This window comes from Brassica napus, chromosome C8 (genome assembly GCF_020379485.1).
Source record: "Brassica napus cultivar Da-Ae chromosome C8, Da-Ae, whole genome shotgun sequence".
NCBI classification, from domain to species: Eukaryota; Viridiplantae; Streptophyta; class Magnoliopsida; order Brassicales; family Brassicaceae; genus Brassica; species Brassica napus.
The window spans coordinates 19071064-19143152 of record NC_063451.1 but is presented as its reverse complement, the minus strand read 5'-3'; the positions used below and the strand labels follow the sequence as shown (position 1 = coordinate 19143152).

The 72089-nt window shown below is 35.6% G+C and overlaps 3 protein-coding genes across 6 annotated transcripts; 1 reads left to right on the top strand and 2 right to left on the bottom strand.

The window, feature by feature from the left end:
* Positions 1–20869: 20869 nt before the first annotated feature.
* Positions 20870–23277, bottom strand: LOC106407024 (CASP-like protein 1E1). Its single transcript, XM_013847800.3, has 2 exons — positions 22875–23277; positions 20870–21336 (listed from the first exon to the last, which is right to left on the bottom strand). The coding sequence occupies exons 1-2, from the start codon at positions 23114–23116 to the stop codon at positions 21006–21008; spliced, it is 573 nt and encodes a 190-aa protein (XP_013703254.1). The 5' UTR covers positions 23117–23277; the 3' UTR covers positions 20870–21005.
* A 12935-nt stretch (positions 23278–36212) lies between these two features.
* On the bottom strand, positions 36213–68761 carry LOC106389865. 4 transcript variants are annotated; one of them, XM_048765866.1, is made up of 5 exons: positions 56365–59189; positions 44269–44337; positions 44022–44144; positions 42767–42853; positions 36213–42683 (listed from the first exon to the last, which is right to left on the bottom strand). In XM_048765866.1, the coding sequence occupies exon 5, from the start codon at positions 40742–40744 to the stop codon at positions 39674–39676; it is 1071 nt and encodes a 356-aa protein (XP_048621823.1). In that variant the 5' UTR covers positions 40745–42683; positions 42767–42853; positions 44022–44144; positions 44269–44337; positions 56365–59189; the 3' UTR covers positions 36213–39673. The 4 variants fall into 4 exon arrangements, with proteins under 4 accessions (XP_048621823.1, XP_048621824.1, XP_048621825.1 ...); XM_048765867.1 differs by lacking the exons at positions 44022–44144; positions 44269–44337 and having other exon boundaries at positions 56365–59188; XM_048765868.1 differs by lacking the exons at positions 36213–42683; positions 42767–42853 and having other exon boundaries at positions 43896–44144; positions 56365–68761.
* LOC125591505 lies at positions 48901–50015 on the top strand. The gene is made up of 2 exons (XM_048765870.1): positions 48901–49303; positions 49364–50015. Exons 1-2 carry the CDS (start codon positions 48979–48981, stop codon positions 49768–49770), a joined length of 732 nt encoding a protein of 243 aa, XP_048621827.1. The 5' UTR covers positions 48901–48978; the 3' UTR covers positions 49771–50015.
* Positions 68762–72089: the final 3328 nt, after the last annotated feature.

Genomic DNA, 72089 nt, shown 5'->3' with positions numbered 1-72089 from the left:
ATATATCAATTATGTTTTTATGTAATTTTGTACCTATCATCACTTTATTTTTATAATTTTGTTTTTGAAAATTTACATATACCAAACTACTAAATCTTATAAAATTAACATAGTCCTTGGACTATTTACAAATAGCCAATTCATAAATATATATACACATCTAAGATGAAAACCAAACTAATGCAATGAATACAATAAATATGATTTGGTTGAATTAGGTTAGAAATAGTTATATTGAATTTGACGGAATATATGTAACACAATATACCCACAAATGAGTGACCAGACCAATCCAATTTTTTTATACAAAGTCAAACATTAAATTAAAAATAATATATTTCCATTTATAGTAATATTTTTATACATATAAAGTATAGATGACTCAAAATATTACTAAATAAATACGAAATTCTCAAATAATATTATAAATATATTAACCAACTATTACAATTAAGTATCATTGTTATGTTTATTTATGAAACTTTGAATCGATCAACACTTTAGTTTACTTTTACTCTTTGATTCTCAAAACAACATATACTAAATTATACATAATCTTACTAAAATATTTATACAAATCTAAGAAAAAAATCAAACTACATGAAAATAACAAAAGTAACCAAAATTTAATATGTAAAATAAAAATATCTTAGTTGAATCGAAAAAGTAAATGTTATCTAATATATCCAAATAATAATCAAACAGTCGAGATATTATATATCCACAATTATACGTCTAATTAAAATAACATAATGTTATTTAAAATAAACCATGTATATTGATTACAATATAAATAACAGAATAAATTAAAATTAAAAATAAAAAATTAATAAATTATTATAATGTAAATAAATTATTATGATATATTTACTTTATAAATATTTATATCCGTGCATGAGCATGAGAAAATCATCTAGTAAGACAGTAAAAATAAACATTTAAATAATTGGAAAACGTGTTTCTTATAGGGTGTTAAAGGAGAAAATCTAACGACAATCATAGTAATTCAGCTAACAACTTAATAATTATATTTTAAATCGTGGTACTATTGTAAATTTAACATTATAGTTTATCTATTTCAACCGATAGGGACATATGTACTACATGCAGTGTTATTCGTTCAATGTTTAAATCTCTTTTAAAATTATGTGTTTATGTATTACAACCGATATGGAAATATGTACTAAATGCAGTGTTATTCGTCCAATGTTTAAAACCTCTATTCAAATTATGTGTTATTATTTTTATGATTTATAAATTCCAATTCAAATAATTTGTTATTTAAATATACGGCTTTACCAATAGATTTGATTTCTCTTTAGATTTTACTATATTTGAAATGCTCTTTTGGATTAAAAATACAAAGACTTGGAATTTGTAGATACTAATTACAATTCACCAAATTTTATTTGTATTTGTAAATATTCTAAATTTTTGTATAATCTAGCAGATTTTTTGTCACTAATTTAAAACTAGAATTTGATCCGCACGTCTGTGCAGGTGTTGGTTTTTTTTATTTTTATAAACTTTTAAATAACACTTTTAAACACATATTTTTTGTTTTTTTTAGGTTTTTACACATCAGAACCGAATCCACCCGGACCTAGTAAAACTCGACTCTAACTCCACCCAAAAATATATTATATTAGTTTATTAATATATTTTGAGTCATCCTATATTTATATTTATAAAATAAATAAATTATTATTATAAAATTATATATTCTTATTAAAGTTAAATCTATGATTTTAGATATTAGTTGGATTAGTCGATATTTATAAAATAAATAAATAAATTATCACTATAAAATTATATATTCTTATTGTAGTTAAATCTATGATTTTAGATATAAGTTGGATTAGTCGAGTCACTCATGTTGTGTGTATATTGAGTTACATATATTCTTTCAAATTCATACTGACATGTTTTTATTTTTTACTATAATTAAGTCAAATCAAATTAGTTTTATTTACCTCTTGAATGTGCATGTATTTTTATATTATTTATCAAATTATATGTTGATATTTAAAAATATTAGAAAATAAAGCGATGATCAACAAGAAGTTACATAAGTAACTGATAAATTTTTGAAAAATCATGAACACATATCAATATTTATAATAATTAAAATATTGATATTTATAACACATATCAATATTTATAATATTTATCATGAACACACATATAATCTTGATATTAGAAAAAGAAATATTATTTCTTTTAAAACATAATTATAACAATAAAAAAAATTCAAAGTAATAGATATATTTTTATATATCTATCTATTTTCATAGATGATTACATAAACTGATTTATTTATAATTGACTAAAAATAGTTTATAATTAATATTATTAAAATGTTTTATTTATTTTTCATATATTTAGTTGACTATAATATCTTTCAACTACATCAAAAAATATCGATAAATTATATTTTAATTATATAGTATTATTTTCAAATACAATCACAATTTTTTTACTGCTTATTTTTAATAGATATTAAAAAATCTAAAAATAAACAACGTTTGATCAAATAGTTACAAAATAATATAATGATGTAGATATATTATATTTTATTATTATTTAATTTATTTGTTTTCTTAATGTTAAATTTTCTTTTAAATTTTATGTTTTTATAATTGTGGAATTAATATAATCATAATCAAAATACCAAAGCAAATCTGAATTCTCATTTTTAAGATTATATAAAATAAATTTCAGTTTTTATTCAATAAATCAAATGCATAAAGTTATTTAGAATTTATAAAATATTTTAATTATTGTAAATATTGGTATGTATTCATTAGCTTCCAAATATGTATCACCTACTTATGCATGTAATTTCCTAGTGATCATCTCTTCATTTTATAATATTTTTTTTTTAAAAAAAGATCAACATATAATTTGATAAATATTATGAAAATACATGTACATTTAAACGATAAATAAGATTGATTTGATTTGACTTAATTATAATAAAAAATAATTATACTTCATTTTGAATTTGAAAAAATATATGTAACTCAATATACTCACAACATGAGTGACTCGACTAATCCAACTTATATCTAAAATCATAGATTTAACTACGATAGAATATATAATTTTGTAAGAATAGTAATTTATTTTATAAATATAAATCATAGGACAACTCAAAACATATTAAAAATGAAAATAAAATATTAATCAACTGTTATAATTTAGTTCTTTTGTAAAATTTATATATATGCATGAGACTTCAGAATATTATCGTTATATTAATTTATGTACTTTGGAATCATACACTTTAGTTTATTTTTATTTCATTTTAATCACAATATATCTTAAGTTATACATAATTTTCATAAAATATGTTTACATATCTAAGACAAAAATCACCTAAATGCAAATAAAAAATTAGGGTTTTTGCCAAAACTAACCCACAACTTGATTTTAACCCCAAACTTATACCCAAAGTTGAATCAAATGCAAAACTAACCTAAAAGCCTAGTGAAATTACAGCTCAGCCCCTTGTGACCAAACAAAAAAACAGAAGCCATTTTTACGAATATAGCCTAGTAAATCGTCTGAGTCGTCTGAGATGTTAGAAGTCGTCTGGACGACTGAAGTGTAAGTCGTCTGGTACCGGTTTATTTTAAAAATAATTTATAAATCTTGTAAAAAAATATTTTGATGCGTGAAAAATAAAAATCAAGTAATTATAAACAGTTTTAAGCGATATAAATTAAGATATGATAAAATTGATTTGTTTTGAAGATAGATGAGTGGAAGTAGTGAATCATGAAATACTTTGGTTTAGGAGTTTGGCAAACATATGTTGTAGTATTGTATGTATTGTTAGGGTTAGATTTTGGAAAACTAAAATGTTTTTTTCAAAAATTAGTTTTCACATATATGTGTTTATTTATGTGTATAGTAAACACTTTTCAAGTTTGATTTGATTTTATGAAGTCTTTAATTAGATAATTAAGTTTAGGGGTTATGTTTAGGGTGTGGACGACTTATATTTCAGTCGTCTGTTGAATAATTTACTCGGGACGACGTATATTTCAGTCGTCCACATCGTACCGAACCTTTAATTTTACCAATGTACGTTTTAACCTAACCGGATCATTTTACTCGGACGACTTACATTTCAGTCGTCTCGTGAAGAAATTAAAACAGACGACTTACATGTAAGTCGTCCAAATATTCCCGCCTAAAATTTTTTAAAAAAATTATTTTCCCGCTTAAATAATTTAAAACAGACGACTTACTTGTAAGTCGTCTGGAAAGTCTTCTATTTTAGTTTCCCGCTAAAAATATTTAATTTCCCGCTAAAAATATTAAACTCTTCTGGACGACTTACATGTAAGTCGTGTGTTTTAATTTCTTCACCAGACGACTGAAATGTAAGTCGTCCAGGAAGTCGTCTGAGTCAAAAATATTTAACCTAATTGGATTTTTTGTCTCCCTATATAAAGAAAAATTTACACATTCTCTCTCCTCCTCTCAAATGGCTGCAACAGAAATGTAATGTTCATCATTCTAAAACTCTCCAACCTCTCTCTAATCTCTTTGACTTGAAAACACCAAACTTTATATGAATTTTTCAGTTTTGTCTCATGTATTTCTTACTAATCTATCTCTTTTGCAGGTTTTTAATAAAATGATACTCATCTTCCACTAATTTAAAGGTAAATCTATTAATTTTAGATATGTATTTTTGTGTGTTCTATAAATGTAGATTTATCTAATCTTCCATTCATTTTCTCTATTTTTAAGTCATTTGAACGTTTTTGGATATGCAGGTTTTTCAGATCTGGATTTGATATGCAGGTTTTTCAGATCTGGAAGACTTCTTGGACGACTTACCTGTTAGTCGTCTGGAAGTCGTCTGGACTTCTTGGAAGTCTTCTGACAAAGTCGTCTGGACTTCCAGGAAGTCGTCTGGACTTCATGGAAGTCGTCTGACGAAGTCTCCCTTTCATAATAGATCTGAGCGTTTTGGTAAGTTCTTATGTCTGATTTTTCTTCATTTGGTAACTTCTTGTTGTATAAAGTTCTTACTTTTTTCCCAAACTAAAACTCTCCAAACCCACTCTAATCTCTTTCACTTGAAAACACCAAACTTTATATGAATTTTCCAGTTTTGTCTAATGTCTTTCTTATTAATCTATCTTTTTTGCAGGTTTTTAATTAGATGGTACTCATCTTCCACTAATTTAAAAGTAGATCTATTATTTTTAGATATGTATTTTTGTGTGTTCTGTAAAGGTAGATTTATCTAATATTTCACTCATTTTTTCTGTTTTTAAGCTATTTGAACGTTTTTGGATATGCAGGGTTTTCAGATCTGGATTTAATATGCAGGTTTTTCAGATCTGGAAGACTTTTGGGACGACTTACCTGTTAGTCGTCTGGAAGTCGTCTGGAAGTCGTCTGGACTTCTTGGAAGTCTTCTGACAAAGTCGTCTGTACTTCCTGTAAAGTCGTCTGGACTTCCTGTAAAGTCGTCTGGACTTCCTGTAAAGTCGTCTGAACTTCCTAAAAGTCTTCTGACAAAGTCGTCTGAACTTCCTGGAAGTCGTCTGGACTTCTTAGAAGTCGTCTGGACTTCTTAAAAGTCGTGTGGTCTTGTCTACTCAAGTGGAATCCAAGCTTGTCTTTGTAGAGGAATGATCTATAATAGTTTTGTTTGTGGTCTGTTTTGTGAATTGCATGTCTACTCTTTTAGTTGTGATTTTTTTGTAAAATCAGTAATAATGTTTTCCAAGATGTATTAAATGTGCTAACAATGTGTTTACACATTTACAAATCAATGAAATAATAGACTTCAGTAGCCTTTTTCTTATCTTTGGATCTCTTATATGCAATAATAAACTTCAATGGCCTTTTTCTCATCTTAATAAACAAGAATGTTGGTAGCTTTATATTGATACAACATTTTAAGAAGCATTTTAACCCTTCTTCCAACTCATAACAATAGTCATCATTATTGTCTATAACAATAATACTTAAGAGATGGAAACAAACAATAGTAACTAGTCAAAGCATATCATATTTTATTATAAGTTTGCGTTGAAAAACTTAGTCAAATTTAGTAAAACTAAGGGAGATAACATATTTTGTAAATATGAGTTTTACATATCTTGAAGTTACTTATCACTCTTAAAAATACAAGTTATTCAAATTAAAAATACAAGTTATTCAAAAACTTACGTAGAAGACTTAAAAACTAGCGGAGAAGACGCGGACGACTTCAATCTAAGTTGTCCAGACGACTAAACTATACGTCGCCTGGTCAACGCAGAGGTTATTTTTGCAATTGACTTTGAAATCTGTTATTTCGGACGACTGAAAAATAAGTCGTCTACTATTGTTTAGCTAAAAAAAAAACTCCAAAAAAACTAGACGACTTACATTTCAGTCGTCATAGGTTAGTTTTGCATTTGACTGGATTATTTCAGAAGTTTGACTTTTCTGGACGACTTACATTTCAGTCGTCTAGTGAAAATTAAAATAATAATATTTTTTAAAAAGTAGACGACTTACAGTTAAGTCGTCATAGGTTAGTTTTGCAATTGAAAAAAAAAACTTCAAGATTTAATTATATACAGAAGACTTATAATTCAGTCGTCCACGAGACGACTGAAATGTAAGTCGTCCAGGATTTACGAGGTTTGACCAGAATCTCGTGGACGACTGAATTATAAGTCGTCTGTGTATAATTAAATTTTGAAGTTTTTTTTTTCAATTGCAAAACTAACCTATGACGACTTAACTGTAAGTCGTCTACTTTTAAAAAAATATTATTATTTTAATTTTCGCCAGACGACTGAAATGTAAGTCATCTGGGGAAGTCAAACTTCTGAAATTATCCAGTCAAATGCAAAACTAACCTATGACGACTGAAATGTAAGTCGTCTAGGTTCTTTGGAATTTTTTTTGAAACCAAACAAAAACAGACGACTTAACTTTCAGTTGTCTCAGGTTACAGATTTCAAAGTCAATTGCAAAAATAACCTCTGCGTTGACCAGACGACTTCCAGGTAAGTTGTCTACAGCCAGACGACTTCCCAAGTAAGTCGTCTGACGAACAGATCTGGAAAAAAACTCGATGTCATACCTTAAATTGGTGAGATAAGTTCCTTAGCATACATAAGGCTTCTCCAAGCACACAGAATCACAAACGAAAGTAAACCACCCAGAATCGTTAGCTTCTATGACTCTATGAACCATAAAAAATTTAGAATCAAAATCTTGGGTTTTTTTAGCTCATTGTGGAGAGAAAGTGAGAGATATGTTGTGTTTAGTTCACAAGAATGGAAAAAGAAGAAGGGTAAATCGATTTTGGGAGCATTAAGAGCTTCAAATTGATTGTTCATGGTGGTTGTGGTATTGATGACAATGGCAATCTTGTAATTACTTGAAGATGATGAGGGTGAGAGAGTAAAAATGTCATTTTCGAAAAAAAAAGAAAAAAAAAATTGATGGTATTTTCGTAAATTATATAAACTTGTGGGGTGAATAGGGCAAAACCAATTTTCAAAAAAAAAAAGAGGTTAGTTTTGTGTTTGACTTTAAGTTATAGGGCAATTCTGCAAAAAGCCCTAAAAAATTAATCAAAATTTTAATATATTTAGAATAAAAGATATTAGAGTTGAATTCAGAGATGCAATCCAATTTACCCAAATGACAACAAAATCGACTATTAAAAAGAACAAAACCGGTTAGATATAACATATATAAAATCATATGTATAATTAAAGTAATATAATATTATTAATATAAATGATGCATATAAATTAAAATTACAAAAATAAATAGCAATCAATTATTATAGAATATTTACTTTAGAAATATTTATATCCATGCATAAGCATGGGAAAATCACCTACGTAATATTATTTGAAAAGTCAGTTTCCTATGTGTCGTCGCGCTCACATTAACTCTCACGATGGTTGATTACACTGATAGCCTTAATGAATTAAAAATATTACATTTAAAATACTATTATTTATTTTTTAGTTACTTTTCTTTTTAAAAATTTCCAAAAAAATATACATATAAGAAAAAATGAAATTTTTTATAAAGTTAAAAAAAAAACTAATTGAAAAACAAAAATATATGTATATATAATATGATTTCATAACAAAAGGGAAAGTTCACAAAATAGAAATATTACATTTAAAAATATTTTTAAATAGCATAAAATATACTTTTGAAGTAATAAAATATTTTATTTATATCTATATTTTCTTAGAATATAAATTTATATATAATGTGATTTCACTAAAGACAATTTACACAGATAATCTTGATATTTGAAAAAGAAATATTATTTCTTTAAAACATAATTTTAATTAAACAATACAAAAAATTAAAAGTAATAGGAATATTTTTATATATCTATCTATTTTCTTAGATGATTACATAAAATAATTAAGTAACATAAACTAATATATGTTTAATTGACTAAAATAGTTTATGATTAGTATTATTGAAGTGTTTTATTTATTTTTTATATATTTAGTTGACTATAATCTCTTTCAATCGCAGAAGAAAATATCGATAAATTATCTTTTACTTATATTATATTATTTTCCAAATACAATCACAACTTTGTTTACTGCTTATTCTTAAGAGATATTAAAAAACTAAAAGTAAATTTTAAAAATAAACATCGTTTGATCAAATAGTTACAAAATAGTTTAATGAGGTAGATATATTATATTTTATCATTATTAATGTAACCATAATCAAAATACCAAAGTAAATCTGAATTCTGATTTTAAGATTATTTAAAATAAATTTCAGTTTCCATTCAATAAAACAAAGGCATAAAGTTATTTAGAATTTATAAAATATTCGAATTATTGTAAATATTGGTATGTGTTCATGACCTTACAAAAATGTATCAGCTACTTATGCATGTAACTTCCTATTGAGCATTACAATATTTTTTAATATTATTTACAAAAACATCAACATATAATTTAATAAATATTATGAAACTACATGTACATTTAAACGATAAATAAGATTGATTTGATTTGACTTAATTAAAATAAAAAATAATTATACTTCATTTTGAATTTGAAAGAATATATGTAACTCAATATACTCACAACATGAGTAACTCGACTAATCCAACTTATATCTAAAATCATAGATTTAACTACGATAAAAATATATAATTTAATAAAAATAATAATTTATTTTATAAATATAAATCATAGGACAATTCAAAACATATTAAAAATGAAAATAAAATATTAACCAACTGTTACAATTTAGTTCTTTTGTAAAGTTTATATATATGTATGAGACTTCAGAATATTATCGTTATATTAATTTATGTAATTTGGAATCAGACACTTTAGTTTGTTTTTTTTATTTCATTATAAGCACAATATATATTAAGTTATACATAATCTTCATAAAATATATTTACATATCTAAGATAACAATCACCTAAATACAAATAAGAAATTAATCAAAATTTTAATATATTTTCCCAAATGATAACTAAATCGATTGTAAAAACAACAAAACCGATTAGATATAACATATATAAAATCATATGTATAATTAACGTAATATAATATTGTTAATATAAATGATGCATACAAAATATAATATTGACACATGTCATCACCACATTAATTTTGAAAGCAAAATGATGACATGACAGACTAATAAAGATGACATGGCTTGGACTAATTGTGACATAGACATTTACATTTAACGTTGTTTTATAGTTTTGGTAAGTTTATAGAATAAGGAAATAACTTATAAATCATCATTAATATAAGAATAAATAATAAATTTAGAAATATAGTAATATATAATAATTTTCGAAAATATTATTTAATTTTATTTAGATAATTTTATAATTTTTATTACTGAAACAAATCTTAAAACATTTATGCATTTTCAAAACAAAAAAAATTGCTAATCATATTATGATTATTTCTTTTTAATATTTACAAATTTTACATTATTTAGTTTTATGTTTTGTTAATTATACATAACTAAACTTTCCCTTAATGTATAGAATTTTATTTAATATATATAAACCAAAATAAATAAATAAAAATATTTTCAAGATATATATATATATATATATATATATATATATATATATATATATATATATATATATTAAATAAATGTAAATAAAAATATTTATTTTATCATAGTTTTTACATAGAATTAAAATATTGTATGCAAATAATAAAATTAAAAAATTAACAAAAATTTATTTATGAATATAATTTTAAAATTTTATTTCTACACATGGTGCAGGAAAACACCATGATAAAATATTTGCTTGTAGTTTAATATTTTTTAAAAAATAAAAAATAATTTACATTATTTATAACTAGAATTAGTCAATTAGACAACAAGAATGTGGTATTTTGGTTAAAGTTTAATATTTAACTAGGTGATTTTTTCATGCTCGTGCACGGATATAAATATTTCTAAAGTAAATATACTATAATAATTGATTGCTATTTACTTTTAATTTTAAATTAATTTATAATTTGTATGCATCATTTATATTAATAATATTGTATTACTTTAATTATACATATGATGTTATATATGTTATACGTTATATCTTATCGGTTTTGTTGTTTTTACAATCGATTTAGTTATCATTTGGGTAAATTGGATTGAATCTTTGAATTCAACTGTAATATTTTTTAGGGGAATTTTCACTTATACCACTTTAGTGATACTATTATTCATGTTTACCACCAACAAAGAAACATTTTCAAAAATACACTTTTCATTAAATAGTAAAAGATTTTTATACTCTTGTTCTTTATATATATAATAAATAAATATTTAAATAAATAAAAAAAAATTTCTTCTAATTATACTATTTCGAAATTCGAACCCTAAACCCTAAAACTCAATTCTAAACCCTAAACCATCAATTTTGAACTTTTTTTTTTTGAAATACGAACCCTAAACCATCAATAATGTAAATAAATTATTATAATATATTTACTTTATAAATATTTATATTTGTGCATGAGCACGAGTAAATCACCTATTAAGACAGTAAAAATAAACATTTAAATAATTGGAAAACGTGTTTCTTATAAGGTGTTAAAAGAGAAAATCTAACGACAATCATTTGTAATTCAGCTAACAACCTAATAATTATATTTTAAATCGTGGTACTATTGTAAATTTAACATTATAGTTTATCTATTTCAACCGATAGGGAAATATGTACTACATGCAGTGTTATCCGTTCAATGTTTAAACCTCTATTAAAATTATGTACTTATGTATTTCAACTAGGGATGGCAATCAAGGACCTGGACCGCAGACCTGGCCCGTAAAGACTTGCTGCAGAGCAGGATTGGGCCTCCATTTGGTAAGCCCGCAAAATTGCGGACCTCGCGGGACGGGTTCAAAGCGGGACGGGTCGAAAGTGGGATGAGCTTAACCTGCGGGATTTTGATGACCCGCAGGCCGCAGCCCTAAGTCCCTATTTCTGCTTTCGCCTAAAACATTGAGAGAGAGAGAGAGAGAGAGAGAGAGAGAGAGAGAGAGAGAGAGAGAGAGAGAGAGAGATTCGACGTTATGTAGCTCCGGTGATGGTGGTTTTAGGGTTGATGATGCTTCCGGTCTCCCAAGCGCCCTCAATCTGCACCGGTGAAGCTTCTTCGAGTCATCATAAGAAGTTTGAAAACTCACTTTCCATCGAAGAAGAAGATCTAGTTCCCGCCATGTGTTCTTCATAGTTTTGCCTATATGCATTTGTTCACATTATCATACATTTTGGATTTTTAGGTTTTAATATATCTTTAACTCACTTCTATTATTCTTAGTTGCAGAAGATGAATTTGATGGTGAAGAAGAGAAATTTCCATCTTTTTGTCGCTTGTTGGTGATAAAGACGAAGAACAAGAAATGTGATTGGTGTTTTTTTTTAATCTATTTTTGGGATTCACATCTTTGATTTGGTGTTGGTTTTATTTAATTTTAGATTCAGAAAACTAAAGCATTTGTTATGAACTTATGAGTTATAATATTTGGATTCAACAACTAAAGTATTGTTTATTTTAAAAATGTTTGGAGTCTAACAAAAGTAAATAAACTAGTGTTTTGATCCAACTAAAATCTTCAACTAACAAGGGTATTGCCTTATCCAGTTCAATCCTCGACTAAACTCACTTACTGATGCGTCATGAAACTGATAAAGCGTCCTGAATCATGTCTTGAAGCGTTTAGGAGCTATATGTTTGTATGTAATTTTATGTCCCGCAGGCCGATCCGCAAAGGCCTACATGTTTTGCGGTACGGGTTTGGTCAGCCATTTTAAGGACCGCAGCCCGCGCGGGCCTGACCCGCCGTGACCCGCTCGAAGACGAGCCCGCTGCGGTACGGGACGGGACGTGACAAATCAACCTGTTTGACATTCCTAATTTCAACCGATATGGAAATATATACTAAATGCAGTGTTATTCGTTCAATGTTTAAAACCTCTATTCAAATTATGTGTTATTATTTTTCTGATTTATAAATTCTAATTCAAATAATATATTATTTAAATATACGGCTTTACCAATAGATTTGATTTCTCTTTAGATTTTACTATATTTGAAATGCTCTTTTGGGTTAAAAATACAAAGACTTGGAATTTGTAGATACTAATTACAATTCACCAAATTTTATTTGTATTTGTAAATTTCATATAGATTTAGAAATCAATTAAACATATAAGTGAATATTCTAAAATTTTGTATAAATCATTTAAAATAAAACCTAGCAGATTTTTTGTCATTAATTCAAAACTAGAGCTTGACATGCACTTTTTTTATTTTTTATACATTTTTTAATAACACTTTTAAACACATATTTTTTTTGTTTTTTTAGGTTTTTACACATCAGAACCGAACCCACCCGGACCTAGAAAAACCCGACTCTAACTCCACCCAAAAATATATAATATCCGAGCAGAGTATAATTTCAAAACCCAAAAAAACTCGATACCCGAAAGAACTGATCATTACCTGAACGGATACATAATTGACTATGTAAACATATAAGAAGTTATTCATCCAAACATTTAAAATTATTATGGTTAACACGTGAAATAAATGATATTGAATTATTATGGTAAAGATAATCAATGAAGTAGTTAAGAAGTGTGAGAAAAAAATGTAAAAGATAAAATAAAATAAATTAAACTGTTAAATTCTGTTTTGTAATTGTATAATAAATGCTGTCAAATTATTTGGAAAATAGTAATTAATAAAGTAATTAAGATAAATAAAAATAAAGAAATAAAATATGTAATAAATCTGTTGAAAATAAGGTTAGTTCTATTTGTACTTCAGTTTTAATAATATATATAAAATACCAGGAAATGTGCCACGAGTACAAAACTCAAACGAAACAAGCTAAAAGAACAATAAAAGTAGGCAGGCCCGGCTCTGAGTTAAAATTCATGAAGCACATGCTTAAGGTGCCAACTTTTTATAAAAGATTTAGGGGTTGCATTTACTGAATCATTCCCTTGGTGTAGTGGCTTGAAGGTTCTAAATATGTCTTTTTTAGTTGATGGGTTCAATACTCACAAGGGCAGTAATTTTTATTTATGCTTCAGGCGTAAAATGATATTGGGCCGGCACTGCATATAGGCGTTATATAAAATACCGCAGTAATCCGAGGAAGCGAACCAGAGAAACTTGATTTGATAAAGCCTCTAGGAAAAAGACTTGTTCCAAGCTTCAGGTTGAATGAAGAGCCAAGGATTAATTCGCGTCTGAAAGAATGAGGTCATATAAGGGTGGACGTTCGGATATCTGTTCGTGTTCGGGTCAGATATTTCAGATTTTTGGATATTTTGGTATAGGGATATATAACCCGTTCAGGTATTTTCTTGTTTCGGGTTGGGTTCGGGTATTTTCACTTCGTGTTCGGATAATTTCGGATACAACCGAAATCCAAACTTAAGAAAAAAAAATTTGAAATGCATTTTCTGTTTTATCTTCTAATTATTCTTGGTAATGTTATTAGTCTAAAAACACATGAAATGTGAACAACAACAACAACAATAACCTGTCCAAAAACAAATTAAAAACATCAACAAAATTTATAGATTAAGAAAACAAATTGAAACAAACTAAAAGAATTTCTACTTCCAAACATAGATGATGGTACAAACCAGATAACCAAGAGGGACCACCGTACGCTATATCAGGGGCGGACGCAAGATCGTAATTAGATGGGGGCACATGACATTTTTTCAGTATATCTAGTTCTAGAGTTGCAGGGCATTTCTTAAGCTGGTACTAATTATTGAAGAAAAAATAAAAATTAGATGGGGGCATGTGCCCCCGTACGTTACTACCTGCGTCTGCCACTGCGCTATATATGACTGGAACCTATTGTTACGAATGACCCTTTTGGCAATCTCTTCGGCCACTTTATTGCTCATGTCTGAACCAGTTCAAGACATTACTGATGGAACATGTTTTTTTGTGTATCTGAAATTTTCCGAGTCAGAAAAGGATATTAGTAAGGTTTCTTAAAAGCCTCTAGCAGCTGTTTAGACGATATTTCCAGAATCACTATGTTCCATCGATATTTCCGGAATCACTATGTTCCATCGATATTTTTAGAATCTAACAGGTTATCAAGATTAAATTAGTAAAAACAAATTTAAGGCATATTGTAAAGGTTCTAGAATCTACATAAATCAATTCATTTAAAATGATTTGAAGTTTTAAATTGTGTAAATCATAAAACTTATAAAACAGAATATAAAATCAAGATTGAATAATATTTTCTTAGGTCAATTTCGATGAGACTCCAAAACATTAAATTTGGTGTAAGATCTTCTCCAATAGAAACTGTAAAGATTACATCATTAAACCAAATTTGATGTTTTGTGAAAGCTATACCAAATTTAGTATAATACTGTATTTTATTATTATTTATTTAATTATATTTATTAAACTGTTTAGTATTGTTATTTTCACATTAATAAACGTTATATTATTTATTTATATTTATAATTAATAATATAAATTCTTGATTATCAATTACATCCTTTTTTTTTAAAAAAAAAGAAAATTATTGATTTTTTATTTTTTATTTTAAGAGTAAAGTTTAAATTTTAAATAATCTATTTTATAAAATAAATAAATTAAATAATATATAAGTAAACACTAAAATAATATTTTAACTATACAGTAAAATTAAAATTAAAAAAATTAACAAATAAGCATAAAAATATAAATGTGTTAAAGGCAAGGGCGAACCCAAAGTATGATAGGGTGTGGCATGTGCCCCACCCTAATTTTTATTTTTTTGATTAATAATTAGTGCTAAGTTTATGCAAGTACATTTACACTAAACTTTGAGTCATAAGAAAATTGTTACGTGTCCCATGCTAAAAGCCATCTTGGATCCGTCCCTGGTTAAAGGTTATTACAAATAAAAAATTATTAATATAATATTAATTTAATAAAAAATTGGTATTACGGTTGAAGATGAAAAATAATGTTTAACATGTAACCATCAAATAACATCAAATTTAAATTTGGTGTCATGGTTGAAATTGGTATCAGTGAAAGTGTCCATTGATTACATCAAAATATATAGCGAATGAAGGTTGTAGACAAGATAGAGACACTCTACATGACTCGGAAGGTTTTAGGTTGATTGGTTAGATAGGATTATAGTTAATTCGGTTAAGTCTTGTAAGTCCAATTGAACCGGTCTCTCTCTTAGTAAACCGTTGTGTGATGAGAGTGAGTTAGCTCGTAGTATAAGAGCTAACGAGCTTTGGGTTTGTTAGGATTATGTGAGCTGATTAGGATTGTATCAGTCGCAGAGTTAGAGAGAGAGATCGTGATCGAGTCTGTAACGGAGCTCACTTGTGAGCGGTTAGTGTTTGCTGGTTCGATCCCAGCTCCGGTGAGCTATAGCGGCCACACCTAGTTAACGGTGTGGTGCGGTGAACACCGGGTCAACATATCACGTGTTGGTTCGAGGTTACGTCGAAGGAGAAGATCAAAGCGTGTTAGATCTTCACAAATTGGTACCAGAGCGTTGGTTTCAAGATCCGGCGAGAGTGGAGTCCCAATCAAGATCCGTAATCAATCGATTTCGAGATGACGACTCACAAGATCAAAGTCAAGATGTCGATGTTCGGCGGTACCAGAGACTTCGGGATCTGGAAGAAAAGGATGCTCGCGAATCTCAGCGTGCAAGGCTTGAAGGATGTTTTCACTCCACAAGTCAAAGAAGATTCAATGAAAGTCAAAGACGATAAGGATATTGAAGACGACGAGGACTCGAAGGATAAGAAGATTCAAGATGAGATCGCAAGGAAAGAACGCGACGAGAAGGCAATGAATCTGATTTTTATGAGCGTCGGAGATCATGTCTTGCGGAAGCTAGACAAGTGTACTTCTGCAGCAGAGACTTGGGAACTTCTGGATAAACTCTATATGGCAAAGACTCTGCCTAACAGGGTTCATGCTCAGCTCAAGGTTTATTCCTTCAGAATGCAAGAATCAAGAACAATCGATCAGAACGTTGATGACTTCTTGAACCTCATAGCCGACCTCAACAATCTCAACATAGAGATTCCAGAAGAGGTACAAGCTATTCTATTACTTAACGCCTTGCCCAACAGGTATGACTCTCTGAAAGAAACCCTCAAGTACAGTAGGGAAGCTATTAAGGTAGATGAGATAGCAAGTGCGGCTAAGTCTAAAAAGATGGAATATAAGGAAGCCTCTAGCTCCAGGACAGCGGGAGAGGGGAATTTTGCTAGGGGAAGATCAGAGGGTAGAAGTTTTAACTCCTATACAGGTAAAGGAAAGAACATGCCAAGATCTAAGTCAAGAGATGACAAGCGTGTCTGATGGATCTGTGGAAAAGAAGGTCACTTCAAGAAACAATGTTGCAAATGGCTTGACAAGAACAAGAATCAGCGACAAGGTTCTGACAGGGAAGAGTCTTCACTGGCCAAGGATGACGCAAAGGACCTTGTTGGACTGCTGGTTTCGGAGGCAAATTCTGCTGAATCAGATAAAGACGAGTGGGTTCTTGATACTGGCTGCACGTTTCATATGACGCCAAGAGCGGATCTGTTCATTGACATGAAGCCTGCATCTGGAGGGAGAGTTCGTATGGCTAACAATACGATCACAGAAGTGAAAGGCATAGGCTCGATTAGATTTGAGAATCCAGACATGACTACATTTGTTCTACACGATGTGAGATACCTTCCTGGTATTGCGAGGAACCTAATCTCCATGGGAAATCTTGAGGAGAAAGGTTGTGAGTTCAAGGCTGCTAATGGGATTCTCAAAGTAATCAGAGGGTGCACTGTGTTTATGAAAGGAGCTAGAAGACAGTCCCTGTACATCCTGCAAGCTAAACCTAGAGAAGCCGGTTTCAGTGTTGGAGAGTCCAGTAATGTTTCAGGACAGAATGAAAGTCAGGTCTCAGACATTCAACTGTGGCACAGTCGCATGGGTCACCTTGGACAGAAGGGTATAGAAGTTTTGATCAAGAAGGGTTGCTTTGGAGATTTAAAGAAGACGGAGATGAGTTTCTGCGAAGACTGTGTTATTGGAAAAACTCATAAAGTGAGCTTCGGTCCTGCACTTCACATTACGAAAGAGAAGCTTGATTACATTCATTCGGATCTCTGGGGCTCACCTAATGTTCCACCAAGTTTAAGCAAGTCACACTACTTCCTCACATTTACAGATGACAACACGAGGAAAGTATGGATCTATTTTCTTAGGCGCAAAGATGAAGTCTTTGAATGTTTTGTTTCATGGAAGAAAATGGTGGAGACACAAAGCGAGAGGAAGATCAAGAAGCTGCAAACTGACAATGGCCTTGAATTCTGCAACGTGCAGTTTAATACATTCTGTAAAGAAGAAGGAATAGTGAGGCACAAGACATGCACTTACACACCTCAACAGAACGGGGTAGCGGAGAGGCTAAACAGGACAATCATGAATAAGGTCCGTAGCATGCTCAGTGAGAGCGGGTTTGAAGTGAAGTTTTGGGCAGAAGCTGCTGCTACAGCTGTTTATCTCATTAACAGGTCACCGTCATCTGCCATTAATTTCGAGATACCAGAAGAAAGATGGACTACAGTTACTCCAAGTTTCAAGGACTTGAGAAGATTTGGGTGTCTAGTGTTTGTTCATACAAGCGATGGCAAGTTAAATCCAAGAGCAAAGAGAGGTTACTTCACGGGTTATCCCGAAGGAGTTAAAGGTTTCAAGGTGTGGATTCCTGAAGAGGTGAAAGTTATTATATCAAGAGATGTAGTCTTCAGGTAGGAGATAATATATAAAGTAGACAGACGTGAGTCCACATCTCATGATAGCTCGCGGAGTGAAGTACCAAACTTAGTGAGTTTGGAGTTGGAAAACTCAACAGAAGAAGCGGCGAAAGATTCTGAAGGTGGAGCCACTGAGCCGTCATTTGAAAATGAAGTAGACACAGAAGAAGGTGGAGATAATCTCCAGGAGTATCAGCTAGCAAAGGATAGAACAAGGAGACAAATACAGCCTCCTAAGAGACTTGAAGATTATGAGTGCGATGCAGCTGATGGCGTAGACATATATGCATGTTATATATGTGATTTGCCTGAGGACGGAATGACAGAACCATCCTCTTGGAGAGAAGCAATGGAAGATCCCGACAGTGATCTTTGGAAAGAAGCTGCAAGTGATGAGATGTCTTCATTAAAGAGGAACGGAACATGGGTTCTAGTTGACAAGCCAGAAGATCAGAAGACAATTGGCTGTAAATGGGTGTTTAAGAGGAAACCAGGGATTGTAGAAGTTGAGCCACCAAGGTACAAAGGACGTCTAGTTGCGAAAGGTTACTCGCAGCGAGAAGGCGTGGATTTTCAAGAGATCTTCGCGCCGGTTGTCAAGCATGTGTCAATAAGATACATCTTATCTGCAGTAGTACATTTCAACATGGAGCTTCAGCAGATGGATGTCAAGACGGCTTTCCTTCACGGGTTACTTGATGAAAAAATATACATGGATCAACCGGAGGGTTTTGTAGACAAGAAGAATCCTCAGAAAGTGTGTCTCCTGAAGAGGTCTCTGTACGGTTTGAAACAGTCGCCTCGACAATGGAATAGAAGGTTTGATGACTTTGTCAGGGCTCAAGGTTATACGAGAAGTGAGTATGATCAGTGTGTATACTTCAAGAAGAACAGTTTGGGAGTTTACGTGTATATGCTTCTCTACGTGGACGACATTTTGATTGCTTCAGCTGATAAGATTCAAGTGGATCGACTGAAGAAAGTTTTGAGTTCTGAATTTGAGATGAAGGACCTAGGAGATGCGAAGAAGATACTAGTGATGGAGATACACAGAAACAGAGAGACAGACGAGTTGTGGGTCTCTCAAGAAAGTTACTTATGGAAAGTACTGTCTAATTTTGATATGGATCAAGCGAAGCAAGTCGCGACGCCTATTGGAGCTCACTTTAAACTTAAGTCTGGAACGGAGAAAGAACTAAAAGATCAGGCGGAGTACATGAGCAAGATTCCATATCAAAGTGCAGTGGGTAGTGTCATGTACGCTATGGTAGGAACGACGTTGGATCTCGCATATGCAGTTGGTTTAATCAGTAGATTTATGTCGAAGCCTTTGAAGGAGCACTGGCAAGCAGTGAAATGGGTTCTTAGATATATAAAAGGAACAGTTGATACTAGACTGAGTTACAAGAAGAAAGGAGAGTTTGTTATTAGAGGCTACACAGATTCAGATTATAATGGTGATCTAGATCAACGAAGATCAACATCGGGCATGGTTTTTACAGCAGGAGGAAATCCTATAAGCTGGAGGTCATCACTTCAGAAGGTAGTGGCTCTATCAACTACGGAAGCAGAGTACATTGCTCTGTCTGATGCAGTGAAAGAAGGTGTGTGGCTGAAGCGTTTTGCAGAAGAGCTTGGTTTTCCGCAAGATTCTGTAGAGATCTTCTGTGATTCGCAAAGTGCCATAGCATTATCAAAGAATGATGTATATCACGAGAAGACGAAGCACGTTGCAACCAAGTATCATTTTATTCGTGATCTCATAGCTGCGGGTGAAGTACAAGTTTTGAAGATAGCAACAGAGTACAATCCTGCAGATATCTTCACGAAGGTGTTACCAGTATTCAAATTCCGCGAAGCACTGAAGTTGCTTCGAATCTCCAAGAACTAAGTTTTTGAAGGAGGAGTGCTTGTGACCGGTAAAGGTTACAAGGATCGTCTGGTAAAGGACGGAGAAGAAGAACGTCTCGGTAAAGAGAAATGTGGTGACTTCATCAAAGATCTTCATCAGGTATGTACGAAGGTATCTTGTCTAAGGTGGAGATTTGAAGGTTGTAGACAAGATAGAGATACTCTACATGACTCGGAAGGTTTTAGGTTGATTGGTTAGATAGGATTATAGTTAATTCGGTTAAGTCTTGTAAGTCCAATTGAACCGGTCTCTCTCTTAGTAAACCGTTGTGTGATGAGAGTGAGTTAGCTCGTAGTATAAGAGCTAATGAGCTTTGGGTTAGGATTATGTGAGCTGATTAGGATTGTATCAGTCGCAGAGTTAGAGAGAGAGATCGTGATCGAGTCTGTAACGGAGCTCACTTGTGAGCGATTAGTGTTTGCTGGTTCGATCCCAGCTCCGGTGAGCTATAGCGGCCACACCTAGTTACCGGTGTGGTGCGGTGAACACCGGATCAACATATCACGTGTTGGTTCGAGGTTACGTCGAAGGAGAAGATCAAAGCGTGTTAGATCTTCACAGCGAAGAAAATAATTACATCAAAATATATGGCGAAGAAAAGAGCTTACTTCCGAAATTTGAATAAATGCTCACCGTAGAAAACGATTTCATAAAAAGCATTAAAAGCAAATTGACAATTACATGATTGTTGATGATGACTTCACACAACACAACACGACAAGAAGCGGAAGAGCTGCAGAAGAAACAGAAATATCACTTGCATTAAGGAAGCTTCATAGCATCAAGAACAACAAGAACCATAAACATAATTGCAGCGAGAAGAGTGATGGCCACCGAAGCAGCAGTTTGGTGACAGAATTTTCCCAAAACGTTACACACTTTCTTCCACATCACATGCTTGTTCCCTTGTACACCCATCAACCCTATTGCTCCGGCGGCTCCGGTGCTGGAAAATAGCAAAGCCATCATCACTAGATCACCTATCAACACCGCCATTATCAAGCCTTTGCTTCTTCTTCCTTTGCTGACCATCAGAATGGCTATTGAGATCGCTGTGTAACCGCAAGCTATGGCGTTTGCCGAAATGTTGAACCTACAACATTTGTGTAATTATATAAATTGTTAAGAGAATTTTTATTTCAAGATATAATTTTTTCACATTAATATGAAACTTTTATATTTATTAGATATTGTGTAAACTAAGTATATTTAACTTTTATTAGATTGGTTGAGTATTATTTAATTTATACACAAGATGGTGTTTTAACTAAAATAACTATATAATGAAACAAAAAGTATTGCTTAATTTCTGAATTTTATGAATTACTTATGTGATCATTAAAATTTGCCATAGAAGAGTCAAATGAAAAGTAATAAAACATATCAGCCAATCCGTAAATTTGTCTAGTTTTTATATTAAATTTTTTTATTTATTTCTGGTCATGCCAGCTAGAATTGTTACACTTTTAAGATTTGCTATGGTCCACTTTGTTGTGAAACCTTTTGGGTCGTTGGACATTTATGACGGGATTAATTAACTACAAATTTACTGTATACTAGTCGATTTGTCGACATTTTTATACTACTCTGTTTTTTTGGGGTCATAATATCATTATTTGTCTATGTACGTATACACAGACGCATAACACAATAGAAAAGGTCAAATAAATGGTGATTAAAGAAAATATTATTGTAATGATTGATTATTTATTTGTGTTTACTAGTTCAAATAGTTTTTTTTTATACTAAACTTTTCATACTAGTTCAAATAGTTATTGTGAATTTTAAAAATTAAATAGTTATAATCTTATTGATCAATCACAGAATACTGTAAACACAAACAGTAACGAATTTTATTCCGGTACTCACTTTTGATATTTCGATGAAACACTAAATACATATTTTTTTATCACGAAAACAATTCAACATGAAAAACGCAAATGCATAAAAAACAAAACAAAATTTCTAACGTTCACAGAACATGCCATACCTTATGACGTCTTTATATTTACGTTTTGGTTTAGTATAGTATATATTTCAAATCAATCCACAACATAACAATATTCTTAACTGTGCCCTTTCTCAAAAAAAAGAAAAACATAACATTCTGAACTGTATTTTTACTTGCAAATTAAATTTTAAATTTTAGTTTCTTTGTTAGTTAAAACTAAGACGTAAATAGAAAACTATTTTATAATTAGAAAACTATAATTTGTTGTAAACATATGTTACAAATTTAAAAAAACATGATTTCTCAAACATTTTTTTAAAATAATTTCTTAAACATTTTACATCGAACGCATGCAAAGTTGTGTTTATAACAATCAAGGTCGTATAAATTTACAAGAGCGTTTTTCATAACGAGAGATAAAAAACAAAATTTTAAACAATAATATTCTTATCTAAATTTTAATTTATTTATATAATTTAAAATTTAAAATGAAATTGAATTGCTCATCAAAAAGACATTTTGTCTCAATATCACTCATAAATTTCTGAAATATTCTCAAGTAAAAAACTTCCAATGGAAAAACTCTGACACTCTTTCTTGTTTTGGTTTGTGGGAAGGAGAAATCCTTATAATTACAGCAAAAATAATGTGGAAAAGAGAAAGAAAAGAGAGATGCTTACACAAAGGCAGACAAGTAAGAGGCTTTGGCTGTTGCGGACACATCAAGTGGAGGCAAAGTTGGAATCAGCGTTATAGACACAACCTTGGTCTGTTTTGCGACACCAAGTACTGTTGCAGCGGTCAGTGATAGAACCAAAGCCAACACTCTCATCGTTAACTCAAGCCCTTCTCTCGAACCACTCTCCTTATTTCCCTTTTCCATCTCCAGCCCATTCAGATTGTTCTTGTGCTCGTGTTCCATTGCGTCTCACTTTGTGTAAAGAGAAGAGAGAAAGAGAGAGAGGAGTAATAAATGGTGGTCTTTTCCCAACTTCTCCAGCCCTCGAGGTGAGTAGAGAGATGTGAATTATATATACTACACTGCCATATTGGAAACACTTACTTAACACACATCAAGTGTGTAAATCAATAACGATGTCTACGTGGCTTTGAGTTTATGTGGCGCGAGAGAGATACTTAAGCTTACGAAAGAAATTAAATTATATAGATAGGTACAGAAAAATAAAGTGTGAACACATTGTGTATAAGACAAAAACATAACGGTAAATTACATTTTCATCGAAAATTGGGGGAAAGGGACAAAGTTGTGGAGTTTTCTTGACTTGGGATGTTCATTGCAAGTGTCAAATAAGGCGACATAGGTATGTACAAATCGATAAGCATCCGACTAAGTTTGAGATCAGTCTCAGTAGTTTGAATATGTAATATCGCACAATCATATACGGGCTTGTGATTAGGTATGGGATATACATTTTATTAATTTTTGAGAAATTTAAATACTTATAAATTGAGTAAGTCTTGTAGTCTCTATTTCGAGCAGTATGATAGGAAAATCCTGATTTCGACAGTAAAGATTCGGTTGATAGCTAATAACAAATTTTTGGTGTTGGCTTGTTAATTCTCGATTATTTTAAGGCTATTGGACTAATTTCCTTAATAAAATCTTATGAGTCATTCCATTACTAATTTACTTAATCCGATATAGCGCAAATAAGTACATATATAGTGAGCTCCTTTGTCAAAAAATAAGAAGAAAGTGCCTATACTTATAGAAACTATATGTCATCTATATTATTAAAAGAGAAATATCCATTTGAAAATGTTCTTACTTCATTGATTAAACTCCTTTTTTTTGCTTGTCTTTTTCAGTTGCATTTATGAAGTATCCTAAAACGAATAAAAATGCCTAATTTATTACTTGTCTTTTCAGTTGCATTAATGAAATATGCTTAAATGAATTTAAACTTCCTATTTTATTGTTTGTATTTTTCAGTTACCTTAATGAAATATCCTTAAATAAATTTGGACATAATGTCATTTAATCAACCAAAAAAACTCATGAGTTATCCCTACGTGCATAATTTTAATAATGAAATTTTTTAAAAACGTGCATCATTAAAATGTTACCTAAAACATGCAGCACTAATATATAACATGCATCAATAAAACTAGAATTTGACTCACACAATTGTACAGATATTATTTTCAGTTGAATAAATTTAAAAATAATTATTTATTCAAAAAAATATTTAAGAATGACTATGTTTTTAAAAATTATATGGTATTATTTGCTCATAACTCATTTGTCATTTGATAAATTGTAAGAAAGAAAATTTTAGCATAATATAACTCAGTTGTCATTTGCTAAATTTATGGTTTTTATTTATATTTTTATATTATTTAATTATAATATTTTCATTTTATATTTGAAAGATAAATGAATTTTCTTTCAAACAATATTTTTGCAAATGTATTTTAAAAAAAAAATCAATTTAAATTGTTATTATTATTGAATATCCTTATTGACATAATATGAGTTTTCGTTTACATCAAAACTTATCATATTTTAGGATAAGTTTAATTTAAAATGTAATTTTCATATTTTTCAAACAAATTATAAAAATATTTTTAAATATTTTGTTATAATTTTTTTAAAAATATTGAGTTGCATTTAAAATAAAAAGGTAAAGATATTAAAAATATTCTAATTAAAATATGTAAAATTTAATATAGTTTTAAGGAAATAGTCAAAATAAAAAAATTACACATAAAAAAAAAATCATGATTTTTGTTAACTGGGTGGATCATTATTTATATGATATCGCACACGAAAGAAAATTTCTGTTTTTTACAATTATCTAATTAACTCTATATACTCATTTTTTAATATTTTTTATATGATATCACACATATTAGTATTTGTTTTTCTTCGTAAAGTTACGGATATCCATATTTTTTGTTCGAATCGAAAAGGATAACGAATCAAATCAAAATTTACGGATATTTTGTCTAACTCTATATACATGTGCACATTGACGTGAGTACCTATATAACTATATATTCACTACAAGCGATGATTCTAATTCTCTTTGAAGCTGAAGTATTCTTTTTGTAATGTTTTCATTCACCATCGACCAAATTGTAATGAAATGATTTGTCTTAATAATTTTCTTTTCTTTTTCTTCAATTATTATCTAGATTTGATTTGATTTTCAGGCATTTAGAAATTATAATATGAAACCATTGGTTTGATATCAAAACTGTCTAACAATTCATATAACATAAAACCAAACAAATAATAATAGTTTTTGGTTATCACCGAAAAATCTAAAAACTTCAAACATTTTAACCGAGTAAACAGAATAAACAATGATTTAGAATGATAGTTATATTTTAATAGATTAAAAAAATTAATCTAAAACTGAACCGATATCCGATTTAAACAGACATATTAATTTTTTATTTTAAGAAATAAAAAAATTTAATAATACCATTCCGCGTTTTGCGTGGATTATTACCTAGATGATGTAAGAAAGCAGGGAAAGGGTGTTGATCGAAATAAATGAAAAAAGAGAGAAAGTAGTGTGAAAAAACAGCATTGAAGGGATTTAGACACTTGATGCAATCAGGCAGTTGGCAAGTGTGGACACTGACAGCTCGTCTTTGGAACTATAATTTATATATAGTGAAAAAAGAAAACAATTCTAAATAAATAATTATATATTAGATCCACGTCAGAAGAAGACTCGGAACCAAGTTATCTATCAATTTATCATAAACCATACGATTATGTATACAGGAAGTCGTATACTTTACGATGTATAAATCGACACGTACTCGTTTACACGAAAGTTGTGAACAATCGTGTGATAGATTTTCCAACATGGCTTCATATATTTACACCAAACTTTCAAAAAAGAGGAATATATTTACACCAAAAAAACATGGCTTACAAATTGCGATCAGCCACACCTGTTTAAAATCATCTTCTGGCCCAAATTTAGGTGTTAATCGAGCGTTGGGGTTCTTGGGGACCAATCTATTAACGCTAAAATTGACTAATCGTTGTGATCTTCGTTTTAGGAGGATAGTGCAAAAGTTGTCATTTTAGATGATTAAAAAATCTTAAAATAAAATCGTTTTAGGACATATAAAATGAAATAAAACATCAGAAAATATTTTTTTCTGTGGGCTTATTGTTTTCTCATCCGATCTTTGGACTACCGATATGTATTCTTAGATCGAATTTAAGATAGAGGGAAAATTCCATTTCTAACAAAAAACCTCAAAATTTGAAGATTGAAAAAATTGTTAAAAATGCTATCGTAGGATTTTTATGTTATGGGCGTCAGATAGTCTATCGCGGACTTCAGTCTGAAGGATCCGCACGTAAATGTATTGGGTACTAGGTTTAAAACAAGGTAACAAACTCTTAGCTCAGGTAATTATAACAGTTAAAAGTTTAGCTATGGTATAATTTAGTTGATAATACCTAAGGGGAGAGAGACAATCGACTTCAAACAATGTTTTCTTTGTTCCAAAAAATGCTATGGTTTCTCGAGAGGACACAATTGACTTTAAACTATGCTGTCTCGGTCTGTGAAAGAAAATGGCACTAATAATGTTACTGAGATAAGAGAGCTAATGATCTTTTCATTTGATAAAAAAATAGATATTTTCATTTAGTTATATTACGATCCATCTAAAATAAATAACACTAATTATGAAAAACAAATACTAATGTATTAAAAATGCAAGAAGTATAATGTAGATTGAAAACATGTATAGTTCTTTTAGTAATTTCACTTTTAGAACTAACTTTATTTTCAACAGATTTATTGCATCTTTTATTTTTTTAATTTTCATTATCTTAACTATTTTATTAATTATATTACTTCAACAATACATAACATCATTAATTATATTACAATAATAATAATACTACAGATTTTTATTTATTAGTTAATCAACATTAACTTTGTACCAATTATAAAATCGAATTGTAAAATAATTGAGTTTTTCAAATGGTTAAAAGTTCGGTTTAGTTTATTTTACTATTTTTATCTTTATTTCAATTGTTGAAAAATTACGTTGCCAAACACATAATACAAAGACATATTTTATGTGAACAAAATAATAACTTAAATCAAAATAATAAAAACGTATTACATATTTTCACACCATATAACTATTTTAATAAATAAAAAACTTTTTTTATTTCACTTAATTTAGCCAAACACATAGAAATAGTTTATTTTTTAATTTGTGTATTGAATCAGTTAGACATAGACACTCGGGTATTCATTCAAGTATGGATTGTTTCTTTCTGAGATCAGATTTTTGGGTTTGAAATTAGGCTCCGCTTAGATATTATAAATTTATGTGTAGGTTTTGGAGTTGGGTCCTTTCGGATTTAGATGGTTCAGTTATGATGTATAGGACCTAAAGTATCAAAATAACCAATGTATTTGAAACGGATTGAATATTTGTACAAAAAATAACTATATTACATGATTCAGTCTTGATCTTTTGAATAAAATTAATTATAAAACAACACATGTAAAATATATAACAATAATCATGAATAATATATATTAATTTATAAAAATAAAATAACCAATAACCTCACGGACGCAGGGTTAAGTTCCAGTAATAGGCTATGTTTCATAGAGCCGCATTAAGATGAAAGCTACTCCGTGAAGTCTGAATATCATTTATTTTTGTAAATTGTCCATACATATAAATGATATTAAAGAATCAGATATGGATCATATGATTATTGACCATTCTCATAATATCTATAAATAATATTAGAAGCTTAATATTCCACCAAGCATTTGTAGTGGAGCATTATATATAATACTTTCCCGTTGTAAATAATCCGAAGAAGGACCTGGGAATTCTTTATTTGTGTCTCCCTTCAACTAAGATAGAGAATTTATTTTTCAAAAAATTATTTTACAAAAATAAACTTTTTGTTTTATGCAGAAATTGTAAATTTTAAGAAAATTAATTGAATTAATTAATTCCTATTAGTTAAAAGTTATTAAAAACTGATAACTACAAAATTGATGTATTAATCTTTATAATAATTTAATATATTTTTTAATATGTTGAAACACTAAAAATCTATTTTTAATGAACAGATCTAATATTTTGTAAGCATGTTAAACTATACATATATACTGCTACAAGTGTTACAAAAAAAAAATACTGCTACAAGAATGATTATTACTGATTATTAAAGTTTGTTTTGGATTAGCCACTGGTTTTCATGTAGTTCTTATGCTATGAATACTGAGTATTCTTTTTTTTTTTTTTTTTTTTTTTTTTTTTTAAAAAAAAAAAAAAAAAAAAAAAAAAGAATACTCAGTGATGGCTTAAGAGTTTTGAGAATTTTTTTAAAAATACTTTATGTTGGTGACTACTTTTTAAAAATACATGCATCGAAGATACTATAACATTTAGGTTTAAGATTTATTGTTATTGTTTACGGTTTAGTATTTCAGGGTATTGTTGGATTTATAAACTTCTATAAATTTTTTATAAACTATTCTTAAACATTTATAAACATTTAGTAGACTTAATTTAATTTCTTTATCACAAATTATAAGGTTTTATGAAAATAATTATCATTTAAAACAAATTTGAAAAGTGATATCTAAGTTGTGGTAAAATTGAATTTTTTTTTTTTGATAAAGGATTTTTATTAATTTAAAAAAAAGGAAAGCAAATAGCATCTTACAGAAAAAGAAGAAAAGACAGAAGGATCGTGATTAATGGGGAAATATCAGGTTTAAGGCACTTCCAGGACCTTAAGATATCCAGACATTTAGGAGCAGGGGACCCAAGGGAGAACCCAATGAAGTCATAGCACGACACTTATCAACAGCAAAAGCAATGGCTTTATCAGCAACTGCATCATGAGAAATAGTGAGGCCTGAATGCATGCGAGCATTTCCTTCATGCCGTATGACATAGATAGCACACTACAAGAAAACACCGGTATTCCGACGACAAATATCGTCGGTATGTCCTCGGAATAACGGTATTCCGAGGACATACCGACGAGAATGGTCGTCGGAAATTTCTCGTCGGAAAGCAAAGTTTCCTCGGAAAATTCCGAGGGAATACCGAGAATTAAAGATTCCGAGGACATTCCGAAGAACCATTTCCTAGGACTGGTCGTCAGTATCTCCTCGGATATTTCCGATGGAACGGTCCTTGGAACCATTCCGAGAGAAAAGAGGTATCAGAATATTCCGACGAACTTTGGCCGTCGAAATATTCCGAGGAAGTGTCTCCGTCGGGATATTCCGAGGAACTACGGCCGTCGGAATATTCCGAGAAATATTTACCGTTGGAATATTCCGAGGAAGTGTATCCGTCGGGATATTCCGAGGAGATATGCCCTCGGACTATTCCGAGGAAGTTGTCGTCGGAATATCCCGAGGGATACACTTCCTCGGAATATTCCCAAAAATAATTTTTTTTTTAAATTAAAATTTAATTTTTTAATTGAAATTCGAAAATATAAAATTAAAATAGAAAATATATTAGATAGTATTCAAAGTTGTACATACCAAAATAAAATATTCAGAGTTTTTGAAAAAAAAAAGAAAGAAACACGGGAAGTGCTCGTTCGGGTACATCCTCTTCATCATCTCCATCATTTGCTCGTTCTGCTTCCTCGTTGCCTCCCATCCCGCCTCTTGATCCGCCATCTTTTGCTCCAACGCAGCTATGCGGTCATCTTTGTCCTTCAACTGGTCCATAAGCACTTCTGGATCAACATAGGGCTGTGGTGCAGAAGGAGGAACCGACCGGGCTCGACGACCCAAACCGACCAAACGTCCCTTCTTCTTTGGAACCGACTGAAATAGAAAATAAACAAATTTAAATAATAGAAAAAATGATAAAATGAAAATAAAGAAATAAATGAATTGAACTTTTTTATAAAGAACATACCGATTCAACGATTTCGTTGATTCGAATCCGGGAAAAGTTGGTCGAAGCCGTCGAAGTGGCGTCCAAGTCGGTTTGAAGCTGAGATAGACGGGTCTCTTCGTCTTCCTTCTGAGTTTCGATCAGGCTGAGCACATCCCTCACAACACCATCATCAATCTCCCTGGTGTGCTTGTTGGTATGCGCCTTCTTCATTAGGACGAAATCATCAACCGGCTCGCCATCATTTTCATCCGCCTTGAAAAAAACAAAAGTTAAACAAACATTAGAAATTAGAAGAAATGCATAAAAAATAAAATAAAAATACTTAAATAATTAAAAAAAAAAAGATTGAAATTACCAAGCGATCCCCCAGAGTGGCAATAGTCTGGGCACCCAAATTGTGCTTGTACATGCACTTCCCGCCACGATCGCTCTTGCGCTTGGCAGAGTTGGTCACAGAGGTAGCTTTCGTCTCGTCCTTATCCCAATGCACACACAACTCCTCCCAGACCGTGCTGTTGATCGACTTCGGGACCTTTTAATAAAAAAAATATAAAATAGTTTAATAAATCCAAAAATAGTTTAATAAATTCAAAAAAATTGTTTAATAAACTAAAAAAAACCTGGTTGATGAGCCACTTCTGCTTCCACTCGTAGATCTGCTTCCCATAGTTGTCCATAACTTTATGGACGAAGGCGTCACGGATAAAGTTCGTGTGATCGGGATTCCAGGTGAACTCTTGCTGAAAAAAAACACAATTTATAGAAATTTTATATTAAAGATTAAAAATATAAGTTAAAAAATTAGAATACTTACCGCAAACTGACGAAACCACATCTCCTGGTCCTCGGCAGGGAAGTGAGTGAATTACATGGCAATCGTGACTCTTCAAGCCGATAAACTTTCCTTCCTTTCTGTCGACACAGTTATGCAAATTAGATGCGTAACCGTCTGGAAATTCCACATCGTTTGAAATCCAATCAAAGAATGCATCTTTTCCCTCTACATCAAGTCTGTATATGGGAAAAGGAGCCCTACCATTCTCATCAACATGAAGTTCTAAACGAGCACATATATCGACTAAATCCAGTCATGACTTCAAATTATCCTTTGTTTTACCTTGAACGTTAAGGATCGTGTTCATGAGATTGTCAAAAAAGTTCTTCTCAATATGCATGACATCTAAATTATGCCTCAGCAGATGATCCTTCCAGTATGGCAGATCCCAGAAAATACTCTTTTTGTGCCAGTTATGTAGCTCTCCAACCGCACTGACTCGAATGTTTTCATGTCCACCTACATCTGGCGTCCTTTCTACATCAAAATACCTAAACTGCTTCAACAAATTTTTCCCACTAACTTCCTCAGGTGGACCATCAAACACCTGCTTGTTCTTCGTAAACGAAGTCTTACTCCTGCGGTATGGATGATCAGGTGGTAGAAATCGTCTGTGACAGTCAAACCAACACGTTTTCCTTCCGTTCTTTAGTTGGAAAGCATCTGTGTCATCTTGGCAATATGGACATGATAGCCTTCCATGCATTGTCCATCCAGATAACATACCATATGCTGGAAAATCACTTATTGTCCACATAAGTACTGCCCGCATTTAAAAGTTTTCTTTACATGAAACATCGTATGTTTTAGCACCTTGAGGCTATATTAGTGGCTGAAGAAACACATCAAGTGATCTCTTAGGATGCTCTGGTCCGGGAACGAGAATGGAGAGAAACAAAAACTCTCGTCGCAAGCACAAGTTTGGCGGTAAGTTGTATGGTGTAAGAATGACTGGCCATAGAGAATATTGTCTTCCACTCTTGCCAAACGGGCTGAAACCATCAGTACATAATCCAAGGTAGACATTTCTTTTCTCATACGCAAAGTCGGGATATTTTGATTGGAAATGCTTCCACGCTTTTGCATCTGAAGGATGTCTAATCTCACAATTTGTTGAATGCTCCGCATGCCATCTCATTGGTTGCGCTGTGCGTTCAGACTGATACAACCTCTGCAACCTTTCCGTCAAAGGCAAATACCACATCCTTTTAAATGGCACTGGAACTCTTCCACTTGTATCTTTATAACGATCATTTCCACAAAATATGCATGTAACCCGCTCTTCATCCGCCCTCCAATAAATCATGCAGTTATCGCTGCATACATCTATTACCTGATACGATAAACCAAGACCAGCTACCAGTTTCTGAACCTCGTAGTATGAACCAGGGGCTACATTATCCTCAGGTAGAATACCTTTTACAAAATCAGCAATCGCATCCACACAGTCTTCAGCCAAATTATAATCTGTTTTAATGCCCATCAGTCTTGTTGCAGATGATAAAGCTGAATGACCATCTCTGCAACCTTCGTACAAGGGTTGCTTTCCAGCATCCAACATATCATAAAATCTCATAGCTTCTGCATTGGGTAAATCTTCTCCTCTAAAATGATCATTTACCATCTGCTCAGTACTTACACCATAATTTACATCCATTCTAATTGGTTCTTCTAACCTAACCGCAGGCTGAGGTTCGCTAGTACTACCATATTCATAATCAGTTTCTCCATGATGATACCAAATTTTGTAACTTCGTGTAAACCCATTCAAATATAGATGAGTCCAAACATCCCACTCTTTAATAATCTTTCTATTTTTACAATTAGAGCAAGGAAATCTTAACATACCCGTTTCTGCTTCCAGTTGTCGTTGAACTAACCCCATAAATTCGGTTATACCTCGTTGGTATTCTTCCGTAAGCAATCTCGTGTTCGGATCCAAATGAGGTCGATCGATCCAAGAACGATAATAATTTGAAGAAGACATGTTTTTTTTCAATCAAATTCGTGTGTAAATATAGTATGTGAGAAGATGAAGAAATGGAGTGAATGAAGAGGTTGGGGGGTGCGGGTATTTATAGATGAAATGCTGCCGACAGTACCGAGGAAATTCCGACGGAATACCGACGGCAACGGCTCTTTCCTCGGAATTTCTTCGGAATTTTTAAAATCTCCAACGGCTATAATATATCCTCGGATATTCGTCGGTGTTTTCCGAGGAATATGTCTTCCTCGGTATTTCATCGGTATATTCCGAGGAAATTCCGAGGAAACCCAAATTTTGGTTTTCTCGGAATTTCCTCGAAAATTCGTCGGAATATTCCGAGGATCTCATTTTCCGTCAGATTGTCCGTCAGAATTACGCTGTTTTCTTGTAGTGACAGCTTGCCAAATTTGCAGAAGCCCTAGAAGAGAAAACCTATCACCCGGAGCACTATGTAGCCAGTTCACAATAAGCAACCAAGCCGAAGGGTAGACAGAATGGTGGAGACTTGCGAAATAACATTAAAAAAATAAGTGCTCTCGAGACTCATTTGCCACTCCTCACAGCAGACAAGTTGTAAGAGTATCAGCATTCCAATTTGCCAGCCGATCCAAGGTTGGATTTCTATTCAGGACAAAGAGCGATGTTGTTGTCGCATGTTGGGGGATCATTGCTTTGTGCCAAACTAACTGAGCCCAACTTACTGCTGGTTTATGAGGACGGTTGACATTCCATGCCGCCTTAGAGGTAAAAGTCTTCTGCGATATGCCATCGACTGACCAAATAGGACAGTCGTTATCATTAGCCAACTGCAGGGATGAGATAAAAGCCAATAGCTGGACTTGTCTTTCAGTTCTAACGGTGGTAAACTTGAAATTTACCCTAGAATTTTTTTTTGTATATTAGTTACTAGGCGCATAGGACATTTTTCTTCTCTAAGCCAAAAAAAAAAGTAAAAAACTTACAAAAATCAGAAGCAAGATATTTTTAAATGTTCAATAACTTAAAAATGTTTTTAGTATTTTAGTCTTCTTCCATGCGCAGTGTACATCTTGTGATCAACATGAAAACATCACCATCTCCAAAGTCGTCATCATCGTCGTCGTCGTCGTCGTCGTCGTCGTCGTCTTAACTACAAGAAAATATGAATATTGCTACCACAATATTTGTCACAATATATCTTTTTTTGGTCACAAATTTTCTATTGTGACCGATGTGTGACAAATTATAAAAAGTCACAATAAAATGGTCACAATTCAGTTTACGTGTCAAAATCGTCACAATTTTAGTGACCATTAACCGCAGTAACAAATTTGTCACCAATTGTGACAAAATATCAAAGTCACAAAAAAAGACACAATTTGTTACAAATTAAATTGTCATATATACGTTGCAAACTGTGACCAAAGTTAAGCCACAGAATCGTCACAAGTTGTTACCAATTATGTGTCACCTATTAGTTACATATTCTGACCAAGATTATGTCACTTATTTGTCACAGTTAGCTACGGAAAGATGGTAATGAAATTGTCACAAACTCCTTTAATTTGTGACGGTTTATTGTTACTAATCTTTGTAACATATTCTGACCAAGATTATGTCTCTTATTCGTCACAGTTAGCTACGGAAAGAAGGTGATGAAATTGTCACAAACTCCTTTAATTTGTGACGTTTTATTGTTACTAATCTATGTAACATATCATGACTAACAGAGTGAAAAGATTAGTCACATTTACAACATCAGTTTAAAATATATAAATATTATATATAATATTATGGTGAACACTAAAAACGTTACCATTAATATATCAAATAAAAGTTAACATCCAAATCAAATAACAAAGATAGGTTCACAAAGATAATAACATGAAATAGTCTTAACGAAATACATAATAAAAGATATTAAATACATGGGGTAAACGTAAGCTTCATGGAAAGTGGATCCAAGTCTACACACTTAGATTTGTGATAGACTGAACCAGAGTTTCCATATTCTCAAGTCTTTTCTGAAACTGCAGATTCTCTTCACGGCTCTGTTTTAGTTCTGCTTCCACCTCTTGCAATCTTTGTGTTATCATTTCAACTTCTTCAGAAGCTTCGGGTGCAGTCGACGAAACATCACAAGCTGGTAAAATCTTACTGTGTAATGCTCCAAGTCCAAATACACGTCCTTGTTTAGACATTCCAGCAGCCTAATAGAAATGTAAAAACATGAGAACAAAAACAAAAGCACTACAAAAACTGTAACTACAATAAATAAATACTAGTGTTTACCACTATAAACATCACAAGAAATGCATGTGTAGTTCGTAAAAAAGAAAAAAGCCACAACAACAGTGACTAGTTTGAATCTATTTTATAACCATAAGCCAGTTATGTACTGCTTCACACTAAGGAAAAATAAGAGAAATAATCAACAATGTAACTAAGTGTAAATATTTAGTATTAATAAACATCAAAAAACATGATTTTAAAATTGTAACGGTATAAGAGTTTAGAATATTACCTTGACATAAATTTCATTTTTTTCACACTGGTCAAGATTCTCAAGTGTTACATTATCTAGACCAGAAGATTCGAGCTGTCCCAAACGTTCTTCCACGTGCTTCTCATAAGTTTCTGCAACCAAGCGAGCACGCTCATCAACGTATGTTCCGTCAGGTCTTTGATGAGTTTTCTTCATCACAGCAATAAAAGAGTAGTCTTCGTTGTTTGCTTCCTTTAAACAATTACAGAATTAGAAAAGAAATGATACAAGTGATCAAAAACTAAGAATGGAAATATAAACCTTACCAGCACATCTTGAACTTTGGCATAGGAACATGAACCCGCTCTATGTCGATGCGGACCTAAGCCATTGCGATCAGACAATCGAGAAGCACGTGCACTAGCACTTGTTTTTTTGGCCTTCGGTGTTGCCCAATAATCTTGCATAATGGTCCAATAGTCAGACAAAATCCAGTCAGGTTTTACTCCTCCTTTCTTTGCAACACTTACCATTCCTTTGAGGCGATAGGCAGCAAGTTTCTTAAACTCCTTTTCAACTGAATAGTTGATCGAAGCATCCCAATTGAACTTTTTCTGAGAAATAGTATAGCAAACAACATGAATTACTTATAAAACCATTACAGAATTAGATAAGAAACATAAAATAAAACATACCTTAAACATTGAAAACCATGTTCGTTTATAATAAGGCGGCACTTTTTTCCAAGAGTACCAAGGTCCTTTAAAACAACCTTGAATGATCTTTCTGATTGCAGTTGACACTTCGGTGTTGTGTTTAAACCTGTTCCATTGAAATAAAATTAGTAATGAATTATAAGTCTGAGACAAATGGTAATTGGACAGTACCACTTAGATCCATTCTTTCGAGAATGATGGAGCATGGGCAAAGATGTACGAACTACATATGAATCTTCCGTATGTACACTTGGTTCGGAATTTGCAACAGGTGTAGGCGACAGAGCAGGGGAAAGGGGTTCTTGTGAACCACTACCAAATCGATGATTTGATGATCTCCCATAGGAGCGCCCACCTATTATTGGTGAAGCCATCTAGGAAAACAGTTGATCAAATAAGATATAATGTAATCATGAATATAACTTACTCGGCCTTAAAATAAAGCTAAGGCCATAATATGTGAGTTTCATTACAAAAGCGTGGTGATGGATACGAACAATTACGTTTAGGTTAGCAAAATCATGAATCAAAACTTTGATACAGTTTTAGCAATCCAAATCCAAATCCAGATTCAAGTAGAAATCACCTTTTTACTGTGGAAGGCAAACCAACCGTTGGAATAAGGAAGACAACGGAGGGACCGAGAGAGCAACAAATAAAAGAGATACCTAGAAAGATAATCTTTTGTGGGTTTTAATGGGTTCGTGAAATTTTGGCAACACTTGAAGCGGTATAATTAAAATTTTATGCCTCCACGGCTCCACTTACAAAATTTAAGGCGGCTTGATTAAAAATTTAGAAACCCCACTATCTAATTTTAAGACGTCTGGTTATTTAACAAAAAAATATTTACTTAATAAAAATAAAAAAAGTATGTAGCTTAAATAAATCATAGATAATGACAAAAAGTAACAAATATCTTTTTACTTAAATGAGTATGGTCCATAAACGAGTATATTGTATCAAAAGCTACTTAGATATTATAAAATATGGAAAGATTCTTCAGAACTCATGATTCTTATAAAAAAAAAGTTCGACAAGTCATCTTGAATCACGAACAAGCTTATGAAGCATAAAGCCTTGACTGTAATTACTACCAATGTCTCAAACAACAGCTTATCAAAGTATATAAGCATGACGAGTTATAATGGCTGTCCAAGAGATGAGTGTTAGTTTTTTTCAAGCCAACTAACGATATAACCCTTGTTGCAATCCATCACTATTCAAATGCAACATACAACTATACAACTTCGAGTATTCTATAAAACGGATAGAAATTCAAGATATCTCAGATAATTGGAACATCATCTCTAGCTAGCTTATGTATTTTCACTTTGTTACTTAATTAGGTGCTTAGTTTGGTAAAGAGAACATTACAATTCCCCAAAAAAGACGAAACTTGATTCACAAGAAAACCCATCGCCAAAAGGAGAGAAAGAGACGAACAAACATGTGTGAATTCAAACAAAAAAAGTTAGAAAAAGTTCAACGTGAACATGTCAATTCATCACTTCCAAGAATTGTTGTTTAACAGAATGAAGCAAAACATAAAATATTAAGTTAAATAGGGGTTCAACTCAAAATAAAATGCTGAAATGTAAGTCTTAAATCAAAATAAAATACAAACAACGACCAGTTTAATCAGACTCTTCTTCCGACACTTCAATATCTGAATTTCCATCTTCATCATCTGATCCAGATTCATCATTATCACTCACATCATCAAGGTACTCTGCTTGGCCATGTAGATTTGTTAACGTCTCGACTTGCATCGAATCAACATTCATAACTGGAGAATCATTTTCAGACTGCATTGCAGTAAAATCTAACTTCCCATTAACCAAAATTCTTCCTCTTGGTTGTATCACTATTGCTGCTTCCCATTGTTGATCTCTTTTCCGAGTTACACGCGGATACGGAACGTAACATACTTGATCTGCTTGTGAAGCCAAAATAAAAGGATCATATTTTCTATAACGCTTTGTGACATTAACATCAATGATGCCTGACTTGTTTTTCCGGATACCTCTTCCACTGGTTGAGTCATACCAGTCACAAAAGAAAACCACAACTTTCAGATCAACAGGTCCAGGATAGTGGAGTTCTAAAATCTCTCTTAGTATTCCATAAAAATCAGGCTCATCATTCGATCCACAAGATGATGTACCTTTCACACAAACTCCATAGTTGGCAGTTTTTTTTTCTTTCCCATGATCGTACGTGTGAAATGTATAACCTCGAGAAAAATAAATTGGCCATGAAGTTACTTTTATCATTGGACCATGAGCAAGTGACTGCAACCATTCCGGATATGATTTAGCAATACAGTTATCCTCCACCTGTTTTCACCAATAAATACAAAACACTTTAGATAAATAAACTTTAGCAAAATTAATTATTTTAAAACTACTTATTTCTTACATGTTTTTGCAACCAATTTGCAAATTCTTTTTCTTTAAGAGTGATTAGATCATCATCACTTATACCCGGATGATCAGCAATCATGATCTTATCAAACAACCTGTATAGGAATCCCTTTTAGAAAGACTAATTTTATAGGAAATTACTCTTGTTCAAATGTAAACCAAATATATATTTTATACGTACCTTTCAAATGGTCTTAATTGTTCACAATTTAGCAGAACATATGTATGTGCATGATGGTAGTCTTTTGTTTGAAGCCATATATCCTTTGCTTTACCGCTACTTCTCCCACGCTGGGAAAACATATCTGGAATATCACCAAGTTGGTGTGTATATTGATCATCACCTCCTTCATAATGCCGAGCTTCTGTACGACCCTTTGTTTTGATGTGCGACTCAAAATAATAAGAACAAAATGTTGAAATTTCTTCATTTACGTATTGTTCCACGATTGAGCCTTCTACTTTAGCCTTATTTTTAACCTTTTTCTTGAGGTGGTACATATAACGTTCGAAAGGATACATCCATCTAAATTGCACCGGTCCTCCAAGTTGAGCTTCGTGTGGCAAGTGAACTGGTAAATGCTCCATTACATTAAAAAAAGAAGGAGGAAATATCTTTTCAAGATTGCAGAGAACCATTGCAATATTCTGATGCAGCATCATAACCTCATCTTTATGTAAAATTCTTGCACAAATATCCCGAAAAAATGAACTAACCCCTGCAAAAAAAATAAAAATAATTGTCATTGTATTTTATAAGTTGTAGTATAGAGTTAAAAACAGCAGGAGCCTTAGAAACGTAAACTTTACAGGGAATCTAGCTTTGCATGGATATTAAACAAATAATTAATCATATCCTAAAGAGGCTGCATGTCCTCAACCACAAAAGGTCAATTTAATTATAGAACTACAGAGAAGAAGAAGGTGACAAAGTCACAAACCTGCCTTTGAAACAAACATCCGACCATAAAATAATGAATAACCCAAGAAAATGTAACTTGGAGTTCACACGCTCGAGTAAAAAACTATTGAAATGTAAGGGTTAAAATCGCTATCCTGATTATATGTTTTACGAATGGAATCATATTAGTTAGCTCCATCGCTTGACCTGACAGTTTCAGAAAAACTATAGTTCTTTTTTCATGTATGTAAATCTAAGAAAATAGTTCTATACTTACCAGATAAAGCCTCGTGTACAGACTTATCCAAAAGTTCAGCAAATGCAACTGGAAGTAACCGTTGCATAAAAACATGGCAGTCATGGCTTTTCATTCCGGTTAACTTTCCTCCAGCAAGATCAACGCACCCGGATATACTTGAAGCATATCCATCTGAAAACTTAACATCTTCTTTCAGCCACTGTAAAAAAGTCTTTTTAGCATCAGCTTGCAATCTAAAAATTGGGACTGGAGCCTTCCCATCAGATGTTAAATGCAACTCTTTCCGATTACAATACTCTTTCAAATCAAGCCGCGATTTAATATCATCTTTTGTCTTTCCTTGCACATTCAGTAAGGTATTGATGATATTATCCCAAAAGTTTTTCTCGATGTGCATTACATCAAGATTGTGTCGAAGTTTATGATATTTCCAGTAAGGTAACTCCCAAAAAATGCTCTGCTTATGCCAGTTGTGAGTATCACCATATCCTTGTATTCGTCCATGATTTCCTCCACAATCAACTGTTTTGGGCAAACGGTTGACATGTCCCTGCCAAAGTTCTACACCTGTTAGCAACTCAGGGGGGCTACCAGTCTCAGCCCTTCCTCTTTTAAAGCTCTTCTTGTTTCGCCGATAACTATGATCTAATGGGAGAAAACACCGATGACAATCAAACCAACTTGTTTTTCTACCATTCTTCAACTGAAATGCATTAGTCTCATCCATACAATAAGGACAAGCCAACCGACCATGAGTTGTCCATCCAGAAAGCATACCATAAGCAGGGAAGTCGCTTATCGTCCACATTAATACAACTTTTAATGAGAAGTTTTGTTTGGTAGAAATATCGAATGCTTGAACGCCGTTAGACCACAAATCTTTCAACTCATCTATTAATGGCTGAAGAAAAATATCGAGACTTCTCTTAGGATGGTTAGGACCAGGGACTAAAACTGTCAAGAACATGTATTCTTGTTTCATGCACATCTCTGGAGGCAGATTATACGGAGTCATTATAACAGGCCATAATGAATAATTATGTCCCGACATACCAAATGGATTGAAACCATCTGTGCATAACCCAAGTTAAATATTTCTTGTCTCTTTTGCAAAATCAGGGAATACCTCGTTAAAGTGTTTCCATGCTTCTCCATCTGATGGATGAGACATTTCCTTGTCCTTAGTCAAGTGCTCGGCATGCCATCTCATGTGTACTGCAGTACTTCTCGACTGATATAATCTTTTCAGTCTATCAGATATCGGTAGATAGAACATTTGGCGATATGCAACTCTTTTCCTTCCAAGCTTTTTAGTAGGACGAAATCTATCTTTTTTGCAGAACCGACATTTTTCTTCATTTTCAGCCTCTTTCCAAAAAAGCATGCAATTATCTTGACATACATCAATTTTGTGGTATGGCAACCCCAATGACCGCAAAAGTTTCTTTGTATCATAGTAAGAATCCAAAGAAGCATTACCTTCTGGCAAATATTCTTTCACCATTTGAGAGATTGAGTCCATACAGTTCTGAGGAAGATTATAATCTGTCTTTAGATTCATCAACCGAGCTGCCAAAGATAACTGTGAAAGGCCTTTTGTACACCCATCATATATTGGAAGTTTAGCAGCCTCCAAAATATCATAAAATTGTTTTGCCTCGAGGTTAGGTTCTTCTTCCATGTTCTGAACATATGCATCTGAAACCATGTCCACATAAGGATTCTCTTGCTCTGTTTGAAAATCATATCTCGAAGTTTCTCCAGCCACATGACTATTGTTGTTCAAAATATCATAATCTTCTCCATGAGAAATCCAAACCCAGTAATTAAGCATAAACCCCCTGTTGTATAAATGACTGGAGACGGTTGTTTCTCTGCTTAATTTTCCATTCTCACATTTAATACATGGACAAAAAAGTTTACCAGTCTCGATAAACAATGGCTGATTCATAGCAAATTTCATGAAGATCTCTAAACCTTGACAAAATTCTTCAGAAACTTCATTAGTTGTTTGATTAATTCGCTTATACATCCAACTTCTTGAAGAGAAAATATCGCCACTTGAACTCATTATGTAAATTTAGAATTCACAAAACCATCAGAGGAGACGACGTGAGGATTTTGCAGCTATGGAAGAAAAAAAAGAAAAGATTTTTTTTTGTGGTGAAATATTTTTATATATTGGGGATTTGTTACAAAATTATTTAATAACAAAATATATGAAATTATTTGTATTTCCAAACTCACGTGTTTGCGTTTGTGATAACTGTTGATTTTTTTAAAAAGTTGTTTTATTCTTATCTAAGGTAAATAGATATCCTTTTTTTTCAAAGCTTAATAACAGATTTCCCCATATTTAGGTCATCAAATTTATAATGGAAGTATAGAACGTTCGCAGGTTTTTTTATTTTTGCTTAATGTGGCACATATTTTTATTCTATTAGTCATTGTCATATATTTGATTAAAAAATTTATGTGCTTAAGTTTAATAGCTAGGCCATTATTGTTCTACCAACTCTTTACATGATTAATATATATTTTATTTTATTGCTTAATTTCATCACATGTAAAAATTATATGATTTTTCATAACAGTTACATTGATGGCATAATTTTAGGGATTGAAATCATAAGACTAATAGCATTTTGATCGCATAATTTATAGAAATATTAATGACAAATTTTTGTCTCTAATTCGTCATCATTTGTGACATTATTTTGTTACTTAACATTCAGTTACAATATTATGACCAAATAGTTACCATTTTGTAACGTAATAACTTGGTCACAAGTTAGTTAACAATTAGTCACAATATTGTGACAAACTATTTTGACACAAAAATTAGTCACAATATCCATCTTTTTTTGTAGTGCCATAACTTGCAACAGGAGGAGTTCATACCTTGCAGCATCAGGAATCTCCATGTCCTCAGTCACATTCATCGTCTCCAAATTCTCCTCGCTCAAGAAATAGTTCATTGGCTTCGATACCTATCAACACAAAAATGGAGTAAAACAATACTAGAGTGCAGATAGGTTCCTACTTCAACACAACAAGAAAGACAATGTTTTACCTTGAATAATGGGTTTCTCTTCTCAGCACTTTCTACTATATTTTTCCCCAGTGGATTACTCTTTAATGTAGCAGCTGAGCCAATGACCTGATTGCAAGTTTCAATGGAGAATATATCCGTGAGGGATAAAACAAAGAAACAAGGTATAAGTTCCCTGCAAAAGGACATCTCCAACTCTGCATCTCTAATAAAATATTCTCTAACCCCACTCCATATTCAACTCCAAAATGGAATAATGGCTAGGCTTACTCCATTTATGGAGTAATCCTACTCATTACTCTATTTTTGAATTGAACTTTTTTATTTATGAAATAGTTCTATTAATTTTGAATGTTTTTGTTTTATATTTAAATAATATTTAAATGATACAATAACATGAAACTATGATATTCTAGAAAAGATATTCTACAAAATATTATTTAATAATTTTACATAAAAATGCATAAAGTTATAAAACTCAAAACTAAGCATAACTAATATAAAATAAATATAATATAAAATAAGTGATTTAATAATCCGGTAAATTGTTTCAGGAACTACGTACCAAGATCGGTGAAGTATTGTTCAAACAGAATAGATAAATTTGTTTATCTTGTGGATCAACATTTGTACTTGTTGAGTTTGATATATGCACAAACATTTGGATCATGTATGAAATTCAAATTACAAAACAACTTTGTTTTCTTCATTATATTCTATTAATACATAATTTTTTTTTGGATTAGGAAAATTGCACCAATTGAAGTTGGAAGAGAAGCTCTACCCGAAGTGAAATTAGAGAAGATGAAAACGTCTGATTTTATAATTTTATTATTCGATTTAGGAAAATAAAGATAAAAAATCTCATTGTTCTTTACGTAATATATTAGTTGATCTTTTGTGGAAAAATATTCTAATGCTCACTACTAAAACAAAATATGGTATCTTATATATTTTATGATTTATTATATTCTTTAATAATAAATGTTTAGTTTAAATAAATATATTTTAATATAAGTTTTGTAAACATAAATTAGTTGGGATTAATTGTTATTTTTTTGAAAAGAAAAATTGTTAAATTTTTATAAGTTGAAGGTATTACTAACAATTATTAACTAAATAAAAAAGGAAATTATTTAGGGTTTTGAAATAAAAAATGGAGTAATATATTGGAGTAAAATCCAATTATATTTTGGAATTACACTATTTTGGAATAGAAAATGGAATAATATATTGGAAATGCTCTATGCACATAGAAAAAGTGACTTTGTTTTACCGGTACAAAAGACTAAGCTCGTGTAATGCCAACATTCATTCTCCGAGAATTAGAGAGAAAACCTATTTCCCCTTTATCGTTAGCCCTGACGCATGAAAATATTGCAACATCCTTCTCCATTCCCTTTGATAGAAAAAACATAAGACAAGGATGAAAACACTAAAAGTTCTGTCTACAAGCTGAATAAAAAAATCTAGTTTGTGTAACATTTGAGGTTACAATGTAAGAAAGAGAGTAGAATATTGACCTGAAACCCATCAACAGTGTTGAGATATCAACCACTTTTCCAGCCTCTGCACCAACCATCTCCTTGAACCTATTGATGCAGATAGAATATTTGAAAAATATTCTCAAGTATTTTAACTATTTGATTTACTATTAATATGGTAATTATCTTTAATGTTTTAGGATTTTATTACTTTATTATATATAGTTTTTAGACTATGGTTTTATGGAGTTTATATTTGACTAATAAATGTTAAAGAGTTTTTTTTTTGTTATCTATAGAAATCTAAACGAAATTTAAGAAGACATTGATCTTAGGCATTCAAAGACTAAATAAGATCTGATACCACCTGGTGTAGCGGAAGCTACGATAACACAAGGATCTTATTTAGTCTTCGAATGCCTAAGATCAATGTCTTTTTAAATTCGTTGAGATCTCTATAGATCTACCGAAACAAGAACAAAGAAAAAAAAATTAACTTTTATTGATCAAATATAAACTCCATAAAACCATAATTTAAAAAACTATATATAAGAAAGTCATAAAACCCTAAAACATTAAAGATAATTATCATATTAATAATAAATCAAATAGTTAAAATACTTAAAGAATATTTTTCAAATATTCTATCTGCATCACCTAAATTTGATTTTTTTTTACTTGGTAGTTGTATGGAGATATAATAGCTAGGTGAGAACTTGACTTGAGCTCGGGGTACATGGTTACGAGTCTGTGGTAGATTAGAAGAACAAAATCCACTCCGTCTAGATTACTCGAGAACCAGTTTATCCCGGATGTTGAGACTCTTTCCCTTCATGCATATCGGAAAAGAAAAACGGACCAAAGCAACAGTATTTATGTCAGTCAGGAGTTGTCTGAGCTCAATGTCAGCTCCATCTTCCAGTGCATCTTCATAAAACTCCTTGGAAGGGAAGCTTCTTCTCTAATTTTCAGACAAGAGAGAAGTCAAGAATTTAAGACAACTAGAAGCTATCAACTGAAACTCTTTAAAAAAAGAATCAGATGTTCAGTGAGAAGCTATATTGAGGGGATGCTAGATACCTCTGGACGCATACAGTATTGGGTTTTTAACATGTCCACCGGGTAGCCAACCTTTTGAAGCCTCCGGAATATGCTTGTACCATAGCTTTTGTATACGTTCTCGATCGCACTCGCTCACTTCTCTCTCTCTCTCTCGCTCTCGTGTGATGTTGGTTAAAGAGTAAAGAACTAAAGTACACACGAATTATAGAGTTCCCCACTTCAACTCCGGGTACTTCTTTCTTCAGGATCGGTGTCCCGGAATGCACTAGAGATTGATCGTTACAGAGAATTAGTTACAGCTCTCGTAACAGAAAAGAAAAGAAGACGACGACTTCAGCTCAATCACCACCTCCGTCTTTTAAGTCCTTCTGAATGGGCTTTGACTTTCCTAACGCGGCCCGTCAAGCATCTCCGCATCACTAAGGCCCATTAGACCAATCTGACCGTTGACACTAGTAAAACGAGAACCATCCTTCAGAAACTCCACCTTGGTTCTTGTTTCTCTCTCAGCACCAGAACTTGATACTGATCTTGTGCACTCCTGATCCTGGTAACACTGTCACTCTCTAAATCACTGAGACTTCCTGAGCATAAGCTCCACCTTCAGTCAAACACCTGCTAACTTTTCCTGCACCGTTAGCCTTAGCTGCCTCTGCATCATCTCTCTTTACTGAAACCTCTGAGATGATCCTGGCTCATGAAGCTTCACTCCAAGCTTCATAAATGTTCAGTGTCTTGACATGGCCACTGAACTTCTCTCCTGGCAAAACTTTCGTAAGTGTATCCGCTGGATTCTCTGAAGTGTGAACCTTCAAGACTTTCACAAATCCATGTGCCACCAGCTCTCGTATAAAATTATACTTGACTCTAACATGCTTTGTGCGTTCATGGAACATACTGTTCTTAGCCAAATAGATCGCACTTTGCGAGTCGCAGTAGATCTCTGCTGCTTGCTGCTTGAACCCCAATTCTTCGCAGATTCCTTTCAACCACACCGCTTCTCTGCTCGACTCTGACAATGAAATGTACTCAGCCTCTGTAGTAGACAACGCAACCACTTTTTGTAGAAACGAACGCCAACTCACCGTGTTGCCTCCCACTGTAAATACAAAACCTGTAATTGACATGCTCCGATCTCGATCTGATGCGTAGTCTGAATCACAATACCCTCTGGCCTGAAAGTCTGATCCTTTTGTGAACAACAAACTCAAACCCGCAGCTCCCTTAACGTAACGCAACATCCACTTCACCGCTGCTCAATGTTCTGTTCCAGGATTCCCCATGTACCTACTGACTAGTCCCAAACCATAAGCAAGATCCGGTCTCGAGCCTACCATAGCATACATCAAGCTACCTACTGCGCTTGCATACGGAATATCCTCCATTTTCTTCATCTGATCTGCTTCTTCTGGCTTTGACACTGCCTTTAACTTGAATTGCAAACCAATCGGAGTCTGAACTGAACTTACACCTTGCATTCCAAAAGTCTTTAGGACCTGCTCCAGATACTTCTCTTGAGATAGCCTTAGCACTCCACTACTTCTGTCTCTCAGAATGTCCATACAAAGAATACGTCGAGCTGGACCTAAATCCTTCATCTCAAATTCCGTTCTCAAAAGCTTCTTCAATAAATCAACCTCCATCTTGCTCTGTGACGCTATCAAGATATCGTCTACATAAAGCAGTAGATAAACTTTCGACTCTACTGTCTTCCCCATCATGTATACACAGGGATCATATTGACTTCTGATGTACTTCTTCTTTGTCATGAAATCATCAAAACGATGATTCCATTCACATGGGGATTTCTTTAACCCGTAAAGCGCTTTCTTCAAGAGACATACCTTTTCTTCTTGACCCTTCTTCACGAAACCCTCAGGTTGTGACATATAGATCCTTTCTTGTAGAATCCCATGGAGAAATGCTGTTTTTACGTCCATCTGCTCCAATTCCATGTCGAAGGTCACAACTGCTGACAGAAGCAGCCTGATAGACACGTGCTTAACAACTGGGGCAAACATGATGTGCCCTGGTTCGTGGATCAGTCCATTGGAGCCAACCAGCATGGAGATCAGGACGTTCTGAACAATTTGACCGAGGTTCGTTCATCCGACCGTACCGATCAGACTGACCAAGCCGTTCCGCGTGCGTCCCGATTGGAGCTTCGGCTGGAACCACGTCCAGACGACCTAACCGACCGAACCACAGCCCGTCTTCCCCAACCAACTCGACATTCTAAAACCCACGGTCGAGCCAGACTTAGCTTGGGTCGTGAAGAAACCAAAGACGGACATGCATTCTTATCTGGCGGACCATCCGGACAGTCCCGCAAGCGTCCTTATCTTTACCCCGTGCATCCATCTGGTTCGGATGAACCTGGACATCTTGACTAGTCTTCTCCATTTCCCGTGCCTTGACCAGATCTAGTCTTCTCCATTTTCCGTGCCTTGACCAGATCTAGTCTTCTCCATTTTCCGTGTCTTGACCAGATCTAGTCTTCTCCATTTTCCGTGCCTTGACTAGATCTAGTCAAATTTATATTTTCTATGCATTGTTTTCCTACATTTCTATTTATTGTCTTTGACTACAAAACACTATAAATATGTAGTCCCTTTGATGAATAAAAGCAGTTCATTTTTAGTTGTTTATTTTCGATTCTTCTTTTCTCTGAGTGAGAGAGAGAGTTCTTAGCTAGTTCATCGGTTTGAACCGGCTTGTTGATTTGGTGGTCAGCCAATCATCTTTTGTGTCGTTTGGTGGTTAGCCAACACACCTTCATCGTTTATTAGGTGGTTAGCCTTAGATCTTGGGTATATCAAGAGCCATTCCGCATCTCTTGACGATCCTTTCAATCCATCTCAGTTCCAGAAGTGCCGTTTGCCTTCTCGGATCATATCCAACACCCGGCCAAAGCCATCCTTCCCGTTTTGGGCGTATCAACTTGGTATCAGAGCCACTTTGGCTGGTTTGTTTTCTTTCATCTTTCATCTTCTCATCTCTCCACGTTTTTTTCTTTTCTTATTTCTTGGATCCGGGCTGTTCCTTTACTCCCTTGTGATCGCCTATTATAAAAAAAAAAAAAAAAAAAAAAATCGAAAAAAAAAAAAAAAAAAAAAGTTTTGGCGTGAATCACTTCTGAAGAGAAATCCAGGGGGAGTGGTGGAAGAGAAACCCTGCTGGCTGAAGAGAAATCCAGCCTTAGGACAGTTAAGGCGGATCCATATCAAAAATCTCTTCATCTTACCTTCTCTTTTCTTTTTCTCACAAAAGTTTGTTTTGGGTTTTGATTGCTGAATTTTGACTGCCTATCATCCTTTGAACCAGTGAAAGAACTCTAAGTGACCATCTAAAAATCGTGAGCTAAACACTTTGAGAGTGTGAGAATTTTTATTTGCTAACTTTGTTAAGTGTTTCAGGATGTTTGGACTTCTCAAAAAATCAAAACCACTACAAGATGATGTCTACTTTCCTTTTAAAACTGTTGTTGAAAAGAAGCAATTGATTTTTGACAAGAGACAGTTTGCTTCTAACGAATTTGATTCTGTGCAGAAACAAAAGAAGAGACAAAACAGGTCCAATGATGAGAAGTGGGTCAGAAGTGGTGATCGTCCCTTCACCAAAGCCAAGAGAAGCAACCGTGTAGTGCTTGATCAAAACGAGCTTCAAACTTATGCTAGTTTGGAGAAGATGTTGCATAAGGCAATTCATGCTATCCGACAGCTCAAAAAGAAGGGAAACACCAACACTTCTTCGGCACCAAAACAGCAATGTAAGTCTTCTTATCTTTCAAATTCTGATTTGAAAACTAATGAGATTTCTTTTGATAAAAGCAAAGCTGTGAAACCCACAAGCAAAGCTCATTCCACCAGGTGCTTCAAATGCCATAGGATCGGTCATTATGCTAACAAGTGTCAAAAGCAAAAACCGTTGGTGACTTTGGAGAATGAGAACCTTGAAACCGAGCCAGAAAAGGAAGAGCCTTTGCCAATTCAAATACCGGACCAAACTCAAGGTGAGCATTGTGCTGATTATGGTTCTTTTGCTTATAATCCTTTTCCTTTTAATGTTTCAGATTTGAGGACAAATCTTTTTGAAGAGGAAGGGAATGATGTGCCCTGGTTCGTGGATCAGTCCATTGGAGCCAACCAGCATGGAGATCAGGACGTTCTGAACAATTTGACCGAGGTTCGTTCATCCGACCGTACCGATCAGACTGACCAAGCCGTTCCGCGTGCGTCCCGATTGGAGCTTCGGCTGGAACCACGTCCAGACGACCTAACCGACCGAACCACAGCCCGTCTTCCCCAACCAACTCGACATTCTAAAACCCACGGTCGAGCCAGACTTAGCTTGGGTCGTGAAGAAACCAAAGACGGACATGCATTCTTATCTGGCGGACCATCCGGACAGTCCCGCAAGCGTCCTTATCTTTACCCCGTGCATCCATCTGGTTCGGATGAACCTGGACATCTTGACTAGTCTTCTCCATTTCCCGTGCCTTGACCAGATCTAGTCTTCTCCATTTTCCGTGCCTTGACCAGATCTAGTCTTCTCCATTTTCCGTGTCTTGACCAGATCTAGTCTTCTCCATTTTCCGTGCCTTGACTAGATCTAGTCAAATTTATATTTTCTATGCATTGTTTTCCTACATTTCTATTTATTGTCTTTGACTACAAAACACTATAAATATGTAGTCCCTTTGATGAATAAAAGCAGTTCATTTTTAGTTGTTTATTTTCGATTCTTCTTTTCTCTGAGTGAGAGAGAGAGTTCTTAGCTAGTTCATCGGTTTGAACCGGCTTGTTGATTTGGTGGTCAGCCAATCATCTTTTGTGTCGTTTGGTGGTTAGCCAACACACCTTCATCGTTTATTAGGTGGTTAGCCTTAGATCTTGGGTATATCAAGAGCCATTCCGCATCTCTTGACGATCCTTTCAATCCATCTCAGTTCCAGAAGTGCCGTTTGCCTTCTCGGATCATATCCAACACCCGGCCAAAGCCATCCTTCCCGTTTTGGGCGTATCAAAACACCTCGTTGTAATCTATCCCTTCAACTTGAGCAAAACCTTTTGCTACCAATCTACCTTTATGCTTTGGTTCTTCTACTCCTGGGATACCGGGCTTGTATTTGTAAACCCACTTGCAGCCTATTACTTTCTAGTCCTTCGGCTTGTCAGTTAACTCCCAAGTCTGGTTTACGTCATGTGATACCATTTCTTCACTCATCGCTCCGTTCCACAAGCCTCAATCTTTAATTCTTCTTGCTTCTTCATAGGATTTTGGCTCTTCAATCTCTATGGCCTCTGCACTTGCCAGAGCGTATGCTACAAAATCAGTATCGCCGAACTTCGATGGAGGCTTAATCTTCCTTCTGACTCTGTCTCTTGCCAGTATGTAGTCGGTCAAATCTTCACATGCTTCATCAGTAGCCAACTCATCTTCCTCCTTTGAGTCACTGATGTCTGAAAGGTTTATTGGGTTCTTTAGCACACTAATTCCACCTCGAGCAGAAGACTCTCCTTCCGTTTTGTTTCCTGGTTCAAACTCCTCCAAAGTTTCTTTGAATGAAACTTTCTTCTTCGGGCTTGTTTGCTTCACGGTTTCAATTGTCACTTCTGTGACCTCTTCCCTTTTCTTGTACAGCTTTCCTCATTGAACACCACATCTTTGCTGATCACTACCTTTTCCTCGTCTAAGAGCCAGACCCTGTAACCCTTAGTACCAAGAGCATAGCCAAGAAGTACTCCCTTTGTCGCTCGAGGACTTATCTTATCAGCCACTGTATGGACATAGGAGACACATCCAAACCTTCTCAAATGCTCATATCTCGGTTCTGAACCTGACCACAGCTCTTCTGGAATCTCGAAGTTGATGGCTGACCCTGGTGATCTGTTGATGATATACACTGCTGTTGAAGCTGCCTCAGCCCAAAACTCTGCTCCTAACCCAATTTCGTGTAACATACTCCTTACTTTATCCATTATTGTTCTGTTCATGCGTTCTGAGACTCCGTTCTGCTGAGGGTATAAGGACATTTCTTGTGTCGCTTCACCCCTGTGTCTTTACAAACCTTATCAAAAGAATTGTTGCAGAACTCGAGGCCGTTGTCAGTCCTTAGACACTTCAGTCTTTGTTGTGTCTGGTTTTCAACGAGTATCTTCCATTCCTCAAACTTCTGAAATGCCTCGTCCTTTGTTATGAGAAAGTATATCCATACTTTTCTGGAGTAGTCGTCGATGAATGTCAAGAAGTTTTTGCATCCTGAAAGGCTCGGAGGGACGTTTGGCGAACCCCATAGATCTGAGTGAACGTAGTCAAGTATTCCTTTTGTTGAATGCTTTGCTTTTGGAAAACTCAGCTTGTGAGATTTGCCCATCGTGCCTCACAGAACCCTAGAGTCTTCACCTCCTCCTTCTTTAAGAAACCCTTTCTTGCAAGAGTCTCCATTGATGACCGGCTCATATGTGCCAAGCGTGAGTGCCATCTGTTTGTAATGTCGACTGCGTTACAAGACTCCCCATCCCTGTTTCCTCTGACTGACCCTTGAAGGTAATAGAGGCCTTAGTCATGCTGTCCTGTCAACACTCTGTGATCTCCTCTGTAATAATTCACCTTGAAGCCTGCGCTAGTGTACTTGCATCCTGACTGTTCCAATTGACCAAAGGAGATCAAGTTTCTTCCCATGTCTGGAATATATCTCACATGAATGAGGGTTACTACCGTTCCATCTGGATTGTCAATAGTGATAGTGCCCTGTCCTTTCACCACACAATGAGTATTATTACCTATGAGGACCTTGTTCCCTTTGAACTCTTCAAACTGTGATAAAATCTCTCGTCTGGGTGTAATGTGGAATGTACACCTAGAGTCTAGCACCTATTCATCACTCTTTCCAAGTAAGCTTGCTGTCAAGGCTATGGAGGTAGGTAGCTTTGAAGCGACGTTTGCTGAGTAGATGGCCTGCTGTTATCTTGTCTACCTCTCTTTGGACAGTCGCGTTTCCAATGATTTTCATCTCCACAGATCCAGCAAGCTTTTGGTCCAAACTTTGGTCTTGACTTTGATCTTCCTCTGTCATAATCTCTGCTCCTCTCTCGTCTGTTTGAATTTCGAGATCCCTTTCTTTCAGACCTCCCTCTGCTTTCCGCATACAACCCTTCTGTTCCCTGCCTAGACTTGCTCTGAACTCCCTTTTGTCTCAGCTCTGCCTCCTTTGCGTAAGCCGATGAAACGACTTCATTTACTGTGAGTGTTTCCTTTCCAGTCCCATATTTCAATGTGTGAACCAGAGGTTCATATTAGCATTGGAGGCTTGTAAGGAGTTGAATGGCTTGATCTTCATCACTCACCATGATCTTCAAGCTCGCCAGGTCTGCAATTAGCTTCAAGAAGGCGTCAAGGTTCTCCTCTATCGATTTTTTTTCTTCCATCTTGAAGCTTACAGAGCTCTGCTTCAAGTATATCCGATTTGGAAGAGACTTCGTCTGGTAGTCATGTTCCAGAGCTCTCCACATTCCAAAAGCCGTGGGCTCGTGCATTATCTTCCTTAGGATAATATCACTCAGACACGTCCCCAATAGATTCTTGACCCTGATGTCTTTCTCAGCTGCTTTAGGATCCACCTTAGCTTCCTTAACATCTGAGTCATCTGACTTCTCTTCTGAAGTTGTCTCTGATTCTTCCTTCAGTACTGAACCTAGACCTTGAATCTCTAGCTGCCCCAACAGCTTATACTTCCATAATCCGAAGTCGCCCTTGCCGTCAAACTTATTCATCTGAAATTTCCCCGGCGTAGGATCCATGCTGACTCCACCTCAATCTGTTTGTCACCTGCAGATAACAATCAGATTTCAAAGGAATAAATCAGTAGCAATCTAATTCCAGATTCAGATCAATGCCTTCTAGGAGAAACTAGTTTTGGATGTTTATTATTATACAGTATTAGGAAAAATTGATCTAAGGTCTTATCAAAGAAAGGTAAGAATCACTCCCCTGGAGATCTTATAGATCGATCCCCGTCGAATCTTTCTTCCTTATCTCTTCGTCCTCCTTGCTCGCTTCCAGTTAGATCTAGATGATCTTGACTGCTTCTCGTCAGATCTGGATGATCTAACCGATCCTTCTTCCTTCGCGAACCCTGAGTCGATCTAGTATCCTTCCCAGCGTAACCAGCGCTCTGATACCACTTGTTACCGATACGTTCTCGATCGCACTCGCTCACTTCTCTCTCTCTCTCTCTTGCTCTCGTGTGATGTTGGTTAAAGAGTAAAGAACTAAAGTACACACACGAATTATAGTGTTCCCCACTTCAACTCCGGGTACTTCTCTCTTCAGGATCGGTGTCCCAAAATGCACTAGAGATTGATCGTTACAGAGAATTAGTTACAGCTCTCGTAACAGAAAAGAAAAGAAGACGACGACTTCAACTCAATCACCAGCTTCGTCTTTTAAGTCCTTCTGAATGGGCTTCGACTTTCCTGACGCGGCCCGTCAAGCATCTCCGCATCACTAAGGCCTATTAGACCAATCTGACAGTTGACACTACTAAAATGAGAACCATTCTTCACAGCTTCATTTGAAGAAAGGAAACACAACAATCCAGTAGTATCAATACAAACATATAAACAAATACCAGAATATGTTTGGACGTAATGCGCTTTACCCATAATACTGAGCAAACTTTGAGATCAAAGTAGCTGGAAGTTGTTTAGGATCCCCTAGCTGATAAAAAATAGATATGTAATAAGGTTATCCAAAGTGGTTGAAGTTTCCTTTAACTAATCATCTTAACTCATAAACTTATGGTGTTTGCACTTGAGGGTAGCATCTACAGTTTCAAGATACAACTTATATGTAACGTCCCGACCGCCCACAGCTAATAGGCCACCCACGCCCGCTCTCTCGGCCCATGGGCCCTATCCTGTTCCAGCGATCGGTCCGTTAATTTTCCAAGGCTCGAAATCATTGTATACTGACCCTGCAATCACCACCCGACCTTTCCCCGTGCTTTGGCCTCACTAGCACACTATTGCGAATCACTTCCCGATAGGTTACCCATCCTTCCACTACTCCATCTCAAGCACGCTTAACTATGGAGTTCTTTCTGGAAGTGCTCTAGAAAAGGTAAGTCAACTTTGGTGACATAGGTAGTCAAATCAATTCTCTTAATCCTTTCCATATATCACAACTCGGGATGTTACAATTCACCTCCTCTCAATGAACACAACGTCCTCGTTGCGCCCCACGATAGGTCTCAAGACGCCTCTCGGGTCAGAACCGAGATGTCTAACCAGCTCTGATACCACTTGTAACGTCCCGACCGCCCACAGCTAATAGGCCACCCACGCCCGCTCTCTCGGCCCGTGGGCCCCATCCCGTTCCAGCGATCGGTCCTTTAATTTTCCAAGGCTCGAAATCATTGTTTACTGACCCTGCAATCACCACCCGACCTTTCCCCGTGCTTTGGCCTCACTCGCACGCTATCGCGAATCACTTCCCGATAGGTCACCCATCCTTCCACTACTCCAGCTCAATCACACTTAAATCTGGAGTTCTTTTTGGATGTGCTCCGGAAAAATTAAGACAACTTTGGTGACATAGGTAGCCAAATCAATTCTCTTAAGCCTTTCCATATATCACAACTCGGGATGTTACATTATAACTCTTCAACTCCAGGAAAGGTGGGGATGCTTAGATTCTCTTAAGAGAAATAAATACTGCAATTTCCGTACATGAAGGGTAATCGTATTAGATGTTACCAGAAACACTTGTTTGCACCTAGTGGCCAAGGGTATAAGAGTGATGTGCTTTGAGACCAATTCGTACTATCTTGGTGTATATGTGTGGGAATTTTCGTGGGTCGATCCGTGATTCCTGGATCGGCCAATCGATGCCACTCGACCAGATTAAAGGCATTATTTCAACAATATTAAAATACAGAATAATTTAACCATGCGTTTGATTTTTTTTTTTGTTTTTTATCAAAACCATGCGTTTGATATGATTGTATATTTAATTAGTGTTTGTTTAATGGCTATTCTTTGATAGTTTTTTTATGAATAAACATGCATGTTTTCCCTTGAATGGACTTTTATTCCGTGTCCCGTCTGCTGTCTCTCGCCAACTTAATATTGTATCTATACAGCTGGTGAGATCCTTTCGAATGCGCTGTCCAGATAATCGTCTTCCCGTCGTATTTGGTCAATGCCATTTCTTTTATCCTTGGGGTGCTCATGAGTTAGCACATATCCAACTTCCACTAATCATATGTGAATATAAATAAACAGACTGTTGATCATATATAAAATATAGATTGAGTAAATAAAAGATGAAAATGACTTTTGTTTGAACCGAAAACGGTGCGTTTGTCGGAATCATACAATGAAGAATTTAAGAAATAGATTTCTTAGATTCTTGAGGGTAAAGAGAAATCAACATAGAAATCAAATGGAGAAAGAACATCAAAAAGAATTTATTGATTAAAGATTATATTACATGTATGATTACAAGTGTAAATAAATCTAAGAATCAATAAGCTCTTTGTATGAAGTGTTTAATGTCAAATGAGAGAAGAGAGATCCCTTGCTCAAGAGAGATATCTCTTTATTTATACAACCATATGTCTAGGGTTTTCTAGCCAAATGGGCCTAGTACATTGTCTAATGGGCCTTGAGGGAGGATGTAAATCCACCCCCAACAGTAAGTCCCCCCAAGTTCGTTGAGAGAGATGGAATCGATCTCTGCGAAGTTTACGAATAGGGTTTATTAGACAACGAACTAGACACATTCATGCCTATGACGGTTTAGGCGAGTTTATTTCGAACTTGTGCCTAGTAAGAAGCGAGTTTGCTTTAAACTCGTGCTTAGCGAAAGACGAGTTTACTTGACTCATGTTGAGACAGAGGCGAGTTTACTGAGAGCTCGTGCCTAGTGGAAGGAGAGCTTCTGTAAACTCATGCCTAGCCAAAGATGAGTTTTTGTAAACTCGTGTCTAACAATAAGCGAGTCGATTGCAAACTCGTGCCTAATAAAAAGCAAGTTCAATTTAAACTTGTGCCTAAAATACACGTTTACCGAACTATTGCCGACCCGAAGTCTCGTGTTGAGATCATGTGTGCCGAGAAAGTTGTTGGCTTGTGTGTTCGTCAGGCCATGATGACGTGAGAAAACGCCGACTTGTGCTGCTTCCGACAAGCTCGTAGGTGAGGGCCGTCCTTCGAAGCATGAGGACATGATGGTGGCAACCGCTTGTGATTCTCTTTTCCTTTTGGCTCAACGATCTCTGGCTCAAGAAAACCATGATCATGATTAGATCAATATAAACCAAGAGAAAAAATCAACAATTGCATAATTAATAAACAACCGATTGAACTTGATTTTACTTAATGCTAGTGAGTTGTGCATGATGATATAATAATTGTCAACTTATTAATATCATAGACTACCAACAGCTAAGCAATAACATAAGATGAATGAACAGTTTAGAGTTGTTTCATTAGTTTAAACCAAAGCCACAATGTTTACGTGATTAAAACACGTGATGGTTTGATAAAATAACTTATCTTTGTTGTGAAGAGGTGGTTGTATGTAACAAGTCGAAGCCGAGCCGACGAGAATCACGTCCGCTGCAGGTCTGTCTAGAGCTTGATACTCTAGAGCCATGCGGAGAAACACGACTGAGATGGCAAGTTCGTGACGAATAGCTTTTGTTGCCGATATGACACCTCGTTGTTACGTGTAGTTGAGAGATCAACCATTGCCACATCGCAGTTCTCAACTGCTTTAGCCCATCAGTAGAGCGTTCCCTATAAGTCTTCTCTAGAGATCATCTGCACGGATCTGTACATAGCTGAAGAAGCAGCTCTATGTTGTTGTTGTTTGTTTCCATCGGTCTCTCCTTCTCTCAAGTTCGTGCCGGTTGCGGTAAGCTCGTCTTGGCGAACTTTGGAGAAGAAGGCAAGGTAATGTCGACCTCAAGAATTATCATGCTGAGATCGTTTCATCATTTCCATCTCGTCCTAAGAAACAGAGACAGCCCAAGAAGTCAGGTGAACCAGCAGCTAAGGGACAGGCTAACGCTGATCAACACAGGAAAAGCCTTCTCCGGCTGTACTCGAGAACAACTCCAAGCCTCGAATGAGATGCGGAGCAAGTGGCTGAGCCTTCGTCGCCGTCAAGTGTTAAGTTTAGCCGAGAACCATTCAAGTAAACTCAACTTCTTGTGGCAAAGATGCAATGACATTCCATTACTGATCCTGAAACTGTTAGCGGCAAGACTACGCCGAGATAAGTACGACGAGATGAAGAGAAACCTTTCTGATTCTTGCGTGCTCGTGAGCTCAAACTTTCAACAAGGCTGAGAGATGCAGCTTGTCTTATATAAGCTTCTGACGGCAAGATGGTGAGGCTCTCGAAGGAAGTTTCGAACTTTGGTGAGCCTTTGCTGATATCAAGAGCATCGCTTCATGAGAAAGCTTCTTCCTTTGTCAATAAATCACTGTGGCTTCTGTTCTCCAGTGATAGCTAACGACGGGAATAGCTGAAACGAGATTGACCTATTACTCCGATACTAGCCCACGAACCAATAAATGATGTCTGAACTTTATCCTTCAAGTAATTTGTTTCTCTTGCCGGAGAACAACGACTCCGCCGTTACAAAACCAATGACATCAAGAGCAGAGCTTCATGAGAAAGGCGATGGGGACTGATCAGACTTGGAGTATCGTGTGGAGCTTGTCGATGAGGCTTTTGATGACCAGGAGCTAATCGCCTGTTACAAGAGATAGGATACCGCTTCAAGGAAACTACTACCCATGCGGCCGTGCCGTCACTAGCATTCATCCAAGGATGTCGTTCCGTCAGATTCTTCAGAAATGACGAAGATGAAGCGATCAATCAACGAAGCCGCTGGATCTACATCTTCGAATTCACTCGGTGCCAAGAAGTACGTCTTCCTCGTCAAAGCTCAAACTCGCCACCAGGATTGAATCTCTGACCTCTGTCTCTTCCGTGAGCAAAGCGGGACTCCAAAGCACGAGTCGGGAGCTACTTGATGGACTGAAAGTTTCAGGTGTTGCAAGGTCAAGCTCGTGAGCTTCGCCGAGATCAATTCTCGAGCTTTTTGCAATCTTTCTGAGCAAAGAGGAGACAGATGCGACAAGCTCCTTCAGTGGAGAATTGGGCTTACGGGCCCAACTGATATGCTTGACCGGAGATTTATGCTTGACGTAGACGAACCGAGAACGCCGAGATCACACCGAGATCTTCTAGTTGCCGGACTGAAAACTTGAGGTGAAGCAAGATCTGGAACGGCTATGATTACAGGTTCACCGGGGATGAGAAAGCTCTGCTTCGAGAATGGAAGAGAAAATAATCCATTTTGATTCTTGATCTTTCTCTTTTTTTTTTTTTTTTCTTTTTTTTTTTGTAGATCTAGGGTTCTTCCAAATTTGATTTGCTTTGAAAATTGTTCTCTTTGGACCCCTCCTTCTAGCGCCAACTGTTTGAACCGAAAACGGTGTGTTTGTCGGAATCATACAATGAAGAATTTAAGAAATAGATTTCTTAGATTCTTGAGGGTAAAGAGAAATCAAATGGAGAAAGAACATCAAAAAGAATTTATTGATTAAAGATTATATTACATGTATGATTACAAGTGTAAATAAATCTAAGAATCAATAAGCTCTTTGTATGAAGTGTTTAATATCAAATGGGAGAAGAGAGATCCCTTGCTCAAGAGAGATATCTCTTTATTTATACAAATATATGTCTAGAGTTTTCTAGCCAAATGAGCTTAGTACATTGTCTAATGGGCCTTGAGGGAGGATGTAAATCCACCCCCAACAACCTTTTGCAAAACATGCTGAAAGTAACTTCGGTCACACGTCAACTATCGTGTGTTAATTTTATTGCAAGTTTGATAATATTTTCTAAACAAGAGTTATAAATATTTAATACGAACTCGTAAAGGGCGAATTTAAAAACATCTTAGCAGTAAGACATCACTATTATGACATAGGAAAAACCACAATACTTGGTGCGAGCATGTCCTTAAAAAAAAACCATTTTGAAAATTTGATCGGTATCTCATAGGACTTCAACTTCACCAATATTCTGCTGGCCATTCTTTGGGAAATGAAACCATTTCCACTAAGTCTTATGAGTCAGTAATAAAATGATTGCAATACGATAATGTTGTTTTAGGTAATGGAATCAAAAGGTGCAGTTCAGTACGAAGGAGTGAAATTTGTGACTCCCTTGAAGTCAAATACAGTAAAAAAAACTATAGTTAATATTTTTTTTTTTAATCAACTTTACAGACTCATATTGACTCTGTGAACCACACTGGGAGATCTTGATCCATGTGAACTATAAAAGACGTTTCCTTCCTAGCACTGCGGGCTAAGCTATCCGCCTTCTTGTTATGCGCTCTTGGTACATAGATAATCTCTGCGCTGAAAAAACTCTCTTTCAGGCTGTTTATATCTCCAAATAACTTGCAAACGCTGACCATTTTTCTGGTTCTGAAACCATCTTCACCAATTGAGAACAATCCATTGCAATTGTAACCTGAAATTATCGTAAGTTTTTCCTGCATTCCATAGCCCATAGTAAAGCTTCCATCACTGCATGAAGAGGAGAGAGTGAAGCCCGGACATTCCTTGCCCCCATCAAGCCCTCAAATCCTTCTAAGGTACTATACCATCTTTGACCTGAAAAAATATCATTCTCTTTCCAGGAACTATCCGTAAAACACCATCTTCCTGGAATTGACGGAAGAATCATAGCCTCTACCTGTGGCGTCCTCTTTTGGTCATTCAATATTTGTGCCTCAGCCCAAAGTTTTGATTCCGTTTCTGCCAGTTTAAGAGTATCCAAAGGATCCACATCAATATTACTGAAGACTTTATTATTTCTTCCTTTCCATATGTACCATAGTATCCATGCAAACTGATGATCCTCCATCTGTGGAACAACTCTTCAAAAGAGATGATCCATGTTCACAAAGAGAGAACTTGTTGGGAACATAGTTGGATTTTTTGGAATCTTTGAAAGAGCCCATGCCTGAAGTGCAGGAGGACATTCAAAAAAATATGGTTGATCGATTCCTCCTCTGCTCCACATCTTGCACAACAGATATCTCCGGGTATCCCTCGCATATGCAGATTCTTCTTAACTGCTATGCACCCTGTCACCAATTGCCATAGAAAATGCTTAATTTTCGGTGGACACCGTATTTTCCAACAATATGCCTTCAAAATATCCACCGTGGGTCCAAACACTAATGGTGGTTTTTCCTTATCTGGGTATATCTTTTCAACCTGATATCCAGATTTAACCGTATATTTTCCATTATTTTTGAAATGCCATCCCGCTTGTTCTGCCATCCGAGTTCTACTCAGTGGTATACTTTCTATCAATTTTGACATCCTGTGGGTCCACCAAAGCCCGAAGCGTCGGCGAATTCCATCTTCGCAAATGAGGATCAATAAGAGAATCCACTGTAAGGTCTGGGTAAAGATTGTGTTGATTTTTATTAGCTGGTCTCAGGCGAGTGGTTGGAAGCCAAGGAGCATTCCATACGGATATAGAGGATCCTGTTCCCACCCTTTTGACTAGTCCTTTTCTTACCAGAGATCTAGCAGATACAATACTCCGCCAACCATATGACGGAAAATATGAACGAATCGGATCCAGGGGTGATGCATTCCTGTAATACCGACCTTTAAAAACTCGAGAAAATAAAGTATTTGGCTTCTCTATCAGCCGCCATAACTGTTTACCAAGCATCGCCGTGTTGAAATCAGTGATATCTTTAAACCCTAAACCTCCATCATCCTTACTAACACATACTTTATCCCATGATTTCCAATGCATTCCTCTTGTATTACCGCCAGGGCTCCACCAAAATTGTGCTACCGCACTCGTCAGTTTTTTTGTAGTAGCCTTGGGTAAACGATAGCAAGACATCACATGATTTGGCAAAGCCGTAATCACTTCTTTGATGATCACTTATTTTCCTCCTTTCGTAAAGAACTTAAAAGTCCATCCATTGACCCTATTATTTAGCTGATCCTGTACGAAGACAAAAACTTGTATCTTAGAACCCCCAAGACTTTCCGGCATGACTAGATAAGTTCCCATCCCTCCCAAATTATGTATGCCCAAAATATCTCTTAGCTCCTGTCTGACAGATTCTTCTATCTTGTGCCCAAATTGAATGGAAGACTTATCAAAGTTTATTAGTTGACCTGAAGCTTTCTCATATTCCTTTAAAATCCTTAGAATGGTGTAACACTCTTCCTTTTGAGCTTTTACAAAAAAAGAGACTATCATCCGCAAAAAGCAAAAGAGATATTGAAGGGCATGCTCTGGCCACCTTTATTCCTGTTAATTATTTCTCCCTCTCCGTCTTCTTAATATTTGCTATCAAAGCCTCGGTACACAAAATAAATAAATAGGGAGATAAAGGATCTCCTTGACGTAAACCCCTTTGTGGCACAATGAGGCCCCGAGGTTGGCCATTTAAAAGGACCCGATATTGAACCGATGATATACACTCCACCATTAGTCTAATCCAATGGTCATGAAACCCCATTTTCCGTAGTAATGCCTTAATAAACTCCCATTCTACCCTATCGTAAGCCTTACTCATATCCGTTTTTACTGCCATATACTTTCCTTTACACGCCTCATTAATCCGTAATCCATGAAACATTTCCTGTGCTATAAGAATATTATCAGAAATCAGCCGTCCTGCCACAAATGCCGATTGCGTTTCTGATACTAGAGAGGGTAGCTACAACTTCAAACGTTGACACAAAACCTTCGAAATAATTTTATACCCTACATTACATAAGCTGATGGGTCGCAACTCCGTCATCCTTGTAGGTCTCTCTGTCTTTGGAATCATACATATATTAGTAATATTTAACCTTGAATCCATTTCTCCAGAAACCAAAAAATCATTCACCAGCTCCACCAAATCTCCCTTAATAATATGCCATGAGTGTTGGAAAAAGAGAGCTGTCATGCCATCCGGTCCTGGTGCCTTCTCTTGATGCATCATAAACAGAGCCTCTCTGACCTCATCCTCTGTCGCTATCCTCATTAATCGTTGATTAATCTGTGGAGTTATGCTCGGTGTTACCTCTGAGAAAAAATCGTCAAACTCCGATGGAGAAGTTGTAGTAAATAATTCTTCAAAATAGTCAACCGCAACTTTCTCTACTCCATTATCCTCTGTAATTCAATTTCCATCAACATCATATAGACCTACGATCCTATTACGGACTCTTCGTTGCTTAATTAAAGCATGATAGAATTTTGTATTGAGGTCTCCAGATGAATACCGCATATTTCTGCTTTTCTGATGCCAGTACTCCTCTTCGTCCTTGTAAGCTTTTTGCAACTTTCTCGACACCTCCATAATATCCTCCTGAGATCTAGTATCATCTGTTTGTACCTCTTCAAGAGCCTTCTGTAAGTCTGATATTTTTTCCTTCCCAAAAGGTGGATTATTTTTCCTCCATTTGGCTATTTCATGACGGCAATTACTAAATTTTGCCACTATACCAGTTCCTGTTCTTTCACTATTATCGGACCATCCCATTGTAATTGATTCCATAAGGCCTTCTTGTCCAACCCATCTCTTATCAAATCTAAACTGCCCTTTTCTCCTGATAATTTTATCTTCTAAGTAAGCCACTACTGGGCGATGATCCGATGCCACCATCCCTAAATATTCTGTATAAGAACAGGGGAATAGCGTGTGCCACTCCTCATTCGCTAATGCACGATCTAAAAGACATCTAACCATTACTGCCCCTTTGCCTTTGCCTCTTCTTCCTTGCCATGACAACTTATTTCCTTTGGCAGGAAACTCCAGTAAACCACAATTCCTTATCATATTGTTGAAAGGAACAAATGAGTTTGCACTTCTCAAAGCTCTACCTTCTTTTTCATGATTTCCTGTGATCTCATTTAAATCACCAATAATAAACCATGGCTCTAATCGCGAAATTCCATATCTAGTTAAACTTTCCCACACTTGTTCTCGTAGGTCTTGAACTGGATCTCCATACACAAACGTCATATAGACTGTTTTTCCAAGAGCCACTGCTTCCACATCTATCATTCGATTACTTGAATATAAAACATTAACCTGGTACTCATTATTGTAATAAAGCGCTAGTCCACCACTTCGTCCCACTGGATCCACTGTGACCAGATTATCAAATCCGAAATGAGCTTGAAATTTCTGGACAAACTCAAATTCTCGCTTTGTCTCCGATAAAAAAAAATCCGGCTTATGTTTATGTCATATCTCCGTTAAATAACTTATAGTCCACTTACTTCCCATTCCTCGGCAATTCCAACTTAGTGCTCTCATTTAAAAATATATGGAAGGACTCATTTGAGCTAACTAAATTGGGTGTAATGATACCCTGAATTCTCCAACCCCCATAGTAAAAAGGCTCTCCGCCACGTTAATGTCTTCAAACTTATTAACTTTCCTATCTCCACCCCATCCCATAGAAATTTTCCTTGAAACCTCCAAAGAAAACACTTTTATGTCCCGTGATGAAATAAAATATTAGAATAGTCTCTAGCCAACAACAAGTTCGCAATCTCCAACCGCTTCTTGTGATTCGTTATTCTTCCAAATACCATATAAGATACTATCTGAAGGAACAACGAGTAACACCAAAGCACCGGTGGCCGTAGAACCAATACAAATGGCATGTCCGTAATGTAAAATAATTCCCGATCCATATATAAGCAACACCAAACCCAAATCAAAACCTTTAAGTAACAATACTGAACAAATGTTTCTACAGCATTATCTTGATCCGAAAGCACAATATGCAATAAAACCAAAAAGACATTATTGTTTACTATTATCTTGACCCAATATTTGTCCAACATATTAACCTGAAGCTGCCTAACTCTGTTCCTGCGAGGTAAGAGCTAAAGTGCCAGTATTGTAATCCATAATGCGATCGTCCGTAAACCAAATGGAGCCTCAACCGTGTAACCCGACACTTATTTAGAAAAAGAACTTTGCAACCTCCATCTGTTACCTTTATATCGAACATCACTCCTTCCTCGTTCTTGTTGACGCTCCAGACCAATAGACCTTGCCAACCTATGACAAAGCCATCGAGTTCTTGACTGCATTCGGTTAAATGAGACCGGCCACAGTAACTTTTCCAAAGCTGAGCCGTGTGCCAAAGACTTACCAACAGAACCAAAACATCTGAATGCAAAGATAATAAACCTCTGATCCAAACCACACCAACACCAGTAATCCAAATAGCAAATTTCATTCCAATGCATGATCTTATAAAGAGATCTTGCCCAATACCAAAACATCAATAAGAAAACTTTGAAAATTAAACACCCCAGACCCTGCTTGCTAGATACTAGTAAGACTTGATCCATAAAATTAATTCTTCAGGTTTCCAGAGTTCGGGTTTGACGGTCCTTTACTCTCCAATGGCTTACTTGTATCCCCTTTACGAGTCCCCATCTTGGCTGCTGCACGTTTGCGAGGAGAGACAAGCCCTGCTGCAATCCTCATCTTTGTGCTTCCTTCTACGTTGATTGAAGGTTGGAACAGTATTTTACGAGTCCCCTGTTTCTTGGCCTGCTCCGTTGCATCCTTATTCTTCTCATCTGCGCCATTAGCCTGTTCCCCTGCCTCCTGAAGTTGATCTTCCTCTTCGTACCCCGCAATCATTTCCTCCATTTCCTCCTCAGAGACTGCCGGAAGAGCATCTATCGCATTCTTATCCAAACCATGTTCCAGCAATGCTGCCTGAATTTCGTCCATCTCCATCACATCCTCCTCTTCTCCCTCCGGGGCTCGATCATTCTCCAAAAGACTTTGGATTTTTTGTAGGCCCTCCTCTCCATCCACAGGATCAGAGATCACCTCCAAACCAGCCGCCTGTGTCTCAGCAAGTGCAGCTTTAAATTCCTTAGAAACAAGAGTCAAAGCTTCCTCGCCAGCACTCTTAATCTCCCCTTCCTCACGTGTCTCTTCTCATATTTCATTCTGACCATCTTGACGTTCCAGATGTCTTGGAGATGTTTGAACCCGATCCTCCTGTGGTGCCACATTTTTTTCCTCTCTTCGTGATGATCTTCTATACGAACTTCCTGCATCACCACGGGAGTTCCCATGGTAGGAAGAGATCCTCTTATGACCCCTCTCCGCTGTCTTCACCCATTTGTGATCATGATCCTCGGCCACTTTTCCTTTCCCCTTCCCAAAATAAGCTCGACTCTCCCTCTCTCTGTTTGGTTGGTTGCTATTTCCATTGATCACCACTCCCTTGTAACTCCGGGCTCTCTCATCATGTTTTCCTACATCGTGCCATCCACCATTTCCCTCTCTCATCTCCCTACTCTTCTCCGGGCTCTTCTTTATATTCTTAGGATCCAGAGGACACTTCTCGTCCTTATGACAAAGACTGGAGCAAAATTGACAAAAGCCAAAAAGCTTCTCATACCGTAGAGATACCAAGGCCTCCTCACTCTCGTAGAATTCCCAACCTTTGAAGTTTATAGTGGTTTCGAAGCAGAGCTCCTTGAAAGCGTCCACCACCACTTGAACCCGCACGTGTTCCACATCCACCATCACCGTTCTTCTAATAGCATCCCCGATACTCTCATAAGTAGGAGCCGTCCTGAACTCTGCAGGGACGCCTAACACCCGAACCCAAAAAGTTATCTCCGAAGGGAATTGTGGAGATTTCTTTGGTTGCCATCGAGCCAGTGACAGCATCCAGTAGTCGAAGTGATAAGGTTGAAGCTTCAAGACCCCCTCTATCTCCTCCTCAGTTTCAAATACGAATTGAAACTTTCCAAGTCCCAGGTCCATTCCAGTAACCCGTTTCTCCAAACACCATATTTTCTGCAGGTTTGTGATCAAAGCCTTCACGTCTTGTTCCTCCGGGTTCATGCACTGACCAATCAACGTTTTGGAGAAGGTTTTGATCAACTCAGAGTTGTCAAAGTGGGGCACCGAGATCTTCAACCTCTTGCGGGTGGTATCACCATTCTTCATCTAACTCTTGTGTAGCAACTGACTCTGCGACATGATACAGAGAAAGCTATGAATCTCGTTTATTAGTATAAAACGAGAACAACTGATGCAAGATAAAAGAACCCCAGACGTCCTTTTATAGCAATTCCATTTAGCCAATCTAATATTTAGAAGATATTCCGTAGTAATATCAAATCCATAATTGACACCCTGTATCACAATCTCATAGAACAATTGAATCCCTAAACTTACGATCTCAATAAACCAACAGATCCAAACTCTCATCTCAAAAACCAACAGATCCCTAGTCTCCATATCCCAACATTATCAAATCCCACATTCCTTCCTCGCATCCCCTTTCCTTCAAGCAAGATACTCAATTGAAGAAAGTGAAAGATATTACCTTTAAATACATTCGATTTCATCTTAAAGATGATTGAAACCAAATTTTGTTCCCCCACAAACCTGATCTTCCATATCTTCTCCGAAAAAACAACTCGAAATTTCATTGCCATACATCGAGAATCCGAAGGAAATTGTCTTCCCATGTATGTGCGAACGTTGATTTGATAAAGATCTCCTCCGATCCATTCACCGTTGGTGATACCCAGATCCCACCTTCGTGAAAACATGGAAACCTAAATCGCCTTTTGCATCGCCGTCAAAGCGTTTTTTTCTTTTTACTTTCGTTTTAACTTTTTAACTATAGTTAATACTTAATAATGTTAGGATTATGATATTTTATTAATTTATATAAAATAATTTTAGATTCCTACATTTTAAATTATATACTCTTAAAATAAGAAAGAACAACTGATTTCATAGTTATATTTGAATTAGATTATATAAATTAGTTTTTTCCTATTGTTCTTGTTATATTATATGCGGTATATATATACCATAAGTTATTAGGTTTTACTTACAATATGATACAAATATTATCAAAATATTTTGAAGTGCCAGAATACATAAATATATATACATAAATATATATCTCCTGCAGGAAGAAGACAGAGTGCAAAACTCTCTCTAGAAAACCCTAGCCGCCAGGGGCTTCCTCCCTTAGCCTTCTCCTCCTCTGCCATGAATTCCGGTCAGTTGACAGAGCCTGACCCTCCAGAACCTCCCGATCCACCTTCATCTCCCGTTAGAACCTCTAACAGATCCTTCTCTCCTGTCAAAACTCTCATCCTCTGCAAATCCCATATCATCAATGGAGTTTCATTCTTGGACAGATCTGTCTTTTCCAAGAGACTTTCCATCTCATCATTCCATCTCCTGTTACTGTCTTCTGCTTCAGAATCATTCATGAGTCCAGATTTAAATATGAAGTTTTCTCAGATCTCAGTTTATTCTGCCTCTGGAGTTCTTTGGCTTTCCATCTCCTCTATGATTTTGGTCCTAAGAATCTCTTCTACTTCAGTCCCGGTGGCTGGTTTGTTGGTGCTTGGTTTGGGTTCCTCGAATGGCCTTATTACTGCGGAATGCAGTCTCTTTTTATGGGTTTCGTTGTCTCCCGTGGCAGTCACTGTATGTTTTACGTCACAGCTTGTCAATCTGGTTGTAGCTTCGTGCACGGGTTGCTCGGCCCTCATCACCACCTCATGCTTCATTCATCTCCCAACAAGCCAGGTTGTATCTCTGAGATTTTCAAACTTATTCACTGGTGTTGTGTTGATAGTTTTGGAGTGTTAACCTGGTCTGTCTGATACATTAAAAATGAATCTTTGCTACTATCAAGTTAACAGTGGTAATTGTAATATTTGAGATTCAATCCAGAGGAGCAGTTTACTCTTTACTCCTATGTGTTCAATGTTAAGCTGAGAAACAAGTGGAGTTTTGAGAATTAATTATGACACGAGTAACAAGAATGCCTAGGTGATTCAAATTCGATTTAAATGAAGCTGGCTTAGGGTTACTAATCGGATGTTAATTGCAGGACTGAACAACTATTCAAGTACGATGAAATGCAGTCTAGAACTCAGATCACTCGGCTAGAACAACCCACTATCGTGATCTTGTTCCCTTTGCGTGTCGGTCTTGAGTCCTAAGTTCTCGCTTGGAGCAAGACGCGATAGCAAGCCTTAGATGCGAGATCTGATTAGTTCACTTAATACCCTAATATTTACTCTCGCTGATTAGGGATACAAAGCTCATTCAATATATATCAATTTATCTCCTAAACGGTTAGCTAGGGGATTAAATCAAAGATCAAACATTAAGTGATCAGTTCAATGCAGGCAGTAAGAACAATATGAATGAAGAACAATTAAGATCACTTATTTGTGTTCAGTTCATGCGGCTAACATCCTACAACCCTAAGCAAGCTTAGCCTACTACTCAATCATAAAGCAGGATGACACAGACATGGTTTCTGAATAATACTGCATATAAAATAAAGTAGAAAGACAAGGGTTCAGGATGATCTTCTCGTTAGGATGAAGCCTTCTCCCTTACAAGTTGCTTAATCCAAAGAAAATCGTTCTAGGTCTCTTGCAAAAAAAAAACTAGCGTAAGAAAAAGAAATGATAGCTTCCGCCTTTTTTATATGGAGGCGCTGGTGGTAAAGAGATAAGAGAGAGTGGAATCTAGGGCAAACTTCCGGAATAGGAAGTTTCCTTAATGATCGGGAATAGTCAGACACTTGTTCTCTTCGGAAACAACCTTCGGGTTGTTCTAGATGGCTGTTCCGCATCGAATCCTTCAAAACGACATCTGACTTCCTGAATCTCTCTTCTTTGCTCTTTCACCTGCTCAAAACCTGGAATGATATCAATTAAACACGAATTAGGACTGAGAATTAACTCAAAGCACACATATAATGGTATTAAAAACACCATATATCAATTCCCCCAGACTTAGATCTTTGTTTGTCCTCGAACAAGGCCAAGCCTCAAGACAGGGAGAAAGGTTTGAAAGAGTGGGAACTCGCTTTTCCTGAATAACCATTCTCTTACCACACATCTCTTAACCATACAAGCTGTAGACTTAGACCGCACACCCTTACCAGAACACCCATGATCGCTGTTCAAGAATCAGCTCCATACTCTCTATCTCATACCTGAAAAGGTTGCACAATCGAGACAAAACTCCTTAAACATCAATTAAGAACAGCGTGAGCTTCTCTTTACAGGCACTATTCAGGGTAGACGGGTTGATAAGGAACATGCTGTTTTATAGTGGAGCTGAGAGTGTTTAGGGGGTACCGTATTTGAGTGTATGCAGGATATCGCGCAAAATAGCAAGAGAGGACGGATTTATTGAAGTCCACAACCCTTACTCGTTTCTGCTTCACGGATTGGGTTGTTCTCCATTTCGGATCAATCATGCGACTGTTCTCCAGCTCTTGACTTCTTTTTTATTTATTCCTAAAAAAATCGGTACCAACTCCTTGCTCACCCTTTTCCTGTGACGTGCATCTCCCGAAATTACCTTCCTCATCTCCAAAAATAAATAAAAGTATACTTTTTTTTTTTTTTTTTTTTTTTTTACAAAAGTGATGGGGTTTCGAAGAAAGGTATCGGGATGAATGTTTTGCAGCCACTGGGGGTCTATCCTTTTGTTTCTGACGGGTTGCCATTGTTCCTCTTGTTAGATCGCGCACCCTTGACTGTTCCTTTCATTGGGGATTGATCTTGTCGACTGTTCTCATTCTACTTGCTCTCTTCTCTGAATGCAAGGCATCAATGAGTAAAGGCTGTGTCAATCCTATCATCTCCGGCCTTTTTGCACATATCTGCACATATGACATTGAAAAACAGAATGCATGAGGGTGAAAATAAAGGCTTAGGTACAAGGTTGGAACTAGCTAAAGATGAGCTAGCCGCTCAGGATCAGCAAGATTGGTAAAAAGAGTAAGAAGCCCTGAGCGTGGGTCTCATTTCCCTGATCTAGTGCCCATAACAAGAAGAATTTCAGTCAAGATTAGGTTCAAGTTGGGTGGAGTTGAGTCTACCCAGTGTAACCTGATCGGATGAGAGCTTCTGGAGAATCAAATGAGATAAGTCGGAGGGTGTTCCAGGTCCAAGTGTGGGTTCTTTCATCACTGCTAAGGTCACTGGATAAGAGTGTTAGAGCACGAGGTGGTTAAAAGAATATATCACAAGGTCCTAATTCCCGCAAGAGTTTTAACTGACTCGATCCTAAGCTGACTAGATAAAACATCCAAATGACACGAGGACTGACTCAAAAGCAAAGAAATAGAGTTTCAGCATACACTGCTTTCCCCAGACTTAATCGACACCATCCTTGGTGTAAATGAAGCTGAGGTCAGCCGAAAAGCAACACAAAGCATAAAACATAAAAATAAAAGAGTTCAGATGAATAAAACAATGGATAGAGAATAGTCCTTGCGGACTCAGTCGGACTCGCCGCTCTCGGCTGGATCAAAGGATCGTCTGTTGTGCGAGCGATGAACCTCCTCTGTTGAAGTGCTTGTTCCCATAGGCTCCTTTCCTGGTCGGTGCGGTGTTGGAGTCCGCTCCGTTGGAGACTGTCGCTGGGTACTCCTTCCAATGCAGCCGCCAATGACGAGATGGAGTATCCTCCGCATGAGGCTGTTGTTCTTCCGCTGCGAGTCAACCATCCAGCGTCGGTAAGCTTGATCATCGGTCACATCAGCTAGCTCTCCGAGTTCGTATGATGGATCAGCTTCTGGGGTGATGTCCTCAACGTCATCCATGTCCGCGTCAGGTGCTGCATCACGTGGATCAGTGCAAAGGAGCTCGGGTGGAGGGAGGAATCGTATGTTGTCGAACACGCTGAACCTGGTTATCTCGGGATGCGGCAGTTTGGTGAACAGCTGGGCACCAGCTTTATCAAAAAAGCTGTAGGTCTCTTCATCTCGCATGATGTGGCACGCCATAAAGTACTTAATGTCGAGGTACTGAACCTCCTTGTTGACGCTATACTTGCTGAGATCAATGCCGAAATGCTTTAAGAGCGGTGTGAGCAAGCTATCGCTTCTGTCCTTCTTTTTCGAACCGTGCATAAGGCACTATCGCCTCTCGCAGATCATGGTCATGAAGTTGAAACCGGGGTTCATCTTGACCTTTTGAATGGGAATGTCGGACCCAGAAGCGCGGATTTCATCCTCAATACCAGCGTACAGGGTTTGCAGCTCCCCGTTGGTGACCTTTGAGGTCGGATCCTTAGCGAACAGGAGGTTTGAGATGATCTTCGCGATGACACGAAGTGCGGGGTTCCGGATCTGCGACTGGTAGGCCTTTCCTGGTGTGAAGTTACCATTCGCAATGCAGTCCCAAAAGGTGTTAGAAGGAGAGAACTTTTTCGCCACCGCTACTCCCTTCGGTTCAGTGGCTGTCTCATAGATTTCATTGAGCTTGTTGAGGGACAAGGAGCAGTACTCTCCATCTGCCATGAAAGAGAACGAACAATTGGCGTAGGAGGGTGCATCGGAATTCTCGTACGTGATCGTGGCTGTGGCGAGCACCTGGCGAACAAGGTCTGGGTAGAGCTCGTGTGTTGTATAGCACAGAGAAGCTATCCCGATGGCGTGCAGCGTTTCGAACACATCCTCGTCGATCCCAAGATCAGCCAAAGTCTCCGCGTGGCAGAAACGAGTGGGTAACACGTCAACTCGGAGGAGGGCGTTGTAATGCGCTGCTGTTCCCTTATCCCACCCCTCGCAGTTGAAATCCAAGAGCAATGGGCTGTCGAGATCAATCGGTTCACCCTCTTGTTCACGGGGCCACGGGTAGGTCGCGGAGGTTTGTTGCTGTGCTTG

What these genes read in the sequence shown, in the direction of transcription:
- LOC125591505 (XM_048765870.1), top strand. Translation starts at nt 48,979, where the DNA reads ATGTTGCATAAGGCAATTCATGCTATCCGACAGCTCAAAAAGAAGGGA. An exon ending in AATACCGGACCAAACTCAAG is followed by an intron (nt 49,304 to 49,363) that starts GTGAGCATTGTG and finishes TTAATGTTTCAG; the next exon opens with ATTTGAGGACAAATCTTTTT.
- LOC106389865 (XM_048765866.1), bottom strand. Translation starts at nt 40,744, where the DNA reads ATGTCGGGACATAATTATTCATTATGGCCTGTTATAATGACTCCGTAT.
- LOC106407024 (XM_013847800.3), bottom strand. Translation starts at nt 23,116, where the DNA reads ATGGAACACGAGCACAAGAACAATCTGAATGGGCTGGAGATGGAAAAG. An exon ending in TCTTACTTGTCTGCCTTTGT is followed by an intron (nt 21,337 to 22,874) that starts GTAAGCATCTCT and finishes CAAATGTTGTAG; the next exon opens with GTTCAACATTTCGGCAAACG.